Here is a 59,086-nt window from a genome sequence, read left to right on the forward strand (position 1 = left end):
CTAGAAAAAATGTTTCCCCTTGTCTCTCCAGAATTCACTTTGAGGCATTATTTGATAGTTCTTTGGAGTTGAGTTTGGGAGAGTTCCTGCCATGCTCTGCCATCATGGCTCCACTATCCTGGTTCTTCTTTTTAGTGGTTAAATATGGAGCAAGTATTCTGAAGTATACATTAAAAGGGGAGGACAGACTAAGAACAGGGCATTGGAAAAGTCTGGTTGGCATAAAAGCAGAGAAGAAGAGAGTAGACAAAGAGGGAATGAAGGTTTGTACATTAGTGATCACTTTCAGAATTCCTGGTGAAGATGGAGTATGAGGGGATGAGAGTATGGTCACCACTGAAAGTCAGGCCACAAGAAGCATAATTGGTGGGAGAAATAATCATTGGGGGAGTCAGATCATTACTGCATGACCTTCCATCAAAGTAGCAGGTGGTATAAAATATTAGGAGATCTGGTACTCAACAGGCAGGGTTATAGTCTATGGAGAATAGGAACCTGTAAGGTCCAGATTTCCCTTCCCAAGGGAGCCTTCCTCAACCAAGGGGCACCTTGACCAAAGAGGCTTAGGGGTACTGAAGAAAAGTCAGGCATTTTATTAGGATTATAAAAGTCCATTCATCATCATATAGGTAACATAAAGAGGACAAACTTGGGAGGCCATCAGATGTTTCAGTGGATCCTCATAATGACTCATGAAAACTCCCATGGGAGTTGGAGAAATCAATGGAAGCAGAAGCTATAGAGTGTCATGATATATATTAATGTGCTTTTGGTTGAAGTTTTGATGTTCTGCTCAGTTCAGGATCAGCTGCCAGAATCCAGGTATAGGCTAGTGCTGCTGGATATGGATCTAAACAAGCAGGGCCATATACCAGTCACTATGTCCTTGCTAAGTGTGAAGTCCAGGTCAGCCACCTGGAGGCCCTAGAATCAGCCTAGAGTCAGGGTCAGCAAGAGTCTTTAGTCTTTAAGGCAAGAAGTGAAGGGGGTCAATAAAACCTGTCACAAACTCTCCACCAACCTCCCTTCTCCAAATTCTCCTCCAAAGTGACTCTGGCTTGTCTTACTCCACCTCCTAATCCCTCCTACGATTATCTGTATACACCAAAAGATCTAGCCAGCACAGAATAGTAAGAAAGGCCATTTTCCAAGCATATGCTAATAGAGTATTATCCAATTGGTATATAGCCTTAAGTGCTTGGTTGTCTGATTCCTGTGCACCTATTCAGAGTTTCAGTCCTTTACATCTCCCACTTTCTTTTGTTTTACAACACAGGTAGTCATACCCTCTCTGACTTCTCAGGAAAGGAGGTGAAAGCACTAAAAAGGAGGTGATCATGCCCCTCCCTGACTTCTCAGGAAGAGAGATGAAAAATGCCAAAGGGAAGTGGGGAGTCAAGGCAGATATTGTTAGCAGGTTTCTGGCTGAAGGGTCTTACTAGAAACACCATGAGAGGTATTACACAAGCACATAGCAATAACACACAGGCTATTAGTGAGGACTCTCTCCACAGCCAGTACAGGCTCAATGTGGTGTAACAAACATGAATTGTACATGCAAATAGTGATATAACAAACAACATGAGTCAACATGGTATTGTAAAAGATTTCCACAAATCCTAGAAGGAGGGTATGTAAACAACAATCACACATATGCCTCCTTCAGTAGCCCATAGTCCAAAATCAATCTATTGTGTATTGCTTCACGTGTGATGGAATCCAATGATTCCTGAGAATTTCGAAGTCCAACAATTTTTGATGTCCATGAGTCAAATGCCATAACTGCCATGTTCTTTCAGTGGTGGGCACAGTCAGCAACAGAACTACCTGATGTTTCTTAGGTCTTCTCCTTCGTTTCAAGGGTCTGCTTCATCTCTCTCTGATGGACAAGGCAAATATGACTCGTTGGCACCCATCTGATTCCTTCTCTATCTGTAGAGATACAAGCAAATCCTCTCCCCCAAGCAGTTAACCAATCTGGTCCCTTCCATTCATTACTTTCTGGGTCTCTCCACATCACCTGGTGATTATTTAAAGATAGTGTAGCTGCTCGCACTGGACACTGCCCTTTTGGTGGGTTATAAAACCTGTCTGCTGGAGGCAGTGCATCTTTGTCAAAAATCAAGAAGTTAATAGTATAAAGGCTAGATTTAGAAGCTTTTTAGGGTTACCTGTGGCTACCCTTTCTTTTGTTTTTGGAAGAGCATCTTAATGTCTCTGTTTCTCCTTTCTACTATTGCCTGTCCTTGAGGATTAAAGGGTATGCCAGTGGTGTGTAAAATCTTATACTGTGCACAAAAGTGTGCAAAATGTTTAGAAGCATATGCAGGTCCATTGTCTGTTTTTATTGCTTGTGGCACACCCATAATTGCAAATGCTTGTATAAGGAATTCAGTGACCACTCGGGCTGTCTCTTTTGCTGCTGGCATTGCAAAAGTGAATCCTGAAAAGGTGTCCCCACAATGTGGATAAAAGATAGACAACCAAAAGATTTATAATGGGTCACATCCATTTGCCAAATTTCTTTGGGTCTCAAACCATGAGGGTTCTTCCCTGGAGGGAGCGTAGAAGAATGGAAAGGAAGGCAAGCTGTACAGGTTTTTACTATGTTCCTAGCTTCCTCTTTTGTTATCCCAAATAGCAAACATAAAGCTTGAGCAGCCTGATGATATTTAGAATGAGATTTTTGGGCTTCTTGAAATAAAGGTGTATTGGCCAACATGGTTAGAAGGCTATCTGCCTTTGAATTAGGACTGGAAGTCTACTATGAGAGTGGACATGCAAGATATAAATCTTATCTGGATGCTTTCTCATTTGCTCTTGAAGTTCTTTAAAGAGCTGATATATATTAGAAGTTACAAATTTTATTTGGGCTGTGGCAATTCTTTGTACCACACCTACTGAATAAGCTGAATCAGATATTATGTTTATATCTCCTGGATAATAAGTAAGTTAGAATGATGGCATACAATTCATTCTGCTGAGTGGACTGAAGAGGAATTCTGACTACTCTCTTAATAGTTAAGTCATGAGAGTATACAGTACTGGTTATCTTTAATGGAGACTCGTGTGTAAGATTTGGAGATGTGACCAATAAAATTTGCCACTTTGGGATGGTTTCACAGCACACATTAATTTATGCATGAGTATAAAAGATGTATATCTTGTCAGGTCTTATCCCAGATAATTGTACTGCTCACTTAATGGCCTTTAATAAAATTCTAGCCACAAGCACTGGGTAAGGAGTAAGGCTTTATTCTGGTTGTGCTAGAAGGTTCACCCACTCCATCACACTGTTTCTTTGATGAAGGACTGCTGTGAATGCCTCTTTTGTAGCAAAAAACTATTATTTCCAAGGGTTTTTGAGTGACTCTTTCAACCACATTGGATGAAACCAGTTCAACTTCTCTCAAAGCCTCTTGAGCTTCTTTTGTAAGCTGGTGTGGTGAGTTTAAAACACTGTCTCCCCTTAAAATGTCATATAATGGTTGCAATTGATAGTAGTCAAGCCTAATACTGGACTCATCCATTGGATATCTCCTATCAATTTCTGAAAGTCATTTAAGGTGTTTAGCTTCTCTGTTATTAAGGAAAGTTTTTGTACTGTAAGCACCTTAGGGTATACTTCATATCCTAAATATTGAAAGGGAGCATGTTTTTGAATTTTTTCTGGAGCTATGTGCAATTTGTAGTTCTTGAGTGTTTCCATGGTCTTTTGTAGACATGCTTCTAACATTTGTTCCTCAGGTGCATACCCCAATATATCATCCATATAATGTAACAATATTACTTTTGGAAATGCTTTTCTTACTGGAGTAAGAGCATTTGACATTTGACATATAATAGGGCTGTTTTTCATTCTCTGTGGCAAAACTATCCATTCATATCTTTTATAAGGCTCAGCTAAGTTAATGCTAGGCACTGAAAAGGCATATCTTTTCATATTCTCCTTATCTAGAGGGATAGAATAAAAACAATCCTTAATATTTATAATTCAAAGAGGCCATTCTCTGGGCAATCAAGTAAGAGATGGCAGCCCAAGCTGAAAAGTTCTCATAGTTTCCATTTGTTCATTTACCTGTCTTAAATCAGTCAACATCCTTCATTTTCCATATTTCTTTCTAAATACTGGGGAATTCCACGGATTTAGAGAAGGTTGCATCTAATAAGGCCTGAATTTTATCACTAAATAATGGCCACAGTTCTATCCACACTGGTGTATCAGTTTTCCATTGGGTAGGAACAGGTGAAAGTGTTGGCAGACCTTCAATAGCAGCCCTGCCTAAAAAACTGAAGTACTCATTTGCAATCCTAATTGTTGTAATATGTTTCTTCCCCACAGATTGATGGGGATTTTTTCAACTATAAAAGGAGTAAAAACTCCTGTTTTGCCTTCAAAAGTCCTTCTCAAAGGGGTAGCACTAACTTCAACTGCTATTGATGTTCTTACGCCAGACATATAGGTGTCTGCCTTAATCTCTGGCCAGTGACTGGGCCAGTCTACGACTGTATGATCTGCACCAGTGTCGACTGATTCTTCTAATGGTATACCATTTATAGAGATAGTGAGCATAGGGTGGTCAGCTGTCACAGCTGCTGTCAAAAATATGCCTGGATTTTGTTGCTTGGAGTGAGAATGTGGGTGGCTATCACCAGACTGCTTATTAGGAGTCTGTATCAGTAAACCTGATGCTACCATTTCTCCTGGTTGATAAGTCACATACTGCCTACCTGTAGTAGTGACTAGGATATTAGCTACACATTCCCCAGTTTCCCCCATCAGTGTATGGATGAATGCTGTTTTGTAAATACTCTCAGGAGGTGGTCAAGCTTACTGTGCCTGGAGGCAAGGGATCCATAGGCTGAAGAGGAACAGATTTCACCCTCTCCAGGGGTATCTCAGTTGTCCCAGCTGCATCCAACTCAATTCTCCCCAATTGTAATCCCTTTCTCCTATCAGGTTGCTTCCTGGCTAATTGATTGTGTAATCCCTTTCTCCAATAAGGTTGCTTCCTCACTGATAGGTCATGTCTGGATACTGAACTTCTAGGCACTCTGTGGGTATAGCATTGGCTGCCATCATGCCCCAAGTATTTTTTGCCTTGGGCCCTGGGGCTGGGTCCCTCATCCAGTTTCCCTGAATTAGTCTACATTCTGATGCTCAATGGAAGCCTCTGTTGCATTTTGGACATGGGGTATTGGGTCTTGTTCTCCCACCCTGTTTTCTCACTCTGTCTCTATGCCAACATTGAGTTTTCAGATGCCCTACTTTACCACATTGAAAGCATTGGTGAGTCTCTCTGGAAGTCCCTTGCCACAAGGGATCCTGTTTTCCCTTGTTGGGATCTTGGGAAGTCTTCATCATAGCCTGGCAGTAAAAGGTATTTGTGCCCACTATGGCACATCGTCTTATGATCTCCTCTAAAGGAGCATCCTTGCATAGTCCTAATATAATCTTTCTACAAACCTCATTAGCATTTTCTTTAGCAAGTTGCCTTATCATAACTTTTGTTACTATACTTTCACCATTAATTTGTATGACAGCTATCTGCAAATGTCGCACAAAATCAGCAAAGGGTTCATTTGGCCCTTATACAATTTTTGTGAAGGCCTCTCCCTTGTCATTTTTACTGGGGAGAAAAGCCCATGCTTTGATAGCAGCAGCAGCAATTTACTCATATGCTGCTAAGGGATAATTAATCTGTACTGAAATGTCTGCATAAGAACCTATACCTGTTAGTTGGTCATAGGTGATTGGAAGATTAACTCCACTTTGACTATTTTGTTGGGCTTGTATCCTATAGAGCTCACTATATTTAAAAAGCCACAACAAGTTTTGTCCAGGTTCTAAGTATGTCCTTGCTATAGATTTCCAGTCCTTAGGGGTTAAGACTTCATAAGCCAAATTCTGTAATAACATCTTAACATAAGCTGATGTAGCCCCATAAAAAGTGCAAGCCTTTTTCAGGTCTTTGAGGATTTCTATATCAAAAGGAGTGTATCTTCTACTTTCTTGACCTGAAGAGTTAACTGTTGAATCAGAGGATACATATTGATTTGAAAATCAGCTAAATCCTGGCCTTCTTCTGTGGCTTTAAGAACTGACTTTTGCAATCTAGTCATAGGAGGGGGTGATTGCTGGGAGTAGGTGCTAGTGATATCATTGCTTCTCCCACTCCTTCTCTTCCCTCCACCATGGAAGGTGAAGTTGATGGGGACGTGTCAATGACCTGCTCCAGTGTAGGTGGGGTTGAAGTTGCCTTGTGAGAGGGATCATCCCCATGCCCTTCAAGTTCACTTAAGTCCTCATGCCCTCTGGCCATCTGTCCTTTGTCTTCCTCTTTTTCCTCACACTTCCTCATCTGGCTGTTCTTAAAACTTTTCTTTTTTCTATTACTTGTGGGATTCTTTAAGGCCAATTATATTATGTTGCATATATAGAATGTTTCTTTGGAAATTGAATCAGGACCATTATCATTATACTATTCACATAGTTGATTTCCTACTAGTTTCCAATTATCTGCCTCTATTTCTTCTTCCTTGAAGAACCAAGGTGACATGCATTCTAATGGGTCTAACAATATCCCCCCAACTTACAATTAAACCCTGTCTCTTTATCAGTCTGCGTATGCTTCCTGTAGAGCTCCTTTGGGGTAGGGTTGGGAGTAGGGGAGAATCTTTTCCTAGTATCTACCCTATTTCAGCTAGAAAATGAGAGTTACTAGTTTAGCTCTGAACAAAGTAAGTTCCCTATTTGTCTATTTTAATAGGATCCTGGTCACCTGGGACTTCTTCAGTGAAATTAGGGTCCTTGGTTCACATGTTGGGCACCAAAATATGAAGTCTGGATTAGCACCATGGAGGCCCCAGAATCAGCTGGAGACAGGGGCAAGAGTCTTTGGTCTTTAGGGTGACAAGTGAAGGAGGTCGACAAAATCTGCCACAAACTCTCCACTATCCTCCCTTCTTCTTGTTCTCCTCCAAAGTGACTCTGGCTTGTCCTTCTCCACCCCCTAATCCCTTCCACAGTTCTCTGTATACACCAAAAAGATCAAGCCAGCACAGGATAGTGAGAAGGGCCATTTTTCCAAGCATTTGCTAATAGAGTTTTGGCCAATAGATAATTAGCCTTAAGTGCTCGGTTGTCTGATTCCAGTGCACCTATTCAGAGTTTCAGCCCTTTACAGCTAAGACCTCCCTGTTATGGCTTTCACAGTGGGCTGTGAACAGTTTGGATAAGTTCTACATAAACACACACACACACACACACACAAAAATTATTTTCTGGATACTATGTCCTTATAATAGTTTTATTACCCTTGGCTTTTACCAACCATGACCCCATATTCCATTTCTGAAAGCCACCTATGCATATTTTCTGAATATCTTCCACAGGTTCCCTGGAGTGGCTCTAAATGGGTTTTTTGAGCCTTTTTGAGTACAATCAGGAGGGCTGGTCTCATTTATAAACATAAACTGCAAAGCAACAGAAATACTGGGAGGGAAACCACATAACCAATAAGATAATTACCACAATTGTCACAATTTTCTTCCATCTCAGACTTAGGGAGGTAAAAGAAGAATCATTTGCTTTCCTCAGTCTTCCTGATGAGGTGTAGATTTGGGGTACCCAAATGAAATTAGGGTTTCTGGTGGTCAGGGAGTTAAATGAGGTCTAGTGGTGGCGCAAGCTGTTCTCTGTAAAGGAATATACAGACCCGAAAACCTAGATTGATAAAAGAGGTTAATTATGGGGATTGGAAGTAAAGTTAAAGTCTAGTTAAGGAAATAGGTGAGAGTAAAGAGACACCAGAAACTGTATTCCAGTGGGCAGAAGCTCCTTGGGATGCCAAGCATGTTTGGAAACTCTGCAAAGAGAGGATTTTAGTTTGGCTCTTTTTATGAGAGATTTAACTAAAGGGGGCCCGTGAATGGAGTCCCAAATTGGCTCAGATCCGATGGGGGCTGTGAGAGCCCAAGTTGATTCAGATCTGGTGGGGGATGGGACAAGCCCGGATCAGCCAGGAGGGGCTGGGATTAATCTGCCCAAATCAATCTGAAAGGATCACAAGTCAGTTTCTTAAAGGGACCACAACTCGATTTACTCCCCCTCTATCCCTACCATTTTGTCAATGGAGATTGGTCATTGTGTATACACATCAAATTGAAAAGGCAAAGGGCTAAGAAAGTCCTGACAATCTCTCTTTGTACATAGCAGTGATAGTCCTGTTGTACCTTGCCTTACCTGGTCAGACCAGTTTATAAAAGTCAGTCAACAAGTATGTGTTAAGCACCTATTATATTCCAGGCACTAAACTGAACCTCTGACCCAAGGACACAAAAAATGGCAGAAGACATTCCCTGCTCTGAGGGAGCTCACAGTCTAATGGAAGTGACAACACAGAAATAAACATGGCAAAGAGCATACACCTATCTGTGATGAATGAGAGGCACTCAACAAGAAGTATTGATAAGTCTGAATACATCCAGAGAAGGCCTATGAATATGATGGAGACTTTGCCAAATGAGGACCAGTTGAAAAAACAGGCTGCTTAACTTGAAGAAGGGAAAACTTGGGCAATACAAAATACTCTTTAAATACCTGAAAGACTTTCATATCTAGGATGAATCACTCTTGTTCTGCTTGGCCTCAGAGAGATTCCCTATGATCAAAGAGTGTAGGCTGCAAGGGGCAGATTTCAGCTGGATATATGGCAAGTGTCTTAATAATGGGCTCCCTATCAGGTCTTCAAGCAGAAATGTTTTCAAACCTGTGCAGGTATGAGTTTGGACTAGAGGGCCGCTGAAGCTCCTTCCAGTGACTAGGAAACCAGAGGTAGTTTGGATCATCCATTAGCATCCAAATGGATTTGTTTAGAAACCTTTCTTCCTAGCAGTGTTTGTTCTTCCTGGCAAAGGAATACTTCTCGGGCTTAGCTTGAAAGAACAGAGATTTCCCATAGTGCCTTTTGAATTGCTCCCTTAGGTCCAACATGTTGATCTCTGAATGGGAAACCATTACTCTGATGAGGGTGCTGTCACAAATACCTAAGGCTTTCATTGATTTATGGAGTGCAGGTGGCAAGCACCACAGAAGCCTCTTATATGGAATTTACTTCCTCCTTTAGATTTCCTTTCCAGGCCAGCAGAGCAGGAGGAACCATGGGAAGCTTTCTAGACAGAAGTGCAAGACTTCTTGCCTGAATTTTTTTTTAACATGGTTTTTTGTTCTGTCTCAAATTCATCATCAGAATTCCTTCATCTCCAGGATTATTAGGTCACAAAAATCTCAAATTAATAAGAAGTTTCTTGATTGTCACGTGCCATAACTTGGTTATAGGCTGAATACATGTCGATGACCTGCAGAAGACTACAATATTTCTCAAAATTTCCCCCATTTTTATATCTTTGATTAAAGAAATAAATGTTTTCCCTTTCATCAAATATTGTTCTTCAGTTGACCCAGTAATGACAATGCCTTTTCCTTACTCTGAAGACATTCTGTTTCTGAGATCATCCAGAATTATTCTCTCACTGAATTGGGTGATTTATGAGACAGACTATTGTCTCCTCCAAGAAGCTTATGAATTATTTTTCTCATGTGACTAGTCTGTTATAGTCAGACCCAACTTAACCTTCACCAATGACCTCCATATGCTAGAGAAAAGCATGTTCTCACTGAGCACTTTGATTATAAATTCTTGAGTTTATAGATGCCTTGTTCCCAGAGTGAATTTTCTGCTAAACAGTTCTATGCTCCATTTCTATGCCTTCCCTCATTCAGGTCAATTATAATATTTCTATGTCGCCCACAAATTCTGATCGTAAACAAGAACTGACTTTAGCCTGAAGGCTGTACGACATTGATTACAATCACAGGGATGCTCTCCAGTGTGGATTCTCCAATGTTTAATAAGCCTTTTTTTAAAAATATAAATTCCTTTCTACATTTACTTCATTCTTAAAGTTTCTCTCCTGTATGGAATCTTTGATGTCCAATAAAATCTCTCTTCAATCTAAAAGCCTTTTCACATTGATTACATTTATAAGGCTTCTCTCCATTGTGGATTCTCTGATGTTGAACAAGATTACATTTTTGTGCAAAAGTTTTTCCACATTGGTTACATTCATAAGGCTTTTCTTGATTGTGGATTCTCTGATGTGCAATAAGATAGTTTCTCACTCTAAAAGACTTTCCACATTGATCACACTCATAAGAATTCTCTGCAGTGTGGATTTTCTGATGCACAATAAGATGACTCTTCTGTGTAAAAGTCTTTCTACATTTATTACATTCATAAGGCTTTTCTCCAGTGTGGATTCTCTGATGTTGAATAAAACCAGTTTTCCATTTAAAAGCCATTCCACATTGATTACATTCATAAGGCTTCTCTCCAGTGTGGATTCTTTGATGCCGAATAAAACCAGTCTTCCAAGTAAAAGTCTTTCCACATTGATTACATTCATAAGGCCTCTCTCCAGTGTGGATTCTCTGATGCCGAATAAAACCAGTCTTCCGTGTAAAAGCCTTTCCACATTGTTTACATTCATAAGGATTCTCTCCAGAATGGATTATCTGATGTGCAATAAGATCTTTCTTCACTTTAAACGATTTTTCACATTGATTACATTCATAGGAGTTCTCTCCTATGTGGATTCTCTGATGTTTAATAAGATGAGATCTCTGTGTAAAAGCCTTTCCACATTGATTACATTCATAAGGTTTCTCTCCAGTGTGGATTCTCTGATGTTTATTAAGTTTATTCTTCCACGTAAAAGCTTTTCCACATATATTACATTCATAAGGTTTCTCTCCTGTATGGATTCTCTCATGTACAATAAGTTTATTCTTCCAAATAAAAGCTTTTTCACATTGATTACATTTATAAGGTTTCTTTCCAGTGTGGATTCTTTGATGTTGAACAAGATTACTTTTCTGTGAAAAATTCTTTCCACATTGATTACATTCATAAGGCCTCTCTCCAGTGTGGATTCTCTGATGCCGAATAAAACCAGTCTTCCGTGTAAAAGCCTTTCCACATTGATTACATTTATACGATTTTTCTCCAGTGTGGATTTTATGATGTTTAATAAGTTTATTCTTCAATGTAAAAGTTTTTTCACATTGATTACATTCATAATGTTTCTTTCCAGTGTGAATTCTCTGATGTTTAATAAGATGAGCTCTCTGTGTAAAAGCCTTTCCACATTGATTACATTCATAAGGTTTCTCTCCAGTGTGGATTCTCTGATGTAGAATAAAACCTATCCTTCGGGTAAATGTCTTTTCACATTGTTTACATTCATGAGAGCTCTCTCCAGTGTGGATTCTCTGATGTACAAAAAGATGAGCCCTCTGTGTAAATGCCTTTCCACATTGATTACATTTATAAGTTTTGTCTCCAGTGTGGATTTTCTGATGTTTAATAAGTTTGTTCTTCAATGTAAAAGTCTTTTTACATTGATTACATTCATAACATTTTCTTCTAGTATGGATTCTCTGATGTGCAATAAGATAATTTTTCACTCTAAAAGCCTTTCCACATTCATTACATTCATAAGGTTTTTCTCCAGTGGGGATTCTCTCATGTGTAGCACAGATTTCTCCCCAAGTGAAATCACAGGGACCATCACTCATGAATGTTTGCTTGTGAGTTTCATCCACAGAAGGGCTGAGTTCTGCAATATTTTTCTTCATTTGGAGTTTGATCTCTCCTGAAAAAAACACACACACACAAGAAAATAAAACAAATACAGCAATACACACACACACACACACACACTTATATCCCCTCCCTACAATAGGCAGAACAATGTCAATTACTTTCTATTTCCCTAAAGAGAAGGTAGTCTATCAATGCTATTAATTTTATTTGACTTTGACAGTTTCCTTTCCAATTCTGCTTTCCTTCTTAGACCACTACTACCTTCATTAATTAGTGATTTAGTGTGGCACTAAATTTAGTACATTTTATCCAGTCCACAGTGGGTTTCTACATAACTATGGGTGTGTGGTCTGTCCCATTAGTTTGTGCCTTCCAAGAGAACAAGAAATGACTCATATCTCTATGTTCCTGGTGCTCATCTGAGGGTCTGGCTTGTAGCAGGCAATTAAAATGTTTGTTGTCTTGAAGTTCTATGAGAGAATTCATCTTGGATACCCTAATTCCTTTTGGCATTTTGAGGAGAATTTCATGACCCAAATCACAAACAATGATTTCATTTGGGATCAGTGCAACGGAGTTGAAAGGCTATGGATTCCAATCTTCTCATTTTACAGATGAGGAAATTGAGATCAAGTGACTAACCCAGAAAGCCACTTCTAAAAAAAAATGTGGAAAAGAATTCTAAGGCAGGTCTTTCTCCCCCAACTCTAGCACTCACCTCATGACAAGACTAAGAAGCCTCTTGTAACTACAACTCTCTTATCCCTGCTTTCCCTCACTCACTTGAAGGGCAACTCCTCAGGCCTTCTTGGTCCAGCATCCATGGTATTTCCCTTTCTTCAAAATAAGAAATCACATCTTCTCTGGGAACTGGAAAGCCTGAGCAGGGAAATCATTCAGAGATAAAGGAGAGAAGCTCATAATTCAGTTCTTTACAAAAAAAGAGTGAGGATCTAAAACTGCTCCATTTTGAGATTCACCTTTATATATTTAAATTCTTACACTCAAATTATGTTCAAATTCATAGGAGTCTATGGTCAACCATTAGAGCTTAGAAAGCAACTCCCCAAAAATGTGCCACATTACTTGCTGTACAATTTATTGTAAGAAAGAGCCAAAACCTCTACCACAATCCCCAACTCTCATCCTTTTAGGTTCTATTCTGGAAGAAACTTCCAATTCCACAATTGGATAAAAAATGTTATTACGCCATAGCAGTCTCCAACCTGACCAATAAATTTACTGGTCTCAGTCCATTCATAGAAGGATGGACTAATTCACAGTCCCTATTATCTAGATGTTAAAGGGAGCTGGTAGTGCAATGGAGAGAGACTTGGACATAGAGTCAGAAATGCTTGAGTTTAAATTGAACCTCAGACATCAATAGCTGTGTGCCCCTTCTTAAGAACTTAACATCTGTTTGCCTCAGTTTCTTCAACTCTCATATGGGGAGAATATATCACCTAATTTGGAAGGTTATTGTGAGGATAAAATGGTAGATTTCGTTAGATTTTTAATTTATAGAATAAAACAAAACATTTTTATAACACAATACAATAACAAAGATGAGTGCACATGAAATATAAATCTATAAAGCTTACTATTCCTTTCAAACAGACAACAAAATTATCAAGTAAAAATTTTCCCCTCACTTTCAATGCATCCACCCTAGAGATAGCTATTTACATAGAAATAGACTTATTGTCCTATACATATTTCTGTTTATCAGTTCTTTCTCTGGATGCAGATAGTGTCTTTCTTCATTTCCTGTAGAGTTAATTTGGGTATTTATATTAATTGAAATAACTTATTTGTTCAAAGTCATTTTAAAAACGATGTTGCTATTTATGTAACATTTAAAAAAACACATGACTCAGTACTCGGCACATAGTAGGTGAACACCAATGCTTATTTCCTTCCATTCCTTCCCCATTACCTGTGCTAGAATTTGGGGGCAAGATGAAGGAAAATTAAGGGCAAACTTACACTAGGGATGATTAAATGCTTTGAAATACAAATTGATGCTTTTTAAATTGCAAGATTTGTAACAATATTTTAAATCTAGGTCCCATCCTAAAGAGGAGGGGGGAGCAAGAAAAAGCTGCCTGATCAATTTTCAGAGCTCTGGTAGACAAAATTTGTGTGCAAGTAGAGATTCAATTAAATAATTACTGAGATTAATTGCACTTGAAATGCTTCCATAGAAATATGATGTTTTGATTAAAACTACCTAGATTTGGTAAGAGAAAGACACCCTTGGGTTGCAAAAACATTAGCCTACAATAGGACCCTGCCCCTTGGACACAAGAGACTAACCTGTTGTAGTGATTAATCACATCTCTAATGCCTAAACAATAGGTAATGAAAGTATTTCCCTTTGATTGTAGATTTGTAATTATAAGGGGAAGTGTCCTTACCCAGGGAGAGCAGGTTTTGAGCATTCTCCAACATGACCTCCTTGTACAGCTCCTTCTGAGAAGGGTCCAAGAAACCCCACTCCTCTTGGGTGAAGTCCACAACCACATCCTTGAACATCACAACCTCCTGCAGCATCAAAAGTCAGAAGATGTGGAGCTGAAAGATCCTTCAGAATTAAAGAGTTCATGGACCCTCATCAACTTATAGGAGGAAACTAAAACACAGAGGATTTTGCCCAAAGATCATCCTTTTTATGAGTGTCAGAGTCAACCCTTGGAACCATAATTATTAAGTCTTATTGAAAATTCATATGATCAGGTGAAATAAAGCTGAGAAAAGTTTTAGTATGGAATGCTTCTCCCCACAGAAGCAGGAAGAAAGTTCATGTTTTAAAACAGGAATTTGCCCAATTCTCTCCCAAATCCCTCCAAATTCCTTTAAATCATGACTCTAAACAAATTCTGGAGCATCCAAACACACAAAAAAGACAAAGTGGAACAATATTCCAGCTGGAGACAACTTGGGAGGTCAGGGGCATCAGACTAGAAGTCCAGCATGCTGCCACAATTCAGCCCCAGCAAAACAGGAATGGGCCTGGGGTCCTCTGAATCCATGGTGCTGCTGGGGATTTCCGGACCTCATGTCAGCAAAAACAACTTGGAAGGTCAAGAGGTCACAGGAAGTCAAGAGGGTCCACCAAGGGTGGGCAACGGGGCAGCTTCTGGAGGCCCCATCACACAGGAGGTCTCTTCACTAGATCCTACAGCCCCTAACGTATACAGGGCAGAAAAAGGTACTAGTGGTGAAGTCCCAGAAGAATCCCTGAAAGTAAGTGCACAAAAGCCTGGAAGCTTAGGACAGTGCACTCTCCACCCTGGAAACAGGGCCTGACCCTAACAAAGAGTGAAAAGCCAAGCAATAGGCTGGGATGATAAACAGATAATAGAAAAACATTCTGACCAAAGAAACTAACTATGGTGACAGGGGAGATCAAAACACATAGTCAGAAGAAGATAACAAAGTCAAAGCTCCTACATCCAAAGCCTCCAAGAAAAAGGAGAATTTGGAGGGACAACTTGATGTCATAATAGATAGAGCACTGGTCCTGAAGTCAGCTGAATCTGAGTTCAAATCTGGCCTCAGACACTTAACACTTTTTATTGGCTGTGTGACCCTGGGCAAATCACTTAGCCCTAACTGTCTTGCCAAAAAAAGAAAAAAAGAATATAAAAATAAGAATTGGTCTCAGGCCATGGAAGATTTTGGGAATCAAATAAGAGAGAAGAGAGGAAAAACTGGGAAGAGAAATGAGAGTGATGCAAAGAAAAACAAAAAGCTAACAAGAATGCCTTAAAAAACAAAAGTGACCAAATGGGAAAGGAGCTAAAAAAGTTCACTGAAGAAAAAAATTCCTTGAAAATTAGAATTGAGCAAATAGAAGCTAATGACTTTATGAGAAATCAAGAAACAATAAAACAAAACCAAAAAAATGAAACAATAAAAAACACTGTGCTATGTCTTACTAGAAAAACAATTAATTTAGAAAATGGGGCCAGGAGAAATAATTTTTAAATAATTGGTCTGTCTGAACATTATGATCAGAAAAAGAGTGGATTATTTTGAGAAATTAAGGAAAACTATCCTGATATTCTAGAACCTGAGGGTAAATTAGAAATTGAAAGAATCCATCAATCACTTCCTGAAGATGATCCCAAAATGAAAACTCCTAGGAATATTATAGCCACATTCCATAACTCCCAGGTCAAGGAGAAAATATTGTATATCCAGAAAGAACCAATTCAAGTCAGGTGGAGCCATAGTTAAGATAATATAAGATTTAGCAGCTTCTACAATAAAAGATTAGAGAGCTTAGAATAGAATATTATGAAGAGCAATGGAGCTAGGATTGCAACTAAGACTCACCTACTCAGCAAAACTGAATATAAATCCTTCAGGGGAAAAGGAGGAGTAGGCTAAAATTTTTAGTATGTGGGTTTGGTTTAGGCCTCCTCATCCCCCTAAGATGGTTGATAGAAGTGCGAAAAGTAATAAGAATGCTTATGTTTAGGCAAGGAGCGATTTGATAAAGAATTGGGGCGATTTTTTGTCATGTTAGAAGAATTATTCTGGATAAACAATAATAAAAATGTATTGTACAAGTAACTGGGGAAAATAAAAATATTAAAAAAAGAAGAAGACGATAACTATCAGGTGGTAATGAAATAGAGTTCTTTTAAACATTTGTGATGAAAAGAGCAGAACTGAATGGAAAAATTATTTTTAAATACAGGACTCATGAGAAGCATAAGAAAGTAATCAGGAAAGGGGTATCATAAGTGACTTAATAAGGTTTACCTGTTTACATTCCTACATGGGGATGATGATGCTTGTAACTCATAAGAACTTTTTCATTAATATGGCAGTTTTGCAGAAATGCAAATTAAATCAACTCTGAAGTACCACCTCACACCTCTCAGATCAGCTAAGATTACTGGAAAAGATAATAATAAATGTTGCAGAAGATGTGAGAAAATAGGGACACTAATACATTGTTGGCGGAGTTGTGAGCTGATTCAGCCATTCTGGAGAACAATTTAGAACTGTGCCCAAAAGGTTATGAAACTGTGCACAATATTTTTATCTAGCAGTACCATTACTGGGTCTGTAGCCAAAGGAAATCATAAAGGAGGGAAAAGGATCTACGTGTGCAAAAAAAGTTTGTAGCAGCTCTTTTTGTGGTAGCAAAGAAGTGGAAAATGAGTATATATCTATCGATTGGGGAATGGCTGAACAAGTTGTGGTACATAAAGGTACATAAATGTACATAAATGGAATATTACTGTTCTATAAAAAAAATGATAAACAATTATTCCCCCCAAATCATCAAACTGTGCATACCCTTTGATCCAGCAGTGCTACTACTGGGCTTATATCCCAAAGAGATACTGAAGAAGGGTAAGGGACCTGCATGTGCCAAAATGTTTGTGGCAGCCCTTTTTGTAGTGGCTAGAAATTGGAAAACGAATGGATGCTCATCAATTGGAGAATGGTTGGGTAAATTGTGGTATATGAATGTTATGGAATATTATTGCTCTGTAAGAAATGACCAGCAGGAGGAATACAGAGAAGCTTGGAGAGACTCACATGAACTGATACTGAGTGAAATGAACAGAACTAGGAGATCATTATACACTTTAATAACAATACTGTATGAGGATGTATTCTGATGGAAGTGGATATCTTCAACATAGAGAAGATCTAATTCAGTTCCAATTGATCAATGATGGACAGAATCAGCTATACCCAGAGAAGGAACATTGGGAAATGAGTGTAAACTGTTTGCATTTTTGCTTTTCTTCCCAGGTTATTTTTGCCTTCTGAATACAATTCCCCCTGTGCAAGAAGAAAATGGTTTGGTTCTGTACACATATATTGTATCTAGGATATACTATAACATAATTAACATGTATAAGACTGCCTGACATCTAGGGGAGGAGGAGGAAGAAGGGAAGGGAAAAGTCAGAACAGAAGTGAGTGCAAGTGATAATGTTGTAAAAAATTACCCAGGCATATGCTCTGTCGATAAAAAGTTATAATTATTTTTTAAAAATGATAAACAAGATGATTTTTAAAAAAACTGAAAAATTTACAGAAACTGATGCTGAGCAAAACAAACAAAGCCAGGAATACATCAAACACAGGAAGAGCAAGAGTGTGTGATGATCAACTATGAATAACTCAAAGTTTTAAAAACAATTATAAAAATTTATTGTACAAGTAACAGGGAAAAATAAAAATATTAAAAAAAGAAGAAGACAGGGTAACTATCAGGTGGTAATGTAATACTTTGGAGCAGTGTTCTTTTTGACACTTTCTGTGATAACAGAAACTTGAAAATAAGGCACAGTGTAAAAGAGGAATCTGTGGAATTGGTATAATAGCAATGGCAGAAAGAACCTACAGGGCAACAATTAGAATGGATATCTTAGAGACTTTTGATTATATACAGGGAAAAGAAAAAGACCAGATGAATAGAGAGGCTATGAATCAGAGAATGAGAATCTAGGCAAAACACAGAAAGGGAAGATGGACAATGAGGAGAAGGAGAGAAATCCTTGGTGAGGAGGGGAAGAAAAATGAATGAAATAAAAAAAACTAATGAATAGGACTAGTTGAAGGGCAAAAGAGTACGAAGAATTTAAAAGAGAACTAAAAGGAAAAAGGGAGATGTGGAAGGTAAAATGCAGAATAAGGTGAAATCAAAAGAGATGAGTAAATGTATAGAGAAACTGGAGATAAAATATGTATGGCATCTTCTAAATGGAACAGAGGAATAAACATGTTTTCTTTGCAACACAGGGAACTTGTACAAAAATTAACCAGTGAGGTATAGAGATATTGCACAGAAATATAAAAAAGGCAGAAATAATCAATAAATCCTTTCATTCCCTCATGAAATAAGAATAAAAATTGCTTCAGGGACCACCCAATATAGATACAAACTAAATGGAGATTTAACAGTTACATATTAAATTATTACTGAGTCAGAGAGAGAGAGAATGATTAAGCAATATTCCAAAATTTCTGGGGTTCAACTAAAGCAGTCCTCAGAGAAAAATACAGATTTACATCATATAGTAAGAATATAGAAAAAGAGAAGATTAACAAACTAACTGAATACACATTCTAAAAAATTAGAAAAATCAATGAGGTAAATCTTAAAATAAGTACAAATGACAAAATATTAAAATTAGAAGGAAATCATATTAATTGGAAACAAAAAATATAAATGACAAATAAAATTCAAACTGATTTCTTTGAAAGGATTAATAAAGTTAAGAAAACCCTTAGGTTTGCCTGATTAAAAGGAAGAGAGGGGAAAATCTAGTCAATAAAATAGTAAATGAAAAAGGTAAAATCACAACAAAACTAGAAAAATAAAAAGGATAGTTGGATCATATTATATATAGTTTTATGTTTAAAAAACTGAGAAAAGAAAGGTAAGACAAGAATACTTCCCAAAGCATGAAATATTCAAATTATCAGGAGACAGGAAAATTCTATGAAATTCATAGAGAATAGTTGGTTAGCATTCATAGTTCACCACTAATTCTCCCAAATAAGAAAGTATCCTTCTAGAATTCTTTTAGAAGACAAATATAGACTTATGAAACCAAGGGAAGTTCAAACACAGAAAGTAAAGTACAAGCCAATGAATGAACATTGTCCTCTCCCCCAAATTTATACAAAGTCTTATCAAAATGACTATAGGGAATTATCCAAGAATCATTCATTCTGATCAAATGGGATTTGTACCAGAGGTGCAAGGATAGTTTAATGTTACAATGAACATAACTAATCACATTCTAAACTAAAACATCCAAGACCACATAGTCATTTCAACAGATAAAGAAAATGTATTGGATAAAGTGCAACATTCTTTTATGGCAAAAATTTAATTAGTAGCATAGGCCCAACGAGACCATTTTCAAGAGCATAAAAACATCTATCTAAAACCAAAAATATCACACATAATGATCAAAAGTATCACACAAAATGGGATTTCATTAGAAATTTTTCTATTAAATAGAGGAGGGAAGCAAGGATGGTTACTCTTCCTAGTCTTATAGAAATGCTGGCAATTGCAAAAAGACTAGAGAAAGGAATTAGAGGAATAAAAACAGGTAAAGAAGAGCATCAAAATATCCCTGTATGCTGATTTAGGATGAGTTAATTGGAAAAACACAGGAAATCAGCAGAAATATCAGGATGACAATTATTAGCTTAAGCAAAGGTGCAGGTTGGAAAATGAATCCTCCAGACTTAAGAGCATGTCTAGATAATAAATACAAACTACCAGAAAGAATAATTCTATTCCAAAAAAATAAAGTGTGAATACAAAATAACTGGGGATCAACCTCTCAGACCACACCAAAGAGTTTAATAGATTCAATTACAAAGCAATCCTTAAAGAAATGAAGGACAACCTAAAAGCTGGAAGATTATTCAGTGCTCAGGGCTAAGTTGTGAAAATATAATAAAAATGACAACACTCCCCCAAATAATTTAAACTTTTAATACTATACTAATGTTTTAAGTGAAATTTTGCTAAAAGGCTGATATTGGGGCAGACTTTGGTTCCCAGGAAGCCTTAGACACTTACTAGCTTTGTGAAGTTGGGCTAATTCCTTAAAATTGGTCTCAGTTTTCTCAACTAATATAAAATAACAATGTGTGAGAAAATGCTTCTGGGGGTGGCTGAGCCAAGATAGCATACAGAAAGGGGAAGCAATGAAGTCCTCTCCACAAACTCTAACAGTTTATAGAGACCAAATGGAAGTCACAAGGCAATGGCAAATACTAAAACAAATTCAAGAGACATTAAAAAAGGCAAGAAAAAGTTTAAAATAAGTCAAATAGAAAAGAGAATAAGCTAAAACTTAAGTATTGCCAGACTATCAGAGTGCCATTTAAAAAGCAGCTTAGACACAGGACTTCAAGAAATCTTTAAATTCCCCACCTTACTTATAAAGAGAAGATAAAACAGAAATAAAGCACAGAAGCTTTGATGGGACAGATCAGAAATTTTGCCTCAGAAATGTGCTTCCAGCTATTCTTATTGTAACCTTCTACAGTGAAAAGAATTCCTTTTCCAGATGAAATCTATAGAGCCACTATCTTAGAGGTCATAAAAGACCACATCCTTGATCCCCTCTCCTGTTCCAGGAGCCTTAGGAAAGTGCCAGAATGCCCCAATCTGGGCAACCTCCATTGGTCTCCCACCCTGCTAGCTTCCCCTAGGATGAGTTTGTATGCTTTTCTGTGAATAGAGCTCCTGATGGCCATGAGAAAATCTCTCTCAATTCTTTATCTACCTAGAACCACACATCACTTGCTGAAAAAGGCCTCTGTATGAAGACTCCCAAGAACTTCATAGCCAAAATAAAATGCAGAGCTTCCAGCTCCGTGAGAGGAATACTGCAAGTAGCTAAAAAGGCATCCCAATCCAGTTCAAACACCAAGGACCCCCACTAGGATGCCACACAATTTGGCAGCAACCATCACTAAAGAGCACAGAGTTTGGAATAGGACATGCCAGAAGACAAAGAATATGGTCTCAAAGCCAACAGTAATTTATGAAGCAAAACCGAGTATAATGCTCTAAGGGGAAAATCATTCCTTAGGAAAGGACAATAAGTGGAGAAAACTTTCAAGTGAAGACAAATGCAAAAGAATAAAGCAGAATGACCTGAAAGAACTCAAAATAAAAGGACAAACTGTTCAATTATTATGAGATGACACATGTCCCCTCTGATCCCTACTGGGGCTCAAAGAGGGAATCAAAGGAGAAGAAAGCTGGGAGTGGTTCTGTTATGTCTTGATGATCTTAAGGTCAGACTGGGGTAGGAAGAAGAATAGACTAAGGTAGGTGGATAGAAAGGAGGGCTGGGAAAAATCTCATTTTTGAAGAGGATCTAGAAATAGACTTCTCTACAAACAAGGAGGATGAAGTGGGGGGGGTACATCTGGTACTTGAACCTCAATCATCTACTCAAAGGAAGGAAGACTACACACAATCAGAGCTGGTTGAAGAAATGCATTTTACTCACCAGAGAAAAGGAGGGAAAGGAGAGAAAGGAGAGGGGGAGTTAGAGAGAGGAGAGATTAAGGGAGGGATTAATCCTAAGCAAAACAAACTCAAAGAATGTACAAGAATACATAGAGTTCTTTTTTGAGGTGGCAAAGGGAATCTGAGGAATTACTCATAAATAGGGAATGGGTGAATAAGTAACACAACAGAAGTTGGGATGAGAATGGTATTTATGCAAAAATGGAGACAGATATCCGACACATTTTCCCACCTCTGTTATTTCTGCTCAGGAAAAGGTATCAAAACTAAAGTTTGTGAAAGTTTGATCAAGGGAGAAAAATCCATATGCAGTGATCTGAATTTCCAGTTAATTGCTAAGAAACAAAAGGTAAATAGGTTTCAAGGGCAGACTCACAGTCTAGTATGCTGAAGGAGCAAGTTAGATCTATTTTACACCGCTTTATAACCCAAACTATCAATTGCTGTGTTGCAGCTAATTCTTATGTTTACAGAGAAACGTCCATATGGGATTGACAGCTTCATACACCATCCTCCATATGTATGGAAATGGTTTCAATTGCTGATGTTGGTCAGGTCTGTGGATGGATTGCACTCACCTGAAGAGGAGGTCTGAGGCTCCCAGGGCCCATTCCTTCTGGCTCCGAGATCCCTGTGTAGATAGCAAAGTAGCCAAAGTGACATCATTTTGTCAAGTTCTTGCATCTGGTCCCTGATTGTATCTTAGGTGCTATAGCCCCTACCCTTTATAATCCCATAAATGTAGCAAAAGTCAAAGCTCTTGCTATCAGAGATCACACCTAACCATAGAAAAATTGCTTTTTAAAATTTTTTAAACTTCTTTTTTCTTAAGTTTATTTTTAATACACATTTCTTTATAAGTCATGTTAGGAGAAAAAAATCATAGCAAAAGGGAAAAACCATGGGGAGAAAAAAAACCCAGCAAAATCAAGTGAACATAGCATATGTTGATTTCTATTCAGGCTCCTTAGTTCTTTTTCGATTGCAGATAGCATTTTCTGTCCAAAGTCTATTGGGATTGCTTTGGATCACTGAACTGCAGAGAAGAACTGAGTGTTTCCTAGGTGATTATTGCAATGTATTCCTTGTTTGGCTTGTTTTGCTCAGCATCAGTTCATGTAAATCTTTCCAGTTTTTTCTAAAATCAGCTTGTTCATCAATTTTTATAGAACAATAATATTCCATTACTTTCCTATACCATAACTTATTGAGCCATTTCCCAATCGATGGGCATCTACTCATTTTCCAATTCTTTGCTACCACAATAAGGACCTGTAGGTCCTTTTACCTCCTTTATGATTTCTTTGGGATACAGACCCAGTGATGATACTGCTGTGTCAAAAGATATGTATCTGATAGCCCTTTGGGCTTAGAGATCATAGAAAACCACATCCTTGCTCTGACTCCTGTTATGCGCAACAGGATACCTGTTGTATCAGAAGCCTTGGGAAAGGGCAGAAAGAATTCAGAGAAATTTTCTGTGAGTCAGCAGGAGCTTTATTCATGTAAAAGCATATTAGTCATGGGAAAGTCTAATATTCAGTGTAGACTCTGAGCCACATCACTCCCACAGCAATTGTGATAGTTGACCCTCTACAAGCAGACTAGACCTTAAGGTAAAATACTCTTAAAATTGGATATTAAGCCCATATGATAAGGAGCTATAATAATAAGAATTTTAAAATATTGGATCAGAATTACTCTATATTATAGACTTGTAGGGTATGTAGGGAAGACTATTACTTCTACCTGTCTTTCATCTGTGACTTAAAAAGTAGTCGCAGGTGCAGTGGCCACACTAGTAAACTCTTTGGCTGATGGTGACCAAAGGGACTCAAACCCATCAGTGAGTTAGGAGAAAATTTAGAGATGTGTGAATACTCACGGACAGCACAAAATCCAGCAGACCTGAAAGATGAACAGCTCTTGCTGTAAGAGAATTCTGCAGTTCTCCCATCCAAAGAGCATTCCCGAGTGAAGTGAGTCTGGCAAATGGAGCTACAGCTAGATAATGACTTTCCTGGAATGGCCATATTATAAATCTGGCTTAGGTTTGGCAATCAAAACCAGCCTAGTCAGCAAGTTTCTGTGCCTGCCAAAAGGAATGACCAACAGGCTCCTGACACTGTGACACTTTGCCACCAACATCAGAGCTTACGCTCTCATAAGCACAAACCCTGATGATATCTAAGGAAAATTTTATGAAGACCTAGAGACCCTCACTTTCAATTTGCCAAGAGAGGACAAGCTAATACATTCTGGGTGACTTTAATGCTAAATGAGACTCAGACTAATAGCAGGAAGTCCTTGGGAAGGAACAATGGCCCATAGTATTGGATTTGCGCATCTCCTGTCCCTCTCATCACCAAGGCTGATTTCTGTTTCCTTAAACCCAATAAAGCTTCATAGATGCACCCTCGCAAACCTTGTGATTATAATGGGAAGAGACAGACAGCACTAAGGTGAAGGCAATGTGGGTGCAGAGCGCTGGACTGACTCCAGACTTAGTTAGCCTCTTCAAGCTCAATGTTCTCATCCAACCAAAGTAGCAATCACAAGGCAAGATGGCCTGGTTGTTTGGTTTAATGGCCACAATGACATCCTCTGCTAGAGCTGGGCTATGGCATGGCCACCTGTGGCTGATCAGCCCAGAACGAGCTTGGAGGGAGCTAACACAAACAGTTCCTCTGACCACTTGGAGCAGTGTCTTTAACTTTGTGAATCTTGTGTTTCTTCTGAGCTAATTCAATCCTGCTTTGCTCATGGAGCACAGCCCCTTCTCTGATGAGGGCACGTCATGCTGGGCAGTCCTGTGGCAGGGTCTCTCGTGTCATACAATCAATTCTAAAATTCTTAACAGAGACCTTGAGAGTGTCTTTGTATTGCTTTTTCTGACCACCTTGGGAGCTCTTGCCCCATGTGAATTCTTCACAAAATAATCTTTTTGGTAACCTACATTTGCTATTCAAACACTGTGGCCAGCCCATCGGAGTTGTGCTCTCTGCAGCAGAGTTGGAATGCATGGCTATTTAACTTGAAAAAGGAGCCCAGTGTCTGGTATCTTATCCTGCCAGGTGATTTTCAGAATCTTCCTATGACAATTTAGGATTAATGTCTTAATGACTTCCAAAGCTGAGTCAACATATAGTTACCAAGAGTGGAACAAAAAAGGAGTGGGCACTTTCCAAGATTTGGTGTACAGCACTGCATTTACTCTTCTGGGGCAGAAGTTCTTGCAAACATCAAGACTTTTTTTTTAATGAAAATGATGAAAAATTCAGAAGCTGCTTAAAAAAAAAAGCAAATTCCAAATGTTAATGATAGTTCATCCATCTCTAAGACGGCAGCATTTAACCCCATCAAAAGTAAGGCACTAGCAAAATTGGGAGAGATGCAGGATTCTTGGCTCAGTATGAAAGTGGATGCAATTCAGTTTTACACTGAAAGTAATAATCCAAAGCACCATTATGATGCCCTGAAGGTAATTTATAGGCCAAAGACATATGGTATGCTGATGGAGCCACCCTGATTACTGATGAGAACAGGCTAAAGACTTAAGCATTTTCAACAGACCATCACCAATCAGAAACGATGGTCTTTCCTGAACACATTTTATGTCTGTCTATACTCCAGGGTGTATGAATCTCAGGTTTAAAAAAAAAAAAAAAAAAAAAAAAAAAGAATGAAAAGATGGCCCATGAAAAAAGAGGAAAAAAAGGGTGAAATTCTAAAATAAATGAATAGGACTAGTTGAAGGGGAGAACAGGAAGGCAAATCTGTATGAGTAACTTAGAGGACAAAAGGGAGGGAAATATGAGATGAAAGCAGGTGAGATAAGCAAATTTCTGGAGAAACTAGAGTTAAAAGACAAGGCATCTTCTTAATGGGACAACAAAGTAATGTGTGTATTTGTTTGCAACACGTGGAATTTATACCAAAAATCACTAGGGCAAAGAGGTACTGCAAACAAATGTACAAAGGAAGAAATAATCAATACTTTTTTGTTTCCTGGTAAAATAAGAATGGAAATTGGTTCGGGGACCACAAACAAATGGAAACGTAACAACAACATACGAAAGGACAATTGAGTCAAAGAACAAATCACAGAACCGTTGATATTGTAAAAGAAAATGATAATGAAACAACAGCCCAAATTCCCAGACTTCACCTCCAGCCTCGGGAAGACATTTCCTTCCAGTCTCAGCTGAAGTCTCGCCTTCTGGAACAAAAGCACTCGAACTTTTGTCTGTCCCTGAACCTGAGAAAGCCTCCCTCTGAGATGCCCCTCCAGCTGGGGGCAGGCCCAGCTTTGAGCTCCCTTTGCACCGGGGGAAGTTTTGGATAGAGCAGAGCTTTGCAGAGATGTGGAAGAAGGGACCTGAGGCGGATGTACACAGAAGCACGGGGAGGGTAAAGGCCAAGGCCTGGGGAGGCCTTCAGGGCTCTGCTCCTTTGAAGGGGAAGGGTCTTCCTGGGCAGTGGGATTGCTCATGACATTACTCAATTTCCTGCCCATTTTTGTAACTTAATGCTCCATGGCAATGGGCCCAGTCACTTCACAGCCGATCCTCCACGCCAGCAGAAATGGCCTCTCTGCCTGATGTGGCCCACGTTCCCCCGGGGTTTTGGGCCATTCCCTTTGGCTCCTGGCCCAGGCCAGACCTGGCAGACTCAGCTGCGCAGTAAGAAGGGTCTTTCCCATCTCTTCCCAGGAGGGAGGCTTAGCCACACGATGTACCGAGGTGGGGCCAACGGAACTATAAAGGGCCCTGCCCAGTTCAGCAGTAGGGTCAGTCAGGGTAGGAGATGGGGACAATCTGAACCAGAAGACAATTCCCGCCTTATTCCTCCTCCTTTGCCCGAATCTAACCAAGAGGTGGGGTCAGGGAGACAGGACCCCCTGATAGGAGCACTGGAAGCAGGACTCCTGGATTCCTATTGGCCAAGGCTGTAGTCTGGGATAGTGTGACCCAATGGTAACTGGGAGAGCCAGGAGGTGTGGGTAGTGTTTGGAAGTCTAGAAAAGGTTTGGGGTGGGGAGTTCACTTGGACAGCGAGTGGACAGGAACCATGCAGTCAGCCGAAGGGAATCATGGCAAGGGCGGCCGGCAGAAGCCAGGAAATGCGCGGGGCTCTATCCGAGACCTACCTGAGCGTGCACAGTTCTGGCTTCCAGAAGGCGGAGAGATTTCAGCCTCAGGGAAGGCAGAACGATCTCGGTTCCAAAGCTTCCAGCTTCCGTTCTCGGCTCAGAGATTTCCTACTTCCGGACCACTGGGAGGGGGTGGATGTCTCCCTGTCCCCAGAGCTGGACCCTGTCCAACCGCTGGGTTGCTTGAGCCCTTTCCTTCAGTCACACAGGCAGGGACTTAAGGACTGTCACTGCTTCTGCTCCCTGAAATCTGCCCCCCGCCACACAATGGTCTCTTCTGCCCTAAACTCCGCCCATTCCTCTAAACTCCGCCCCGTGCTCCCGCTCCACCTGGGCCACCGCCCACCGGGCTGGTCATCGCTCCTCCCCCAGCGCCTCCACCCCCTCCTTTCCCCAAGACTCAGCCCCTTCTCCTTCCCAGCAGAAAGAGCATCCCGATGAAACTGCAGCGCCACAATTATCATGCTGCATAAGAAAAGTCAGACTAAAGAGAAAAAATGAGAAAAAGGCAAATGATGATGACAAAGAAGTGACAATTCTCTGTTGTGATCCGCATTCAGTCCCCATAGCCCTCTCTCTGGATGTGGATGGCATTTTCCATCACAAATCTATTGGACTTGCTTTGAATCACCACATTGTTGAAAAGAGCCACGTCCATCACAGTTGATATATGATTGCACATTGATCTTGTTGCTAACACAGTAAAACTTCATGGATGCATCCTCACAGCAAACATTAGCATTGAATAGACTTTGTGGTTATAAAGGGAAGAGACAGGCAGCATGAGACAATGTGGATGCAGAGTACTGTTCAGATCATAAAGGAATCCTCTCCATTCAATATTTGCCTTCAACAAAAGCAGCAGCCCCACAGCAAGATGAGTACCAGAAGACTTAATATCCTGCTGATTTCCAGTGTTACTAAAAAGCACCTATGTGAGTAAGAACAGTTTGTTGCTGACTTGGAGGGAAAGTTGAGCCAACGCATGGATGGCAACAGATGAGCCAAAAAGGAGTGGGCAGCTTTCCAAGATTTGGTGTACAGCACTACATTTACTCATCTGGGTCGGTACAATTGCAAACATGAAGACCTTTTAATGAAAATGATGGGAAATTCAAAAACAGCTAAATGAGAAAAAAAACCCAAATTCTAAGGGTTTAACAACAGGTTAGTTCATTCATCTCTAAGAAGGCAGCATTTAATTATCAAAATCAAGGTACAGGCAAAACTTAGAGAGATACAGGATCCTTGGTTCAGTGTGAAAGTAGATGTGATTCAGTTTTATCCTGATAGTAATAATCCATGATATTCAACTATTAAACATTTGTCCCTCTTAGTGGCTCAGTGATCCAAGGCAATCTCAATAAACTTTGGATGGAAAATACCATCTGCATCCAGAGGGAGGATTATGGAGACTGAATGTAAATTCTTTTTTCCTTTTGTTCTTTTTTTTTTCTCTCCCAACATGATTCATAAAGAAATAGATAGTAATAATCCAAAGTGCTTTTATAATCCCCAAAATAATACTTATGGGCCAAAGATATATAGTATGCTCATTGAACTACCTTGTTTACTGATGAGAACAGGATTTTGAAGAGATGGGCTGAACACTTCCCTAGAATTCTCAACCAGACAATCATCAGTCAGAAGAACTGTGTTCTTTCCTGAACACACTTTCTGCCTGTAGGATGTATGAATCTCAGAATGAGAATCTAGGTGAAACAGAAAGAGAAGCTGGATTATGAAGAGAGGAAGAGAGACGCTTGTTGGAAAGGGGAGGAAAAATGGATGAATTTTTTTTTTTTAAATAATGATCAGGTATAGTTGAAGGGGGAAGAGGGACAGGAAAGTCTATATAAGTGAGAAGACAAAGGGGAAGGAAATGTCAAATGAAAAGTGAAATATCAGATGAAAAATGAGATAAGCAGAAAAGAAAAGATATAGATAGCTAAAAATTAAATAGATGAATTAGAAACAAAAAAAGAAAATGGCAAATCAAACCCAAAATGAGTTCTTTGAAGTGACTATTAAAGTTGATAAAATACTTAGCTAACCTAATTAAAGGAGAGCAGAAAACCAAATCTATAAAATAGCCAAGGAGAAAGGTAAAAAGTAAAAACAGAAGAAATAAAAAGATTAATCATAATGTGAAAATTATGTGTTAAAGAAAGTGGGAACACATAAGAAAAACAGGAAATGTTCTATCAGAAGGCCAAATAGAGATCCTGAATAGCTTAATCTCAGAAAAGGAAACTAATTTAGATATATAAGAATCAAAGGAAAAAAAAACTCTCCAGTTTCTAATAGATTTATAAGAGAATTTTATCAAATTTGGAAAGAACTGTTAGTATCCATACTTATCAAATGATTCCTGAAAATAGGAAAATATCCTGCCAGGACAGATATAGACCTAATTCCTAAACCAGAGAAAGTCAAGATAAATGTGAGAACTAATTCATTTGGACAAGTACTTTATTCCATTCAGTATGAATTAATTTGATAGAATCATATCAAAGTTTTGCAACTGTCAATGCTGAAAAATTACTCATGCATATATATTGTTCATAAAAAGCTATAATAAAAAGATTAAAAAAAAAAAAAAAAAAGATTTGTCCAAGTCCTTGCTAGCAGCAGTCCAAATATGGCAGCACAGTTTATGGCTAGTCAGGTACACTGCCTTTAAGTACTCAAAGGGTAACATAGACCAGGAGTAGAGGATGGACACCAGTGACTATCTGTTCCTCAGATATTGCATATCTAATCATTTTGAAAGGATCTGGAGCAAAATACATTCATGATTCTGGCTTGGAATTTACTTTTTCTGTGTGTAGATTAAAATTATCCTACCTCCATTAAAAGAAACTGGGCAGAGTTCTGAGCCCCAGAACTGTGAGCTGCAGATTCTAAGTTCAACTGCTAAGCTAAGTTTCAGTTTTAAATTCACTGGTTTAATTACAGGAAATTAGCTAAAGGCCCTCCACCCTTGTTTTTTGTCTTGTGATGGTGACCAAACCTAGCATGGAAGAGAACACAACTACATGAAAAGTCCCACAAAACATTTTTGTACATCTGGACCAATCCTAGTGCAAAAGGAGCAGGCCACAATCTTATGACCATTTAGGTCATTGATGATAGCTTGTACCATTTCCTTCTGCCCAAATTAGGGAGAAATCTGTCATCTTGTATGGAGCTATTTCTTACTTCACCCAACTTGTGACCTTGCTGACTTATTATTTTGCTTATTTTAGTTTTTACATTACATGTTAATCAATGGAATTATTCTGTATTTGGAATGATTGGATATCTAACCCTATAAAACTCCATAAAAATAGGGCCTTGGAAGGAAGAGGCATCTCAGATTGTGAGGAAGATCTGAGCTATACTTCATTGGAAGGGACCAGAAATCCTTTACTAAAGTGCCATTGGCTCAGAACTCTGCCCAGTTTCTTTTAATGAAGGTAGGATAATTTTAATCTACACACAGAAAAAGTAAATTCCAAGCCAGAATCATGAATGTATTTTGCTCCAGATCCTTTCAAAATGATTAGATATGCAATATCTGAGGAACAGATAGTCACTGGTGTCCATCCTCTACTCCTGGTCTATGTTACCCTTTGAGTACTTAAAGGCAGTGTACCTGACTAGCCATAAACTGTGCTGCCATATTTGGACTGCTGCTAGCAAGGACCTGGACAAATCTTTTTTTTTTTTTTTAATTTTTTAAAATCTTTTTTATTATAGCTTTTTATGAACAATATATATGCATGAGTAATTTTTCAGCATTGACAGTTGCAAAACTTGTTGTTCCAATTTTTCCCCTCTGTGGTGACCACTTTAGCTCCCCGTATACCTTAGAATCAGCCCGAGTCAGGATAAGCAGAAGTCCATGGTCTTTATTCTTGGTCTTTAGAGGTAGATTGGATGGACACAGAATCTCCATCATTCCTGTTTGTCTCCCACCCAGAAGTGACTCTGGCTAGTCTTACTCCACCCCCTAGACCCTCCTACAATTCTCTGTATACACCAAACAACTGGGCCAGCACAGAATAGTGGGAAGGGCCATTTTCCAAGCATATTCTAAGAGAGTATTGTCCAATCGGTAATTAGCCTTAAGTGCTTGGTTGTCCAACCTCAGTGCATCAACTCAGTTTCAGCCCTTTACACCCTTCTTTCCCCCCCACCCCTCTCCAGATGGCAGGTAGACCAACACATGTTAAATATGTTAAAGTATATGTTAAATACAATATATGTATATATGCTGGACAATTCTTTAAGTGGATTAAACCAGAAAAAATTTATAAGGAAAAGTAACCCACAAGAAGTACATATAACCAGCGCCAATCTGCTTCCCAGTCTTTCTACACCTGATTCCTTTCCTCCTTTTTCTTCTGACCCGGGGACACTGGCCTCTCTGACCAAAACCTTCCATTTCCTGATTCTACTTTTCCCACCTCACCTTAGCCTTCTGGTTTCTATTAAGTCTCAGCTAATGTCTCACCTTCTGGAATAAAAACACCAGGGCTTTTGGGGAAGGAGGGGAAAAAAGAAATAATAATTACATGATAATTTTGTTGTCAATGTGGAAAAATAGCAAGCTGCTTAAAGATTCATAGTTTCTTGTACAGTCATCTTTCTATTGTAGTTAGGAAAATGTTTACTTTATTCCCTAAAGTAAAAATAAATAGAAAAAAAATTGTAAAAAATGAGTTGAAGCTAAATATGAGAAAAACCATCAACAACCCAACAAATCTTAAGATCTTGGCAACTGATCCCATCACTTCTTGGCAAAAGAAGAAATGGAAATGATGTCAGATTTCATATCCTTGGTCCAAAAGATCATTACATATGGTAAGTGCTACCATGAAATAAAAAGTTGCTTGCTCCTTTGAAGCTATGCCAACTCTGGATAGCAGACATCACCTGATAGTCCAGATAGTCAAGGCTTTGGCTTTTCCAGTCGTATGGCTGTGAAAGTTCCAGAGCATGGAAAGCTGTCACAGAATCAACATTTAAATTGTGGTGCTGAAAAAGACTTCTGAGAGTCCTTTGGACAGCAAAAAGATGAAATCAGTCAGTACCTAAAGAAATTAATTCAGGCTTTTCTCTGAAGGGTCAGATGCTGAAGCTGAAATACTTTAGCTACATACTGAGAAGAGAGAATTCATTAGAAAAGGCCTTGATGTTGAGAAAGATAGGAGGAAAAAAGAGAAGGGAGAGGCAGAGGATGAGATGTATAGTACCATGTACAAGCAACATCAATTTGGACAGGTTTTGAGAGCTAGTGGAGGGTAAAAGAGCCTGGCATGCTATTGCCAATGGGGGACTGAAAGACTTAACAATAAATGTCCTATAAGCTTACAGCTTCCTTTAAGGAGAGACTGAGGGCAGCTTCGTGGTGCCACAGTGCATAAAACACTGGAATTGGAATCAGCTGCATGAGTTCAAATCCCATCTCAGACATTTACTACTTGGCCAAGTCACTTCACCCTGTTTGCCTCAGTTTCCTCATCTGTAATATGATCTAGAGAAAGAAATGACAAACCCATCCCAGTATCTTTGCCAAGAACCTCCTTCTCTCCCATCCCCATCAATGGAGTCACAAACAAACACTAGTGAATGACTGAACAGGTGAGACTGTAGTGCTGGCATCAAGACAATCACACTTAATTTGATGACTATGATTTCTATGCATAGGTTACTTTATTTTAAAGCTTTTATCTTACCAAACATATGGAAAAATAGTTTTCAACATTCACCTTTGCAAAAGCTTGTTCCAACTTTTTCTCCTTTCCTTCACTCCCACTTCCTTAGACAACAAGCAATCCAATATAGATTAAACATGCTTTGCATTGATTCTATAAGATAAGCATGAATTTATTAATAAAAAGAACCACTGGCTTTCTCACTGAATTCAAAGAGTTGGAAGATGAAAGGCAGTCCCTTTTCCTCCCCTCCAGCCTCATTTTAAAGGATAAAACAAAGAACATGAGTTGTTAGGTGGGGAAAACAAATGGTTAAGGAACTAAGAGAATCATGGGGCAGGGACAATATGATTGCTTCAAAGTCTGAAATGTGAGTTGATAACCCCTCTTTTCCTTTGGAACATGTTGATGTTCTCTACCTGAATCTTGCAAAAAACAGCTAATGGGAACAAATTTCCTCTAATTGCTCATAACACCTAGAGACAATATTTCTAGGAGGTGTCATTCTGAAATAACATCAAATGTCCTAGATTTGAATCAGGATAATTAAAAGTATAGAAGGTAATAAGTTTCCTTAACATGAAGTGATTTGCAGGTGGTGCTGAGACAACAATTCCTTTTGATTTAAAGCATTTTGTGAGAGCACTGAACTTTTGAACTTAGCCCAGAGTTTTTCTTCAATGGAAAATGATTGAGAGGAGCACTGAACTTTTGCATTTAATTAAAAAAGCAATGCTGTGGGGGCAGGTAGGTGGTACAATGAATAGAGCATCAGCTCTGAAGTCAGGAGGACCTGAGTTCAAATTTAGCTGCAGACATTTAATACTTCTAGCTGTGTGATCTTGGGCAAGTCACTTAACCCCAGTTGCATCAGCAAATATATATATATACATACATATGTATATATATGTGTATATATATATGTATATATATATATATATGTATATGTATGTATGTAAAGCAGAACTGTGCAATTATAAGTCTCAGTCTTGCAGTCATCTGAGTCCAGTGGCAAGATATAGGTCAAATAAAGGGGTATTCCCCCACCAAACCCCTGTCATTTCTACCTAATGTGTAAACCTGTCAACAACTGTGACATATTTAGGGTCCCAAAGTAGTGGTTTTTCCATTATCAACAGAAAAACCAACAAAATTTTAAGATCTTGCAAACTAATTTGCATTCCATTTTGATTTTACTTGCCAAGAAATTCAGATATTTATTGATCAAAATCACTTTCTGATCTCTTTTGGTCCCCTCTTTTTGGATAATTTACTTACACTTCTCATAAAAGAATTGTAAGACAAAAAGAGAAGTTGAGCTGGTCTCATGGTAAGGAAGAGGGCTGAGCTGATAGATGGATAGACAAAACATTCCACAAGTGCCCTTGAGATGTTAGAAGGAAGTAAGAAAAAACTTCTTCATACTATTTGGATCCTGTGTGGTACACTTATGTGAGAACATAGTAGACAAACATTGATAGTGTGAAATCTATATTGTCAGAAGGAGCTTCCTAACTGAAGAGATCATAGATCAGGTCACCTGAATATCTGAGTGATCCTATGTGTTTATTGATTTTCTTGGTTTTGCTTGCTTCAGTCTGTCTCCATTCATTTACATATGCCCATGCTTCTCTGAATTCTTCATATATACTGTTTCTTATGGCACAATAATATTCCATACATTAATACACCATAATGTATTTAGACATTCTCCAGTTGGTGTACATCAATTTTGCTTTTCTTTTGCTTTTACTTCATTTCTTGCTAAAAAAAAAAAAAAAAAAAAAAAAAAAAAAAAAAAAAAAAAAAAAAAAAAAGTACTGCAAGAAACACTTTAGTGTAGATAGAATCTTTCTTGATTTGACTTCCTTAGAGTTTATGCCTTGTAAAGGAATCTCTGTGTCACAAGGTATGGGTATTTGATCACCTTTTAAGAAATCACAATTTTAAATGACTTTTCAAAACAGTTGGACCAATTCATGGCTGCATGCATTATATTGCTATGCCTCTTTTGTCATCTCTGTCAACTTAATGTATGTAAGGTTAAAGCATCTTAATAAGAGATATTTTCTACCTGAATAAATATGGCAAGAAACCACTACACTGGTTAAATAGAAAGAGCTGCTCATTTAGGAATTACCTCCAAGCTGATTAACTCAACAGAGATTTTGTTTTTAAATTTTAATTGGAATTTATCTATCTCTTGTTGATGGATTTTGTCAGTAATGTATAGAAATGCTGATGATTTGTGTGGGTTTATTTTATATCCTGCAACTTTGCTAAAGCTGTGAATTGTTTCCAGTAGATTTTTGAATGATTTCCTAGGATTCTCTAAGTATATCATCATATCATTTGCAAATGATAGTTTTATTTCCTCATTGCCTATTCTAATTCCTTTAATTTCTTTCTCTTTTCTTATTGCTAATGCCAACATTTCTAGTACTATGCTGAATTATAGTAGTGATAATGGGCATCCTTGTTTTACCCCTGATCTTATTGGGAATAAGTCCAAGTTTTCTTCATTAGAAATAATGCTTTCTATAGGTTTTATATAGATAATGCTTATTATTTCAAAGAAAGCTCTCTTCATCCCTATTCTGTCTAGTGTTTTTGATAGGAATAGGTGCTGTATTTTGTCAAAAGCCTTTTCTGCATCTACTGAGATTATTGTATGATTTCTGTTGGTTTTGTTATTGATATGGTCAATTATGGTAATAGTTTTCCTGATATTGAAACAGCCCTGCATTCGTAATATAAGTCCCACTTGGTCATAGTGTATTATCCTGCTGATAAATTGCTAATATTTCATTTAAAATTTTTGTATCAATGTTCATTAGGGAGTTGGTCTATAATTTTCTTTCTCCATTTGGTCTTTCCTGGTTTAGGTATCAGTGCCATATTTGTTTCATAGAAAGAATTTGGCAGTAATCCTTTTTTGTACCTATTTTTCCAAATTTACATAGTATTGGAATTAATTGTTCTTTAAATATTTGATAGAATTCACTTGTGAATCCATCTGGCCCTGGTGATTTTTTCTTAGGGAATTCATTGATGACTAGTTCAATTTCTTTTTCTAAAATGGGACTATTTAAGTATTTTATTTCTTCTTCTGTTAACTTGAGCAATTTACATTTTTGTAAATATTCATCCATTTCAGTTAGATTGACCGGCTTGCTACCATAGAGTTGGGCAAAATATCTCCTAATTGTTATTATTATTATTATTTTAAAAATGAGGCTTTTATTAGAACCTTTGAATGTAAAAATGTTTTTACATTCAAAATTGTTTCCCTTCCAATCTTGTCTATATTACTTTTTTAAAATTAATTCTATAATTATAATTTTTTGACAGTACATATGCATGAGTAATTTTTTTTTTACAACATTATCCCTTGTATTCATTTTTCCAAATTATCCCTTCCCCCCCTCTAATCCCTCCCCTAGATGACAGGCAATCCTATACATATTAAATGTGTTACAGTATAACCTAGATACAATATATGTGTGTAAATCCAATTTTCTTGTTGCATGGTAAGAATTGGATTCTGAAGGTATAAGTAACCTGGGTAGAAAGACAGTAGTGCAAACAGTTTACATTCAATCCCCAGTGTTCCTTCTCGGGGTGTAGCTGTTTCTGTCCGTCATTGATCAACTGGAAGTGAATTGGATCTTCTTTATGTTGAAGATATCCACTTCAATCAGAATATATCTTCATACAATATTGTTGTTAAAGTGTATAGTGATCTCCTGGTTCTGCTCATTTCACTCAGCATCAGTTCATGCAAGTCTCTCCAAACCTCTCTGTATTCATCCTGCTCGTCATTTCTTACAGAGCAATAATATTCCATAACATTCATATACCATAATTTACCCAACCATTCTCCATTTGATAAATGGTCAAAGGATATGAACAGACAATTTTCAGATGATGAAATTGAAACTATATCCACTCATATGAAAAAGTGTTCCAAATCACTACTGATCAGAGAAATGCAAATGAAGACAACTCTGAGATATCACTGCACACCTGTCAGATTGGCTAAGATGACAGGAAAAAATAATGATGAATGTTGAAGGGGATGTGGTAAAACTGGGACACTGATGCATTGTGGATGGAGTTGTGAAAGAATCCAGCCATTCTGGAGAGCAATTTGGAACCATGCCCAAAAAGTTATCAAATTGTGCATACCCTTTGATCCAGCAGTGCTACTACTGGGCTTATGTCCCAAAGAAATACTAAAGATGGGAAAGGGACCTGTATGTACCAAAATGTTTGTGGCAGCTTTTTTTGTAGTGGCTAGAAACTGGAAAATGAATGGATATCTCCTAATTATTTTTGGAATTTATTTTTCATTGGTGGTACATTCCCCATTTCATTTTTTGATGCTGGAGATTTATTGTTGTTGTTGTTTTTTCTCTCTCTTTTTCTGATCAAATTAACTAAAGATTTGTTTATTTTGTTAGTTTTTTTTTCATAAAACCAACTCTTAGTTTTGTTGATTTTAATAAGTTTTCTTAGTTTTTATTTTATTAATTTCTTCTTTGAGTTTCAGTATTCCTAATTTGGTATTTAATTGGGAGTTTTTAATTTGTTTTTTTTTCTAACTTTTTTAGTTGCATACCTAATTCATTGATCTCTTTCTCTATTTTATTTATGTAGTTATTTAAAGATACAAAATTTCCTTTAAGTGCTGCTTTGGTTGCATCCCATAAGTTTTGTATGTTGTCTCATTATTGTCATTTTCTTGGATGAAATTATGGATTGTTTCTGTGATTTGTTGTTTGACTCACTTATTTTTTAGAATTAGATTATTTAATTTCCAATTGGTTTTTCTATCTTTCCCTGGCCCTTTGTTGAATATAATTTTTATTGCATTGTGGTCTGAAAAGGAAGCATTTACTATTTCTGCCTTTTTGCATTTGCTTGTAAGGTTTTTATGCCCTAATACATGGTCAATTTTTGTGTAGGGGACATATACTGCTGAGAAGACGGTGTAGTCCTTTCTATTCCTATTCAATTTTCTCCAGAGGTCTATCATATCTAGGCTTCCTAGGATCCTGTTAACCTCCCTAGTTTCTTTCTTGTTTATTTTGTGGTTAGATTTTGAATGATTTTGAGAGGGGAAAATTGAGGTCTCACTAGAATAGTTTTGCTGTCTATTTCTTCCTGTACCTAGCTTAAAATCTTCTCTAGGAATTTGCCTGCTCTACTGCTTGGTGTATACACATTTATTATCATCATTATTTCATTATTTATGATCCCTTTATCAAGATGTACTTTCCTTCCTTATCTCTTTTAATATGATCTACTTTTACTTTTGCTTTATCTGAGACCAGAATTGCCACCCCTGCTTTTTTTTTTTTTTTTTTTTACTTTAGCTAAAGAATAATAAATTGTTCTAGTCTTTTAACCTTTACTCTGTATGTGTCTCTCTGTGTCAAGTGTAAACATATTGTAGGATTCTGTTTTTTAATCCACTCTATTTGCTTTCTTTTTATGGGAGAGTTAATCCCATTCACATTCACAATTATGATTACCAGATCTGTATTTCTTGTATTTTTTTCCCCCCTATATACACTTTGGTTCTCTTTCTATCCTGTCCTTAATTGTATTTTTTACCTACCCTACCCATTACCTTATCTCCTATCACCCTCTCCCCTTTTTACTAATTTTTTTTACCGACTCCTCTCACAACCTTTTTTTTCTATCAACCTTTCCTCCCTTCTTTTCCCTTTTCCCTTAGTGTTTCTGCCCTCCCTTCTCTTTTCCTCTTTCTTCTCCTACTTCTTTCTAGAGTTTAGATAAATTTCTATATTCAACTGAATGATTAAGTTATTCCCTCTTAAAGCCAAAACTGATGAGATCAAGCTTCAGACAATGCTTATCCCTCTCACTTCTTTCCCTTAATTATACCATGTGAACTAATTGTCCCATTAGTCCTCTTTTCTTTTTTTCCCCCAGTAAAGACTGTTTCCCACCCCTTAAGGTCTTTATTTATTTATTTATTTTTTATGTTATCACATCAGAGTCCAGTCACAACTACATCCTCAGACCATGTGATGCTTCCCTTTGCCCCAGTGTCAAATTCTTGCTAATGCAAGAGTTACAGATATTGTTTTCTTATCTAAGGATGTAAACAGTTTAATCTTTAAATATTTATATTTTCCCCAGTTTATCTTTTTATGGTTCTCTTGAATCCTGTGTTTGTAGATTAAATTTCCTGCTTAATTCTGTTTTTTTTTTCCCCCCAGTAGAAATGATTGAAAGTCTTACTTCATTGAAGATCCATCTTCTTTCTCGAAAGATGATGCTGACGCTCACTAGATAGTTAATTCTTAATTGTAAGCCCAGGTCCTTTGCCTTCTGGAATATGGTATTCCAGGCCCTTGGATTCTTTATTGTGGAAGCTGCCAGATCCTGGGTAATCTTCACCCACTGCTCATTGATATTTGAATTATTTTTGTCAGGTACCTTGAAGTATTTTTTAAGATTATGGTTTTGGAATTTTGCAACAATGTTCCTTAGAGTTTTCCTTGTGGGATCTCTTTGCAGAGGTGATGGATGGCTTCTTTCAATGAGTATTTCCCCCTCTGTTTGTAGAATATCAGGGCAGTTTTCCTTAATGACTTTTTGTAGAACGCTATCCAGGCTCTCTTTTTTGATCATGGTCTCAGGTAGCCAACAATTTTTAAACTGTCTCTTCTGAATCTATTTTCCAATTGAGGTATTTCACATTTTCTTCCATTTTTTTCATTTGACTGATTTTTGTTGCTTCCATTTGCCCTGTTCTAGTTTTTAATGTGTAATTTTCTGTTATCTTTTGTATCTTTCCAAACTGTTCACTCTCTCGTGCACACCTCTCATTTCCTTTCTCATTTTTTCTTCTACTTCTCTCATTTGCCTTTTGAAGGTTTTATGAGCATTTCCAAGACCTCTTCAGGCTTTAGACCAATTTAGCTCACTCTTTGAGATTTCTTCTGTGGACATTCTGTCCTCATCTGAGTTTATGTTTTGGTCTGCCCTGTCACATAGTAGCTTTCTATAGTCAAGGTTCTTTTCTGTTTCTTGCTTCTTTTCTTTCCTTTTATCTTGGTATTTCCTCTTTTTTACTTTTAAGATGGAGCTCTGCTCCTGGGATATTTAAACCTGTCCCAAGCTTCCTGTGCAGTTCTGAGTCTTGGCTTTGAGCATAGGACCCCCTTGCATTTAGAGGGGGTAATTTTGTCTGTTCTTTTCAGGAAATAGCCTTGTTTCTCAGAGTTTGTCTTCTGAGCTGGGACTGGAAGCTGCCCCCCTGATTTGTTCTACTATTGAGCCAGGATTGAGGGTCTTAGTTGCTGATTTGCTATGATTAAGCTCCTCTATCTGGCTTTCCCAGAGTCTGTTTGATGGGCTGAACACCCTTTTCACCCCAGTGAGACTGACCTTTCTTGAAATTTTTTCTTTCTTGAACTGGTTTCATTCCATCAGATTGGTTTCATGTGGTTTTGAGTGCTGGGAGAAATCCAGCAGCTTCCTGACTTTACTCCACCATCTGAGCTGCACCCCCAGAACTCTTGTCTAATTATTTTAAATGAAATTTCTTTCTCTTGATGCTGGGCTTTGTTGGTAAAATACAGAAAAATCACCAGAATTATGTTTTTTGATTGTTAAAACTAATATTTCTGGTATAATAGTGAATAATAGTAATGATAATGGGCATCCTTGTTTTGCCCCTGATCTTACTGGAATCTTCCAGCTGATCCCCATCACATATAATGTTTGTTGATAGTTCTAGATACAATCTGCTTATCATTTTAAGGAAAACCCCATTTATTCCTATGCTCTAGTATTTTTTGTTTATTTTTTGCTAAGGCATTTGGGATTAAGTGACTTGCCCAGAGTCACATAGCTAGGAAGTGGTAAATGTCTGAGACTAGATTTGAACTCATGTCCTCCTGACTTCAGGTTGATTCTTTATCCACTGCACCACCTAGCTGCCCCTGCTTGTGTTTTTAAGAGGAATGGGTGCTGTAATTTTTTCAAAAGTTTTTTCTGTATCTATTTAGATAATAATGATTTTGGTTAGTTTTTTTTGTTGTTTTTTTTTTTTTTTTAATTGAGATGGTCATTTATGCAGATAGTTTTTCTGATATTAAACCAACCCTGAATTCCTAGTATAAATCCCACCTGGTTATAGTGTATTATCCTGGTTATAAACTGCTGTAATCTCTTTGCTAATTAAAAATTTTGCATCAATATTCATTAGAGGAATTGGTCTATATTTTTCTTACTGTTTTAAGTCTCAGCGCTATGTTTGTGTCTGAATAAGAAATTAAAATTTCATATTAGAATTGTAAGCTCACTCAAATCTAACAGGCCTGAGCTTCTAAATTATGGGAATTTGACCGTTCCATGAACTCTATATGTCCTTGACAATAGGTACCAGGAACTAGCCATTCCTAGGAATGTTTATGCTTAGGGCTGGGTGGCTTCCTCCCTGAGCATATACAATTACTAAGGAAATATGTCAAGATATAGACATATGGAATGAGTCAAAACACCAGATGGTCACGTATTTTACACATGTATACATGCCAGACTTCTTGGCTGAAAGCCCTCTTTGTCTAAAAAGAGTATATAAGGCTAAGTGTCCTATGTCTCCGTCGAGTCTCACCCATGGGGAGGACACTTCCCCTGGGAAAATCTTTTCACAATTCAAGTTGATTGAGGTTGAAATGGGGTTCCCAGCCATTTGAGTTTTTGAGGTTCCCTTGAATTGGTGATGTATTCTCTTCCTCTATCTGCTATAATTGTCATGTTGTTAATTGTTCTTATTTCTGTTTTTTTGTGTAAATCTAAATTGTCTGTACCTTGTCTTATTTGATTAAAACTTTTTACTTTTATTTTTTAACTGAGCTTGAGAGCGTCATTTATAGGAGTGAATCCAAACTTTCCTTTAAAATCATAATACGGTGTCATAAAAGGAACTTGGTAATATTTCCTCTTCTATTTTCCCAATATAATACTGGCACTAATTGCTCTTTATATGTTTGGTAGAATTCTTCCATAAATCATTATGGTCATGGAGGTTTTTTATTAGCAATTTCATTGATGGCTTATTCAATTTGTTTTTCCAAAATAGGGTTAAGTATTTTATTTCCTCTTCTGTTAACTTAGGCAATTCATATTTTTGTAAATATTCATCCATTTCTATTGGATTGTCAGATTTATTGACATACAGTTGGGCAAAACAGTTCCTAATTGTTGCTTACTTTTTTCTTTATTGAAGCTATAACCCTAACCTTTTTCATTTTTGATTCTGGTAATTCAGTTTTCTTCTTTCCTTTTTTCTAATCAAGTTAATCAAAGGATTATTTCATTTTTTTTTTCATAAAAGCAACTCTTGGTTTTATTAGTTTTCTAACTTTTAAGTTTTATTAATCTTCTTTGATGTTCAGAATCTCTAATTTGGTATTTTTTTTTAATTTTTATTTTTTGCTGAGGCAATTGGGGGTAAGTGACTTGCCCAAGACCACACAGCTAGGAAGTGTTAAGTGTCTTAGGCCAGATTTGAACTCAGGTCCTCCTGACTTCAGAGCTGGTGCTCTATCCACTGCGCCATCTAGCTGCCCTTAATTTGGTTTTTAAATTTATTTTTTCCCCCTAGCTTTTTTAGTTGCATGCCCAATTCATTGATCTTTCATTTCTCTATTTTATTCATGTAAGCATCTAATGATATAAAATTTCCTCTAAGAACTGTTTTAGTTGAATCCCATAAGTTTTGGTATTGTTTCATTGTCATTCTCTTGGATAAAATTATTGTTTCTATTTGTTGTTTGATCCACTCATTCTTTAGGATTAGTTTCCAATTTTTGGCCTATTTTTTTCAATGGCTATTTTTTACATATAATTTCTATTACATCATGATCTGAAAAAGATACATTTATATTTCTGCCTTTTAAATTTTTATATATCCTAATATATGATCATGTATGCCATGTACCACTAAGAAAAAAGATAATGTTCCTTTCTATTCCTATTCAAGTTTTTCCAAAGGCTGATTATATCTAACTTTACTAAAATTTTATTCACTGTTTAATTTTTTTCTTGTATATTTTGTGGTTAGATTTATCTATTTCTAAGAGAGTGAGATTGGAATCCCTTACTAATATGCTTTTGCTACCTATTTCTTCCTATAACTCATTTCTCTCTCCTCTAAAAATCTAAAAGTGCTATACACTTGGTACATGTTTAGTATTGATATTATTTTATCATCTATGGTATCTTTCAGCAAGATGTAGTTTCCTTCTTTATCTCTTTTAATTAGATATTTTATTTTGTCTGAAATAATGATTCCTATCCCTGCTTTTTTTTTTTTTAACTTCAGCTGAAGCACAGCATATCCTGCTCCCTTTTATTCTGTGCTAATCTCTGCTTCAAATGTGTTTCTTATAAAAAGTAAAATAAAATTGTAGGATTTTGGTTTTTAATCTACTCTGCTATGCCTTCCATCTTATGAATTTTTCCCTTTTACATTCACATTTATGATAAACAGTTACCTATTTCCCTCCATCATACTTTTCCTCATTTATACTTTTCTTTCTCTTTTCACCCTTTCCTTGCTCATCACCTTCCTCGATCTGTCTTTCTATCAGACTACCTATTCCTCTGCCCTTCCTTCTAGCAGCCTTCCCTTTCCCCCTTTCCCTCCTTTTCTATAATGAACTAAGCATGTGTGTTATTTTCTCTTTGAGCCAAAATCAGTGAAATTAAGTTTCAAGCAATTCTCAATCCTCTCCATTCTTTCCCTCTACTGTCTCTTCATGTGATGAAATTTACCACATTTTACCTTCCCTTTTCTTTCCTCTCAGTACAATTCTCTTTCCACCCCTTTTTTTCTTATTTCTTTTTATAATAATAACATTTTCTTATTTCTTATTTCCTTATTTCTTTTTATAACATCACATTAAAGTCAACTAATACTCACACCCTCTATGTATGTATAAGTTGTCTAACTGCCCTACTAAAGATATAGTTCTCAAAATTACAAGTATCATCTTTTCATATATAGATTGAAGTTTAAACTATAATTAACATTTTCCCCCTGTTTAATTTTTTTATCCTTCTCATGAGTCTTGTATTTGAAGAGTGAATTTTCTGTTTAGTTCTGGTCCTTTCATCTGAAATAATTTTCAATTATTTTGCAATCTGAAAGAAATAAGTTCCTTTTCTATATCTCCTCCCTTCCCCCTGGAAAATAATATTCAATTTTTGCTGGACAGTTAACTCTATAATCCAAGCTCTTTTATCTTCTGTGATATATTCATGTCCTCTGATCCCTTAATATGAAAACTGCTTAGTCCTGGGCAATTCTGATCGTGGCTCTTGAATATCCAAATTGTTCCTTTTTGGCTTCTTGCAGGATTTTCTACTTGATCTGATAATTCTGGAATTTAGCTACAATATTCCCTGGAGTTTTCATTTTGAGATCTTGTTCCGGAGGTGATTAGAGGCTACTTTCAATGACTATTTTTTATCTTCTGGTTCTAGGGTATCAGGGCACTTTTCCTTGATAATATCTTGAAAGATGTTGTCCAGACTCTTTTTTGATTGGGGCTTTCAGGAAATCCAGTAATTCTTAAATGAACTCTCCTGGATTTATTTTCCAAGTTGCTTGTTCTTCCAATGAGGTATTTTACATTTTTTTTCTTATTTTTCATTACAAGTTTTTGACTGGTTCTTTCCATTTCTACCTTCCATTTGTCCAATTCTAGTTTTTAATGTTTTCTGTCATTTTTAAAAACCTCCTTTTCCATTTAACCAATTCTACTTTTTAAAGGAATTATTTTCTTAAGTGAATTTTTTTTTCCATTTTAAGGATTTTTCTTTAGCCAATTTTTGTGCTTCCTTTTCCAAGCTGTTGACAATTCTTCCCCCTCACCTCAATACTTCATGAATCATTTCTTTCCCAAATTTTTTTTAATGCCTTTTACTTGATTTCTAAAATCCTTTTTGATCTCTTGCAAGAGAACCTTTTGAGCTTTGGACAATTCATATCCCTCTTTGAGGCTTCACAGATAGGCATTTTGCACTGCTGTCATCTATTAAGTTTCTGTTCTGATCTTGCCTGTCATCATAATTTTTTATGGTCATGGCTTTTTGGGTTTTTTGCTCTTTTTTTTTTTTTTTAAGAGTTGAGCTTTGCTCCGAGGTCATAGGGGACACTGTCTCAAGCTTCTTTTGCAGGGAGATAGGATCTATTCACTCTCTTTCCAGAGGAGCTATGCTCCTGTGCTGAGTTGGCCTGGCCTAGTTTAGCATGTTGTGCCAAGATTTGGGCACTTACAATTTACCTTTGGTATATGACTTGGCGACTTCACAGCTGGTCTGCTAAGCCACTGGCCCACTGAACCAATATATGCAAGAAGCCATCTGCTATCCCATGTAATTTTTTTATTTCTCCTTCCTCCCCCTCCCTAATGGGTTATATAGCTAGATAAAACAGGCTAAATATGTAACACATCAGTATCATCTCATCTTCACCCAATGATCTCTACCTAATTAATTTTCCTCCTTTTAAAATGTCTTTATCTTCAATGAAGAAAGCAATAAACAATCATATTTTTATTCTGCAAAAATTGATAATAGTAGATAAATATAGGCCTAATATATGCTATCCCACTTAACCTCATACACAACAGTCACTGTGTAGACAAGCCAAATTGGGAAGGAAAAGATCTGAAAACCACTCTTTGTAGGTAGACGTGATAGTCCTGTTGTGTTTTGCTTGACTTGGTCAGACCACAGTTTATAAGAGTCAATCAACAAGAATGTGTTAAGTACCTATTTATATTACAGGCACTGAACTGAGCCTCTGACCTAGGGACACAAAAAATAGCAGAAGACATTCTCTGCTCTGAAGGAGCTCACAGTCTAAGGGAAGTGACAATAGAGAAATAAACATGACAAAGAACATACATGTTTTTACTTATCTGTGATGAAGGGGAAGTAATCAACAAGAGGTATTGATAAGTCTGACTACATCCAGAGAAGGCCTATAAATATGATGGAGATTTTGCCAAATGAGGATCAGTTGAAAGAACTGAGGCTGTTTAACCTGAAGAAGAGAAAACTTGGGCAACATAAAATACTCTTTAAATACCTGAAAGGCTTTCATGTCGAGGATGGATCACTCTTGTTCTGCTTGGCCCCAGAGGGATATCCTAGGACTGATGAGTGTAGGCTGCAAGAGGCAGATTTCAGCTGGACATGATGGCAAGTGTCTTAATAATGGGCTCTATCAGGTCTTCAAGCAGAAATGTTTTCAAGTCTGTGCAAGTATGAGTTTGGACTAGAGGGCCCCTGAAGTCCCTTCCAGTGACTAGGGAACAAGAGGTAGTTTGGATTGTCATTAGCATCCAAATGAATTTGGTTAGAAACCTTTCTTCCTAGCAGTGTTTGTTCTTCCTGGCAAAGGAAGATTTTTCTGACACTTTGAAAAAATAGAGATTTCCCATAGTGCCTTTTGAAATGCTTCTTTAGGACCAACATGTTGGTTTCTGAATGGGAAACCATTACTCTGATGAGGGTGCTGTCACAAATATCTAAGGTCTTCATTGATTTGTAGAGTGTATATGGCAAGCAGTGCAGGAGCAACCATGGGAAGCTTTGCAGATGGAAATTGCAAGACCTCTTGCTGCTCAGTAGTGGCTGCTTTTTTTTAACATGATGGTTTTATTCTGTCTCAAGTTCATCAACAGAATCTGTTCCTTATCTCCAGGATTGTTGGGTCACAAAAATTAGGAGGCAAAAACTATCTCAAGTTAATGAGAAGCTTCTTGATTATTACATGCAGTGACCTGGATGTAAGCTAAATATGCATGTAGATGGCCTGCAGAAGACTATACAATTCCCCCATTTATATCCCTTGATCAAAGAAATCATATTTTTTCCTCTTGATCTATCTCACTTAATGACACAAAGCCTTTTCCTTATTATGATGGCATTTTATTTTTTAGTTCTTCCATGTGTAACTTGTCACTCAGTTCTGCAATTTATGTCTCCTCTTTTTCACAACCTAGAGGAGTTGCATGAATTATTTTCCTTATCTTACCACTCTGTTATAGTTATACACAAAATTTAATCTTCACCAGTGACCTCCATATTCTAAAGAAAAGCATGTGTTCATTATTAAGGTTTCTTTTTATTATAAATCCTCTGATGAAAGGATAGGAGATGATCTCTAGCTGAAAGCCCCCACATTGCACTCAAAGATAGTTTGTACCCAGAGTGAATTTTCTGCTAAGAATCTCTAGTACTCCATTTCTATATCTTTCCTCATTCAGATCAGTTATAAGATTCTCATGAATTCTCTGATGGTAAACAAGGATTGACATTAGCCTGAAAGGAATGATTCCATTCTTAAAGTTTCTCTCTAGTGTGGATTTTCTTATGTGTAGCAAGTTTGGAACTGGATCTGAAAGCCTTTCCACATTGATTACAATCATAAGGTTTCTCTCCAGTATGTATTCTCTGATGTGCAATGAAACCATCCTTCCATGTAAAAGTGTTTCCACATTGATTACATTCATAAGGTTTCTCTCCAGTGTGGTATCTGATGTTCAATAAAACTAACCCTCCATGTAAAAGCCTTCCCACATTGATTACATTCATAAGGTTTCTCTCCAGTGTGGATTCTCTGATGTACAGTAAGAGCTCCCTTGACTCTAAAAGCCTTTCCACATTGGTTACATTCATAAGGTTTTTCTCCAGTGTGCCTTCTCTGATGTAAAGTAAGAGCTCCCCTTTCTGTAAAAGCCTTTCCACACTGATTACATTCATAAGGTTTTTCTCCAGTGTGGATTCTCTGATGTAGAGTAAGAGTTCCCTTTTGTCTAAAAGTCTTTCCACATTGGTTACATTCATAAGGCTTCTCTCCAGTGTGGATTCTCTGATGCTGAACAAGATTATTCTTTTGTGTAAAAGTCTTTCCACATTGATCACATTCATAAGGTTTCTCTCCAGTGTGGATCCTCTGATGTAGAGCAAGAGCTCCCTTTTCTGTAAAAGCCTTTCCACACTGGTTACATGCATAAGGTTTCTCTCCAGTGTGGATTCTCTGATGTTGAACAATATTTTTCTTCCATGTAAAAATCTTTCCACATTGATCACATTCATAAGGCTTGCCTCCAGTATGGATTTTTCTATTTTTAGCCAATTTGGAGCCGGATCTGAACTGATTACAGTGACAAGGTTTCTCTCCAAGGTGGATTCTCTGATGTTCAGTGGAACCATCCCTTAATCTAAAAGTATTTCCACATTGATTACATTCATAAGGTTTCTCTCCAGTGTGGATTCTTTGATGTTGAATGAGATTTTTTTTCCATGTAAAAGTCTTTCCACATTGATAACATTTATAAGGCTTCTCTCCAGTGTGGGTTCTCTGATGTACAGTGAGAGCTCCCCGTCCTGTAAAAGCCTTTCCACATTGGTTACACTCATATGGTTTCTCACCAGTATGGATTCTCTGATGTGCAATAAAACCATCTCTCCGTCTAAAAGTCCTTCCACATTGATTACATCCATATGGTTTTTCATCAGTGTGGATTCTCTGATGTAGAATAAGAACTCCCCTTTTTGTAAAAGCCTTTCCACATTGGTTACATTCATAAGGTTTCTCTCCAGTGTGAATTCTCTGATGTTCAATGAAACCATCCCTCAATCTAAAAGTCTTTCCACATTGTTTACATTCATAAGGTTTCTCTCCAGTGTGGATTCTCTGATGCTGAACAAGTTTATTCTTCCATGTAAAAGTCTTTCCACATTGATTACATTCATAAGGTTTCTCTCCAGTGTGAATTCTCTGATGTACAGTAAGAGCTGCCCTTCCTCTAAAAGCCTTTCCACACTGATTACATTTATGAGGTTTCTCTCCTGTGTGCATTTTCTGATGTGCATTAAAACCATCTCTCCGTGTAAAAGTCTTTCCACACTGATTACATTCATAAGGTTTCTCTCCAGTGTGGATTCTCTGATGTATAGTAAGTGCTTCCTTTTTCCTAAAAGCCTTTCCACATTGGTTACATTCATAAGGTTTCTCTCCAGTGTGGATTCTTTGATGTGCAATTAAACCATCCCTCAGTCTAAAAGTCTTTCCACATTGATTACATTCATAAGGTTTCTCTCCTGTATGGATTCTTTGATGTATAGTAAGAACTCCCCTTTGTGTAAAAGACGTTCCACACTGATTACATTCATAAGGTTTCTCTCCAGTGTGGATTCTCTGATGTAGAATAAGAGCTCTCTTTTATATAAAAGCCTTTTCACATTGGTTACATTCATAAGGTTTCTTTCCAGTGTGTATTCTCTTATGTGTAGCACAGATTTCTCTCCAAGTAAAATCATAGGGACCACCATTCATGAATCTTTCCTTGTGAATGTCTACCAGAGAAAGGCTTAGCTCTGCACTTGTTTCCTTCATTTTAAGTCTGATCTTTCCTTCTGAAAAAACAAAAAATAAATCAAATACAGACACTAGAGACACATGTATGTTTATATCTCCTTTCCTCTATCAGCAGAACAGAAACTAAATTACTTTCTATTTCCCCAGCAGCTAAAAATTTTAAATGGACAGAAGCAATAATTTTAAAATCTCATTAGCTCACATCCCAAGGACAGTTACATTTCTAATGAGCTTCATACACAATTTCATTGGATGCACATAATGAACCTTTGACAACAGAGGAAGTGCCTTCATTCTCATCATATGCATACTCAGACTATGAGCTCAGAGCTTTAGTGACTTGACCAAATCTCAGTAGCTGAGACTAGAACTCAAATACTGAGAATGGGCATGTTCTGTCCATAGTACTGGACAAATTATCTTTATTTTCAATCTTTCCCTTTCATTGTTTGTACATTGCAATCCTTTCATTACAGATACAGTACCATTTAGTCTACACATAATAAACATTCCAATTATTTTATGATCTATCTTACCTGTAAGCATGATAAATTTTCCTTGTGAAAACTTAATTTTTTTCTTTGACATTATCTGAGGTCACAATTGAATGCCAACATTTTAAAAAAAATTACTGGATGTATAAGTGATTTTGTTTTAATGCATTATTTTTTTAAATAGCCATTATTATTTTTCCTAAAAAATTATCTTTAGATGCCTCTGCTTACTAAAATAAAATTAAAGTCCTTCTAGCAAGAACAATTTTTAAAAATGCATTAAATTTCCCATGTCTGAAAATGTGTGTCTGATATAGGAATTTGATTTTGCCATCCTTTTGTGTGGAAGTCAACCACGTGCTTGTACCCCTTCCTCTTTTAAGATTCAAACTTTTGATTGAGATAATGGGCCAAGGGATTTCACCTAAACATTTATCAGTGGCATGTTTAGGTGAAATCTAAGTGACAAAAAATAGTCTAATTTGGTTATAAAGATATTTATCTGGGACAACAAGTATGTGCAACTTTCAACTTTAACAGCTGCCTTTCTATAGTGATTCTAAAGTATCACTATTAGGAAATCACTGCTATGAGGGATCTTGTTATGATTACAACAACTCTGACTCCTTTTAGGGGAAACATTCTATCAGTTTCTCAACTTGACATCAAATTATTTCTAAAGGTCCAGAAAGATTGGACATTCATGTGCAATGACCACAACTATGCAAAGACTCTCAATGGCTATCTTTTCACCAGTGTAGTTCTCTCATTTCTAAGTTAACCAGTAACCACATCTCATCCACCTGGTAATCACCAGATCAAGATCTGACCTGGTTTGCATTCTTGCAGCAATGATGGCAGGCTACTTGAAAACAATAGTCACTAGAAATCCACAGTAGATGCCATCATGAAATCATGAACCACCACCACCTTTCTACAAAAGCAGGCATAGAAGTGCCTCTTACTGAAATGTTAAGGTTGTTTTCTAATTTGAACTTATCCTTTCTTTATCTTATTTTTTTATCCAGCAGTTTCTCAAAGGAATTGGTTGGCAACATGAGTTGGTCATTCAGAAGAATTTCAGTAACAATATAGCCACTTTACTAGTGGTAGTAAAAACAAAGTTATATCTGAAGAAATTCTATTCTTTTAAAGATTGCTCATATATAAATATTATTTTAAAAAAACCCCACCAATCAATATTTGGAATGGACCTTCAAGTACATTTATTATTTAATGCAACACTTGTCATAAACCAATAGAAAGATAAATTTTTTTAATAGTAACTTTTGACTGGTTAGAGTTTAATAAAATGAATTTCTATCTCTCAGCAGGAGCTTGTCTTTCTGTTTTCCTTCTCATACACATGTGAGCATTTTTATAATATTTTGTTTCAAAATCAGAATATATCTGGTGGTACAGTGGACCTTGAGTCAGGAAGACCAGAGTTTTTATCCCAACTGAGAAACTTGCTAGTCAAGTCACAGGATCTCTGTTTGCCTCAGTTTCTCTATCTGTAAAATGGGATTAATATGAGCACTTAATTTTTAAGGGTTCCCTTGAGGATAAATTAAGACAATATTTATACAGTGCAGGACACATAATAGGTATTGTATAAAAGTTGACTGTTACTTTTATTTAATTTTTACTATTTCCTCCCCAGTTCTGCTCTCCTTCTTAATTAATGAGAGTAGTAAATGCTCTCCTTCTTAGAACATTTACTACCCTAATTAATTAGTGATTTGGTGAAGCACTAAATTTAGTGCCATTTTATCCAATCCAAAGTGTATTTCTATATAGCTGTGGATATGTTGTCTACCCCACCAACATGTGAGCTGTAGAAGAGCAAGAAATATCTCTATGTCTTGGTGTTTATCAGAGAGCCTGGCTTATAGTACGCACTTGAAATGTTTGTTGACTTGAATAAGTTTTAAGAAAAGTTTTAAGAAGTTTTAAGAAAAGAAACCTCCTCCCAGAGGAGGATTACAACTGAGAAATGACAGGACACTACAATTCCCAGAGAAGGATTATAATTGAGGGACAATCAGAACATTACAGAACTCATTTTGGATAATTTAATACCTCTTGTCACTTTCAGGAGAATTTCCTGGTTCCAAATCCCAAACAATAATCTTATAGGTGATCACTGCAAGGGAGTTAAAGGATAATGGAGTCCAACCCCCTCATTGGGGATGGGGAAATTGAGATTGAGTGAATTGCGATTGAGTGACTAGGCCAGGAAGCCACTACTAAAAACTTTCTGAAAAAGAATTCTAAGGCAGGTCTTTCTTTCCTAGCTCTAGCACTTACCTCTTGACTACACCAAGAAATCTCTTGTAACCACAGCTTTCATCTCACTCACCTGGAAGGCAACTCCTTAGGCCTGTTTGGTCCAGTATCCATGGTGCTTCCCTTTGCTCAAAATAAGAGATTACCTCTTCTCTGGGAACTGGAAGGCCCGAGCAGAGATATCAGTTAGAAATGAAGATGGAGAGAGATTTGTAAATTCATTCTTTTTTATGAAAAAAGTAAGGACCCAGAACTGCTCCATTTTGAGATTCAAACATTATGTTCAAACACAGGAATATATATAACACATTAGTGCTTGTAAAGTAAGTAATTCCAAAAAGAATGTGCCACATCATGCTGCTATACAAAATGTTCTGAGAAAAAGCCAAATCTTCTGCCACAATCCCTACCTTCCATCCTTTTATATTCCATTCTGGAAGAAGCTTCCAACCCTACAACTGGATAAAAAGTGTTATTGGGTCAGAGCTGTCTGCAGCCTAGTTAACAGGGATCTTGGTTTCAGCATACCTTCTTCATAGAAGGATAGACTCATTCCATAGTTTCCATTATCCAGATATTAAATGGAGCTGTAGTGCAATGGAAAGAGACCTAGGTATAGAGGCTGAAGGGCCTGAGTTTAAACTGAGTCTCAGAATGTCTCTAGTTGTATGCCTCTTAAGTAATTAAAGTCTTACATGAACTGATGCTAAGTGAAGTGAGTAGAATCAAAAGAACATTGTATACAGCAACAAGAAGGTTATTCAACAATCAATTCTGATGGACGTGACAATTTTCAATAGTGAGGTGATTCAAACCAGTTCCAATGGTCTTCTGATGGAGAGAGCCATCTGCACCCACAAGGAGGATCATGGGGACTGAGTGTGGATCATAATATAGTATTTTCACTTATTTTGGTGGTGTTTGCTTGCATTTTTTTTTCTTTCTCATTTTATTCCTTTTTGATTTGATTTTTCTTGTGTAGCATGATAAATGTGGAAATATGTATAGAAGAATTGTACATGTTAAACATATATCGAATTACTTGCTGTCTAGGTGAAAGGGTGGGAGGAAGGGAGGAGGAAAAAAATTTGGATCACAAGGTTTTGCAAGGGTGAATGTTGAAAACTATACATATGTTTTGAAAATAAAAATTTTTTTTAAAAAGTACTTGAAGTCTGTTTGCCTCAGTTTCTTCACTTCTCAAATGGGGAGCATAGTATCACCTAACTTGGAAGATTATTGAGATATCCAATGACATAATATTTATTTTATTTTTAACTTATGGAATTAAAACAGCCGTTTCCACATAGTACAATAAAAAAGCTGATTGTACATAAGACTATAAATCCACAATGCACAACTTAGAATATTTAACTATTCCTTTCAAATGGATAACAAAATTATCAAGTATATATTTTTTCCTTCACTTTGCTTGTTCCCACCCGAGATGGATACCATTACACAGATATAGGTACTACTCTATATATTGTTCTCAACACATTTCTACACATTATTAGTTCTTTCTCTGGTTGCAGATAGTTCATTTGTCCCATGTGGTTACTTTAGATATTTATATTATCAGAATAACTTATTTGCTCAAAGTCATTCTTAAAACAATGTTGCTATTTATATAATGCAAAGAAAGCATATGACAATAGCCAGAAAAAAAAATAAAGGCTTATTCCCTTCCATTCCTTCCCCATCACCTGTGCTAAAATTTGGGGACAAGAGAAAGGAAAATTAAGGACAAGTTTCCTATACTAGGGACAACCAGGTGGTTTGAGCTACATAAGAATATTTCAAATCTAGGCCCATCCCAAAGAGGAAGGGGTAGCAAGGAAAAGCTGCCCAAGCAATTTTCAGAGATTTGCAGACAAAATTCATGTTCAGGTAAAGGTTTTTCATTTAAAGCTACTTAAAATTGGTAAAAGACAGCTTCGGAACCACAAAGGACACCTTCAGTTTCCTATCATATGATGCAAAGCCATCTTACAGAAATATCAGCCTGCAGGAGGACCTGTATCTCTTGGACACAGGAGACCAACCCTGTTCCCTTTCTGATAACTTATCAACCCTTCAATCCACACACATTAGGGAGTAAAGATAAGCTCTTTGATTGTAGATTCAGTTATCAAGGGAAGTGTCCTTACCCAGGGAGAACAGGTTCCGGGCATTCTCCAACATGACCTCCTTGTACAACTCCTTCTGAGGAGGGTCCAAGAGTCCCCACTCCTCCTGGGTAAAGTCCACAGCTACATCCTTGAACATCAGCACCTCCAAACCATCAAAAGTCAGAAGATGTGGAGCTGAAAGACCCTTCAGAAGTAAAGAGTCCATTAACCCTCATCAACTTACAGCAGGAAACTGAAACACAGAAAAGGCATGTACCCAAAGTTCATCCCTTTTATGAGGGTCAGAATGAACTCCTAAAATCATAGTTATTAAGAATCTTATTGAATTTTGAGAAAAACATTTTATATGATTGAGGTGGAATAAAGCTGAGAAGACTTAGTATGGAATGCTTCTCCATGCAGAAGCAAGAAGAAAGTTTGTGGTTTATGTGTGAGGTGGATGGAGCTGTAGAAGAGAATGAAAGGGTTATGGGAAATCTCTTCCTCAGCAGGACTGATAAGGCATATGTGCTCAAGAAAATGCTTCAATGAATCTGTAAAAAGCAGGCAAGTAAAGCATATTCTAAGTGGGAATTATTTCACATAATCACTTAAAAAAGAAAAAAATTAATGATATAATTGTGTTTCTTGAGAAGCTGAAATAAAGTTTTACCTGATGAAAACATGAAAAATCATCACTGCACTGAGAAGCAGAGTTGAGTCAGCTCACCTCATATATCTCCTCATTTCTCACCTGGATCTACTTTTTTGGGGGATTATCTTACTGACTTCTCCAGTCCCTGAATGCCTTCTTCTTACCAAGAACCCTTTTCAATCTGTTTTTTCCTTCTTATATCTTTTTTTGATCAACTTCCAGATTAAGGGAATAGAAAACCTATAATCTGCCATGGCAAGTCTCCCCAAAGAAAACAAAAGACAAAAGGAATTCAAATACACAAAAGTGGAAGAGAACCTAGAAGAAGGGAAAGAAACAACAAGAACATTCAAAGAAAATCTGCCCCTTGCTGAAGGGAAGTATACAGAACTCAATGTCAGCATGCACACAGACAATCTAAGGATCAGTTTTCCCAGAAGGACACAATTTGGGGAAAATATTGCCACAATCATGAAGGAAATAATCAAAGAGAACTGGCCAGAACTTCTGAATAGAGAAAATGCAATTCTAATGGAAAGAATTCATAGATTACCAACAGAGTAAAAAAGCAAAAACCCATAGCTGCAATTTACAACACTAGTAATAGTCCCCTTTAACAATTCAATCTAGAACCATGAAGTCCTACAAGTCATGAAGAGAAAGATCTTTGAATACAAGGGAAATGACTGGAATTTGGAATAAAACAAGGCTAATGCAAACCAAGTAGATACGGGGAAGGAATGACAGAATGGGTTCCAGAGAGCATTGGAACTGAGAATGTAGCCCAGGGTGACCTATCCTGCAGATGAGGGGTTAAGAATAAGGGACAAAAAAGTGAACATTCCATAGTTAAGAGGAATCCTGTAATGAAGACAGAGGAAAAGTGATCAGATAAGTAAAAGGAAAGCCAGGAGAAAGTCATGTTCTAAAACTTTGAGAAGAGAGTATCATAGAGGAGTCATCAGTAGTGTCAAAGGTGAAAGGTCAAGGAAAATGAGGATTGAGATGATCTCCATGGTCTCAGAGAGAGAAGAGCATACAGGGGAGTAGGTGAGGAGCAGGGAAAAAAGACTGGAAAAAATGGAGAAAGTAATCTTGACTTCGGAGGTAGGAAGGGGTATCACTGATGAATATTTTTATAGAAGATAAGGGACCGCACCCTGAACCTTGGGGGTGTAATGCCTGAAAAGTCTACTTGTCTTGGAGTTGGGGCAGTTGTTACTTGGCAGGGGGTGGGAATGAGGGATACCAGCACTTGGAGGAGTAGAAGAACATGGACACAGAGGTGGGATTTCTAGAAGAATGTGGAAGAAAAATAAAAGGACAACGAGAGGATAAATATCAATGATGTAATATGATTTTGTTGTCTCCTGATTTTAGGGGGACTTCTGTTCTAACTATAAGTCAGGAAATCCTAAGTCTTTTGGTTTTGGAGTCTGCCTCAGGAAACTCTCATGCCCAATCTGTCTGATTCTGAATAGACTATTTCTCAGTTCTTTGCTGACATCTTGTGAATGGAAACCAAGCTCTAGAGCCACTCCTCAGTCCATTGCTGATTGATGATCTGGTCAGAGATAATCAAATTTTGGAAGACCACCTTCTACTAATCCAGAGACTACTCCCTAGCCCTACTCTTGGGTCACAGAATTTACATACTAATGATAGAAGGCTAGATAAAACTGTTCTCTGTCCCTTAGCTCTCTGTTATTTCAATCTGAAATCTAGCTGGCTGTTCTCAGCATCAATAAACCTTTTGCCACTTAACTTGGAGACTGGATCTGCAAATTCCTTTATCTTACCTGTGACACCAACCTGGGGACCCCCAAACGTCAGGGTATCTTATCCTTCAACATCAGGAAGTGATTTTCTCTACTATGGAGCACTGTTCTCTGTGATATACAGTATTCTGAAAACAAGGAACAATGAAAAAGAGGAATCTGGGAGATTGGCTTCCAAGCAATAGCAGAAAGCACCTATAGAGTAGAGTTTAGAATGGATACCTTGGAGGCTTTGACTATATGAAATGTACAAGGAAAAGAGAAAGATGAGATGAATACTGGGGATATGAGTCAGAAAATGAGACTCTAGGCAAAACAAAAGGAAAGATGGAAAATGAGGAGAGAGAGAAAAATCCTAATGAATGAAATTTAAAAAACTAATGAACAGGACCAGTTGAAGGGCAAGAGAGGAAGAGGAATCTACAAGAGAACCAAAAGGAAAAAGACAGATGAAGAAATGTTGAATTCGATGAAAGCAGGACAGTTGAACAAACAACTAGAGAAAGTGAAGGTAAAAGACAAGACAGCTTTTAAATGGGATGATAGAAAAAATATACATATTTCTTTGTAAACCATGGAAGTTCTACAAAAATCAACCACTGGGATATAGAGATACTGGACACAAATGTGAAAAAGGCAAAAATAATCAACAAATCCTTTCATTTCTTAATGAAATAAGAATAGAAATTGGTCCAGGGATCACCAACAAAAGAAACAAACCCAAATGGAGATTTAATAGTAACGTATTAAATAATGACTGAGTCAGAAGGCAAATTTCAGAAGTGATAACTTTGCAAAAGAAAATGAGAATGATTAAATGATATCCCAAAATTTCTATGGCTCAGCTAAAGCAGTCCTCAGGGGAACATATAACTTTACAATCATATTAAGAATATAGAAAGGGGCAGCTAGGTGGCACAGTGAATTGAGCACCAGACCTGAAGTCATGAGGACCTGAGATCAAATCTGGTCTCAGTCACTTAACATTTCCTAGTTGTGTGACTCTAGGCAAGTAACCCCAATTGCCTCAGGAAAAAAAAAGAAAGAAAGAAAAAGAAAAAGAGAATATTAAATATACATTCTAAAAAAGTAGGGAAAAAATGACCAAACCTAAATTAAATTCAAATGACAGTATATTAAAATCAGAAGGGAAATAGATTAATTGGAAATAAAAAATAAAAAGGAGAAATAAAATTAAAACTGGCTTTTCTGAAATGACTTATAAAGTTGAGAAAACCTTTGGCTGATCTGATTAAAAGAGAGGAGGAATTTGTACCAGGACTGCAAGAGTAGTTGAACATTTGGAAAACAATAAACATAATCACTTTCTAAACCAAAACATCAAAAACACAGTCATTTTAATAAAGAGAAAGCTGTGGTTACAGTGCATCTGAAACAAAAGTATCACATGAACTGGAGTTACATTAGAATCTTTCCCAATAAGTGCAAGAGTGAAGCAAGGATGATTATTCTTTCACTCTTGTGGAAATGCTAGCAATAGTAAAAAGACAAGAGAAAGGAATTAAAAGAATAACCACAGCTAAAGAGCTCAAACCATCCTTGTTTATTCATAATATGAGGAGGGAATGGGTGAGCACATTTGATGTCTAAGCCTCTGTTATCTAGTTAAAGGAAGGAATAATACACACAACACAGAGCTGGTTGGGAAAATGCATTTTACTTACCAGTGAAAAGGAAGGAAAGGGGAGGAGGAGTTGGTGGGAGCACAAATTAAGGGAGGGATCAGTCCTAGGCAAAACAAATTCAAAGGATGTATACACACACACACACACCATGTATATAGTTCTTTTCAAGGTGACAAAGACAATCTGAGGGATTACTTATAAATGGGTAATTGATGAATAAATTAAATCTATAAATATAATGTACTGAACTCATTTAGCATAATGACCAACTAAGATTCCAGAGGAATAATGCTGATATTGGTAAAGAGTTTAATTCAGTGCTTAGCACTTAGTAGGTTCTCCATAATAAATGGTAGCTTTCTTCCTTCAGGCAGTCTTCAATTCAAGTTGACTACTCACCTAATGATTGTCAAAGGTTGCACTCTTCCTGTTGAGCTTCTCAGCCTTGGTGAAAGTACACCATCTCCTGGAGTTTTGTCCTCCGGCCACATGGTGAGGTCAGTTTTATTTTTTTACCTGATAGGTAACAAAGTTGTCCCAAGACCAGACTTCCATAATGGGCAAAGGCTCCATGTGCCTCCCTTCAAGCAGTATTCTGAGGACCTCTGGGCAAATTAATGTGGTTTCCTGGAAACTTTAGGGGCTAAAGAGCTACCCATGTGAAATTAGGGTCCTTCAGATATGACAGATTTCCAAAGATGGCACATTGCTACATCCTACTTTGTTGACCAATTGAGCTCCTACATGGAACCAAGATAAGCCTTGTTGACTCAAGCTGAAGGACTCTAGTATCCTTACTGAATGCTCTTTTTATTTTAAGTAAAGCTCCTTTTGCTTGTGGAATAACCTAGGAGTGTTTGCTTTTCGCTGAACATTTAAAGAGAGCATTGGCTTGAGTCAGTTCCAGCCATTATATCCTTTCAGGTCAGCCCTGCTGCAGCCTGTATCATGATACTCTAATGCAGTGGTCCTCAAACTTTTAAAATAGGGGCTAGTTCACTGTCCCTCAGACTGTTGGAGGGCTGGACTATAGTAAAAACAAAAGCCATACTCTGTCTCCGCCCCTCAGCCCATTTGACATAACCCAGCAGGCCCCATAAA

The 59,086-nt window shown here is 37.3% G+C and overlaps 2 protein-coding genes across 2 annotated transcripts; both read right to left on the reverse strand.

Moving 5' to 3' along the window:
- Positions 1–11,603: 11,603 nt before the first annotated feature.
- On the reverse strand, positions 11,604–27,125 carry LOC141540477 (zinc finger protein 69 homolog). Its single transcript, XM_074264583.1, has 4 exons — positions 26,864–27,125; positions 22,293–22,345; positions 14,084–14,210; positions 11,604–12,545 (listed from the first exon to the last, which is right to left on the reverse strand). The coding sequence occupies exons 2-4, from the start codon at positions 22,323–22,325 to the stop codon at positions 12,442–12,444; spliced, it is 264 nt and encodes an 87-aa protein (XP_074120684.1). The 5' UTR covers positions 22,326–22,345; positions 26,864–27,125; the 3' UTR covers positions 11,604–12,441.
- A 17,832-nt stretch (positions 27,126–44,957) lies between these two features.
- On the reverse strand, positions 44,958–54,294 carry LOC141540478 (uncharacterized). Its single transcript, XM_074264584.1, is given in 4 exon segments — positions 44,958–47,167; positions 47,169–49,050; positions 51,869–51,966; positions 53,948–54,294. Coding segments are annotated over 4 exon segments (2,361 nt in total). The 5' UTR covers positions 54,133–54,294; the 3' UTR covers positions 44,958–46,971.
- Positions 54,295–59,086: the final 4,792 nt, after the last annotated feature.

Source organism: Sminthopsis crassicaudata, chromosome 4, assembly GCF_048593235.1.
Source record: "Sminthopsis crassicaudata isolate SCR6 chromosome 4, ASM4859323v1, whole genome shotgun sequence".
Taxonomy (NCBI): Eukaryota; Metazoa; Chordata; class Mammalia; order Dasyuromorphia; family Dasyuridae; genus Sminthopsis; species Sminthopsis crassicaudata.

Bases quoted from the DNA above. Each gene is read 5' to 3' on its own strand.
- LOC141540477 (XM_074264583.1), bottom strand. From the start codon at position 22,325: ATGGGCCCTGGGAGCCTCAGACCTCCTCTTCAG. The intron at 14,211-22,292 runs GTGAGTGCAATC...TTGATGCTGCAG, and splicing joins GCCTCAGACCTCCTCTTCAG to GAGGTTGTGATGTTCAAGGA. The intron at 12,546-14,083 runs GTAAGGACACTT...TTCCCTGCTCAG, and splicing joins TCAAAACCTGCTCTCCCTGG to GCTTTCCAGTTCCCAGAGAA.